Source organism: Lithobates pipiens, unplaced genomic scaffold, assembly GCF_037356315.1.
Source record: "Lithobates pipiens isolate NorthernLeopardFrog02 unplaced genomic scaffold, aLitPip1_a1.2 Scaffold_18, whole genome shotgun sequence".
Lineage (NCBI taxonomy): Eukaryota > Metazoa > Chordata > Amphibia > Anura > Ranidae > Lithobates > Lithobates pipiens.
The window spans coordinates 513,269,393-513,341,481 of record NW_027507758.1 but is presented as its reverse complement, the minus strand read 5'-3'; the positions used below and the strand labels follow the sequence as shown (position 1 = coordinate 513,341,481).

The 72,089-nt window shown below is 49.4% G+C and overlaps 1 long non-coding RNA gene across 1 annotated transcript; it reads left to right on the top strand.

The window, feature by feature from the left end:
• Positions 1-42,957: 42,957 nt before the first annotated feature.
• Positions 42,958-52,844, top strand: LOC143990244 (uncharacterized). Its single transcript, XR_013277240.1, has 2 exons — positions 42,958-43,107; positions 52,598-52,844. It is a non-coding gene; the product is annotated as an uncharacterized LOC143990244 (long non-coding RNA).
• Positions 52,845-72,089: the final 19,245 nt, after the last annotated feature.

Genomic DNA, 72,089 nt, shown 5'->3' with positions numbered 1-72,089 from the left:
TGGTGGTAAAATCACCTCCTTCAGCGTTGGAGTCACAGCTTTATGTATCGTGGGAGCAAATGCTGTTGCTGTCAAGATAAATAAATCCGCGCTGCAACTGAATGGTGTACGTGCTAAGCAAATTATGGTTAACATTAAAACAAAGTAACATTACAGTACAACAGTAAGACCTTAGCATACCATTCCTGCAAAGCAAATACCAAAAAAAACATAGTAAAAGATAAAACATTTTTTAATGCAACCTGTGCCTAAAATATATATATGCCGAAGCATGGGGGCATCCTCCCACAAAAAAGTTATGCCGCGTACAAACGGTAGGACTTTTTAACGGGCAAGCCTCCATCTGAATTTCGACCGTATGTACGCGGCATTCGGAGCAAACCTCTCCTCCACCCCTGCTGCCCGCATGCTTCGGCATATATGCTCTTTTTTTTAACTGTGGTGGTGAAATCACCTCCTTCAGCGTTGGAGTCACAGCTTTATGTATCGTGGGAGCAAATGCTGTTGCTGTCAAGATAAATAAATCCGCGCTGCAACTGAATGGTGTACGTGCTAAGCAAATTATGGTTAACATTAAAACAAAGTAACATTACAGTACAACAGTAAGACCTTAGCATACCATTCCTGCAAAGCAAATACCAAAAAAACATAGTAAAAGATAAAACATTTTTTAATGCAACCTGTGCCTAAAATATATATATGTCGAAGCATGGGGGCATCCACCCACAAAAGGTAGGAGCAAATCACTCCTCCACCCCTGCTGCCCCCCATGCTTCGGCATATATGCTCTTTTTTAACTGTGGTGGTGGAATCACCTCCTACGGCATTGGAGTCACGGTTTTATGTATCGTGGGAGCAAATGCTGTTGCTGTCAAGATAAATAAATCCGCGCTACAACTGAATGGTGTACCTGCTAAGCAAATTATGGTTAACATTAAAACAAAGTAACATTACAGTATAACTTTAAGACTTTACCATACCATACCTGCAAAGCAAATACCAAAAAAAAATCGTAAAAAAATCAAACATTTTTTAACGCAACCTGTGCCTAATATATATATGCCGAAGCATGGGGGCATCCTCCCACAAAAAAGTTATGCCACGTACAAACGGTCGGACTTTTCTACGGGCAAGACTCCATCGGAATTTCGACCGTATGTATGCGGCATTCGGAGCAAATCGCTCCTCCACCCCTGCTGCCCCCATGCTTCGGCATATATGCTCTTTTTTTTTAAACTGTGGTGGTGAAATCACCTCCTACAGTGTTAGAGTCACAGCTTTATGTATCGTGGGAGCAAATGCTGTTGCTGTCAAGATAAATAAATCCGCGCTGCAACTGAATGGTGTACCTACTAAGCAAATTATGGTTAACATTAAAACAAAGTAACATTACAGTATAACAGTAAGACCTTACCATACCATACCTGCAAAGCAAATACCAAAAAAAAAATCATAAAAAATAAAAAATTTTTTAATGCAACCTGTGCATAAAATATATATATGCCGAAGCATGGGGGCATCCACCCACAAAAGGTAGGAGCAAATCGCTCCTCCACCCCTGCTGCCCCCATGCTTCGGCATATATGCTCTTTTTTTTTAAACTGTGGTGGTGAAATCACCTCCTACAGCGTTGGAGTCACAGCTTTATGTATCATGGGAGCAAATGCTGTTGCTGTCAAGATAAATAATTCCGTGCTGCAACTGAATGGTGTACCTGCTAAGCAAATTATGGTTAACATTAAAACAAAGTAACATTACAGTACAACAGTAAGACCTTACCATACCATACCTGCAAAGCAAATACCAAAAAAAACATAGTAAAAGATAAAACATTTTTTAATGCAACCTGTGCCTAAAATATATATATGCCGAAGCATGGGGGCATCCACCCACAAAAGGTAGGAGCAAATCACTCCTCCACCCCTGCTGCCCCCATGCTTTGGCATATATGCTCTTTTTTTTTAACTGTGGTGGTGGAATCACCTCCTATGGCATTGGAGTCACGGTTTTATGTATCGTGGGAGCAAATGCTGTTGCTGTCAAGATAAATAAATCCGCGCTACAACTGAATGGTGTACCTGCTAAGCAAATTATGGTTAACATTAAAACAAAGTAACATTACAGTATAACAGTAAGACCTTACCATACCGTACCTGCAAAGCAAATACCAAAAAAAAATCGTAAAAAATAAAACATTTTTTAACGCAACCTGTGCCTAAAATATATATATGCCGAAGCATGGGGGCATCCTCCCACAAAAGGTAGGAGCAAACCGCTCCTCCACCCCTGCTGCCCCCATGCTTTGGCATATATGCTCTATTTTTTTAAATTAGGTGGTGGAATCACCTCCTACAGCGTTGGAGTCACAGCTTTATGTATTGTGGGAGCAAATGCTGTTGCTTTCAAGATAAATGAATCCGCGCTGCAACTGAATGGCGTACCTGCTAAGCAAATTATGGTTAACATCAAAACAAAGTAACATTATAGTATAACAGTAAGACCTTACCATACCATACCTGCAAAGCAAATACCAAAAAAAAAAATCATCAAAAATAAAACATTTTTTAACGCAACCTGTGCCTAAAATATATATATGCCGAAGCATGGGGGCATCCTCCCACAAAAAAGTTATGCCGCGTACAAACGGTAGGACTTTTTAACGGGCAAGCCTCCATCTGAATTTCGACCGTATGTACGCGGCATTCGGAGCAAACCTCTCCTCCACCCCTGCTGCCCGCATGCTTCGGCATATATGCTCTTTTTTTTAACTGTGGTGGTAAAATCACCTCCTTCAGCGTTGGAGTCACAGCTTTATGTATCGTGGGAGCAAATGCTGTTGCTGTCAAGATAAATAAATCCGCGCTGCAACTGAATGGTGTACGTGCTAAGCAAATTATGGTTAACATTAAAACAAAGTAACATTACAGTACAACAGTAAGACCTTAGCATACCATTCCTGCAAAGCAAATACCAAAAAAAACATAGTAAAAGATAAAACATTTTTTAATGCAACCTGTGCCTAAAATATATATATGCCGAAGCATGGGGGCATCCTCCCACAAAAAAGTTATGCCGCGTACAAACGGTAGGACTTTTTAACGGGCAAGCCTCCATCTGAATTTCGACCGTATGTACGCGGCATTCGGAGCAAACCTCTCCTCCACCCCTGCTGCCCGCATGCTTCGGCATATATGCTCTTTTTTTTAACTGTGGTGGTGAAATCACCTCCTTCAGCGTTGGAGTCACAGCTTTATGTATCGTGGGAGCAAATGCTGTTGCTGTCAAGATAAATAAATCCGCGCTGCAACTGAATGGTGTACGTGCTAAGCAAATTATGGTTAACATTAAAACAAAGTAACATTACAGTACAACAGTAAGACCTTAGCATACCATTCCTGCAAAGCAAATACCAAAAAAAACATAGTAAAAGATAAAACATTTTTTAATGCAACCTGTGCCTAAAATATATATATGTCGAAGCATGGGGGCATCCACCCACAAAAGGTAGGAGCAAATCACTCCTCCACCCCTGCTGCCCCCCATGCTTCGGCATATATGCTCTTTTTTAACTGTGGTGGTGGAATCACCTCCTACGGCATTGGAGTCACGGTTTTATGTATCGTGGGAGCAAATGCTGTTGCTGTCAAGATAAATAAATCCGCGCTACAACTGAATGGTGTACCTGCTAAGCAAATTATGGTTAACATTAAAACAAAGTAACATTACAGTATAACTTTAAGACTTTACCATACCATACCTGCAAAGCAAATACCAAAAAAAAATCGTAAAAAAATCAAACATTTTTTAACGCAACCTGTGCCTAATATATATATGCCGAAGCATGGGGGCATCCTCCCACAAAAAAGTTATGCCACGTACAAACGGTCGGACTTTTCTACGGGCAAGACTCCATCGGAATTTCGACCGTATGTATGCGGCATTCGGAGCAAATCGCTCCTCCACCCCTGCTGCCCCCATGCTTCGGCATATATGCTCTTTTTTTTTAAACTGTGGTGGTGAAATCACCTCCTACAGTGTTAGAGTCACAGCTTTATGTATCGTGGGAGCAAATGCTGTTGCTGTCAAGATAAATAAATCCGCGCTGCAACTGAATGGTGTACCTACTAAGCAAATTATGGTTAACATTAAAACAAAGTAACATTACAGTATAACAGTAAGACCTTACCATACCATACCTGCAAAGCAAATACCAAAAAAAAAATCATAAAAAATAAAAAAAATTTTAATGCAACCTGTGCATAAAATATATATATGCCGAAGCATGGGGGCATCCACCCACAAAAGGTAGGAGCAAATCGCTCCTCCACCCCTGCTGCCCCCATGCTTCGGCATATATGCTCTTTTTTTTTAAACTGTGGTGGTGAAATCACCTCCTACAGCGTTGGAGTCACAGCTTTATGTATCATGGGAGCAAATGCTGTTGCTGTCAAGATAAATAATTCCGTGCTGCAACTGAATGGTGTACCTGCTAAGCAAATTATGGTTAACATTAAAACAAAGTAACATTACAGTACAACAGTAAGACCTTACCATACCATACCTGCAAAGCAAATACCAAAAAAAACATAGTAAAAGATAAAACATTTTTTAATGCAACCTGTGCCTAAAATATATATATGCCGAAGCATGGGGGCATCCACCCACAAAAGGTAGGAGCAAATCACTCCTCCACCCCTGCTGCCCCCATGCTTTGGCATATATGCTCTTTTTTTTTAACTGTGGTGGTGGAATCACCTCCTACGGCATTGGAGTCACGGTTTTATGTATCGTGGGAGCAAATGCTGTTGCTGTCAAGATAAATAAATCCGCGCTACAACTGAATGGTGTACCTGCTAAGCAAATTATGGTTAACATTAAAACAAAGTAACATTACAGTATAACAGTAAGACCATACCATACCATACCTGCAAAGCAAATACCAAAAAAAAAGTAGAAAAAATAAAACATTTTTTAATGCAACCTGTGCCTAAAATATATATATGCCGAAGCATGGGGGCATCCACCCACAAAAGGTAGGAGCAAATCGCTCCTCCACCCCTGCTGCCCCCATGCTTCGGCATATATGCTCTTTTTTTTAAACTGTGGTGGTGAAATCACCTCCTACAGCGTTGCAGTCACAGCTTTATGTATCGTGGGAGCAAATGCTGTTGCTGTCAAGATAAATAAATCCGCGCTGCAACTGAATGGTGTACCTGCTAAGCAAATTATGGTTAACATTTAAACAAAGTAACATTACAGTACAACAGTAAGACATTACCATACCATACCTGCAAAGCAAATACCAGAAAAAACATAGTAAAAAATAAAACATTTTTTAATGCAACCTGTGCCTAAAAAAGATATATGCCGAAGCATGGGGGCATCCACCCACTAAAGGTAGGAGCAAATCGCTCCTCCACCCCTGCTGCCCCCATGCTTTGGCATATATGCTCTCTTTTTTTAACTGTGGTGGTGGAATCACCTCTTACGGCATTGGAGTCACGGTTTTATGTATCGTGGGAGCAAATGCCGTTGCTGTCAAGATAAATAAATCCGCGCTGCAACTGAATGGTGTACCTGCTAAGCAAATTATGGTTAACATCAAAACAAAGTAACATTACAGTACAACAGTAAGACCTTACCATACCATACCTGCAAAGCAAATACCAAAAAAAACATAGTAAAAAATAAAATTTTTTTTAATGCAACCTGTGCCTAAAATATATATATGCCGAAGCATGGGGGCATCCACCCACTAAAGGTAGGAGCAAATCACTCCTCCACCCCTGCTGCCCCCATGCTTTGGCATATATGCTCTTTTTTTTTAACGGTGGTGGTGGATTCACCTCCTACGGCATTGGAGTCACGGTTTTATGTATCGTGGGAGCAAATGCTGTTGCTGTCAAGATAAATAAATCCGCGCTGCAACTGAATGGTGTACCTGCTAAGCAAATTATGGTTAACATTAAAACAAAGTAACATTATAGTACAACAGTAAGACCTTACCATACCGTACCTGCAAAGCAAATACCAAAAAAAAAATTGTAAAAAAATCAAACATTTTTTAACGCAACCTGTGCCTAATATATGTATGCCGAAGCATGGGGGCATCTTCCCACAAAAAAGTTATGCCGCGTACAAACGGTCGGACTTTTCTACGGGCAAGACTCCATCGGAATTTCCACCATATGTACGCGGCATTCGGAGCAAATCGCTCCTCCACCCCTGCTGCCCCCATGCTTCGGCATATATGCTCTTTTTTTTAACTGTGGTGGTGAAATGACCTCCGACAGCTATGGCAGAGACCACAACTCCGTTGTCAGAGCTATCTGTAATGGAGAAGCTGTCGTCTACAGGATCGTATTGTGAGCCTGAATCTGACAGATGAGAGGCTTCCTCTTCACCATCTGTCATGCTGAGAAACGTGTAGGCCTCTTCACTAGTGTACCTTCGATTTGCCATTTTGGGCTCTAAATTTAGTGGTACACTAGTTAGACTCACAGGTACAAAAAGCTCCTGACTGTTATCAACTGTATTAAAACGCTACTAAAAAAACTGTAAGTGATCACAGGGATCAGGCCTGACTCTGTGAACACTGCCATTGTTTGTGTTTTGTAAGTGACAGTGATCGATCGATACTGATCTTGGGTGGGCTGGGCTGGGCTGGGCTGAGGGGCAAAACGCAGGTGCTAGCAGGTATCTGGGCTGATTCTGCTAACACTGCGTTTTTGGGAACCCTAAACTACTGGGGACACTAGTATAGATCTGATCAGATCAGATATCGATCCGTTCAGATACTATACCGCTAAGGGAGGTTTATGATGCGTGCGTGGGTGTTAGCGGTACTGGCACTAACCTGATGATGCCCTGACACTTTAAAAAACAAACTAACCAGTGTCACCCATAACAGTTATATGGTGATCACTGTTTAACTAGGGGGCACTCAGGGGGTTAAAACCTTTACTAGGTAGTATATGGGGGTACCTGACTCTATAAAAAGCTGACGGTAATCCTAAATACTTACCTGCCTAACTAGCGTCACTAATACAGCAATCAAAAAAACTTAGTGACACTGGCGACAGGGGTGATCACGGGGTTAAACCTTTGTTGGGGGGGTACCCTAGACATAAAGGGGGCTAACCCTAACTGCCCTACCACTTATAACAGTCACAATGCCCCAATGCAGCAATCAGTAAATAGAAAAAAAACTGCTATTGGTGTCACTGTGGCAGGGGGTGCAGGGGGGTGATCGGGGGGGTGATTGGGGGGTGAAAAGTGTGTCTACTGTAAGTGTTGTATTGGTGCAACTCACTTGGATGTCTTCTCTCGACGGGAGACAGAAAAAGGCTCCACGAGAAGCGATGACATCACTTCAACAGAGGAAGATTTTAATTTGCAGGGAATGATCGCGAGGGGGTGGCCATGAATCAGTGGCCTCCCCCTCAGCACAGATCGCTCCCGCAACAATGCCGACTGCCTAGGGCACCGGGGGAGGCGCAAACCGGTATGTTATTTTGGCCGCCCGTGGCATTCTGCCGACGTATATCGTCGTGAGGCGGTCGGCACGTGGTTAACTAGGATTTTTTTTGTTTTAAAAAAATAAGGATTTTATTTAGACCTTTAAAAAAATAATAATAAAACCCGGGCCGCCTCCTCCCTGTACAGACGGCCAATCGCTCTCCTTTTTTCTAAGATGATGAAGATCTGTGTGAATTTTGTTGTTTTTGTTGGGTGAGAGGGAGAACAGGCACATAGTTGGCCTGCACAGGGGCTGAGCAATGATCCGCTGTTACAGAAATAATACCAACAAGGGCTACAGACATCATATCTGATACCAGATAACACTGAATGGTAGTGGGGACAACTGTATGCAGAGGTGACAGGAAGACATATCCCTAAGGCCTTAATATGATCGCCTTGGGAGTGCTCCCCCTAGCAGGGAGCCGGCCCCAAGGAACTATGACCCTACGAAAGACAGAGACCAGAACAGGAAACCCGGGAAGAAAAGGAGATGAAGGAGAGGGGGAAGGAGAAGGAAAAGAAGGGGAAAGGGACATTTTGGACTAGGAAGCTTCAGAGGAAGCGGCCATATGAGGCCAGAACAGGCCAGTTAGAGTGTGGGACACTGCTAAGAGATCCATGGTTCCAATACCTTGAATCGGTGTTCCGCCCAAAAAAGCCATTGCGTGTAATGGTACCCGGCAGTGTAGCCTTACGGCCTCTCCTCTCTCCTACTGGCCTGGCAACAGGGAGAGGAGGAGTGAGCCCCGCAGTGATGTCACTGGCCGCTGCCTGGACTGCTGGAAGTGGGAACAGGTTACCTGTCTTTACAGGTTTCCTGCCCCCCTTCCCCCTGAAAGGTGCCAATTGTGGCATCGGAGGGGGAGAGGAGACAAATGAGTGGAAGTTCCACTTTTGGATTGTGAACATGAGTGGGACACATGCATCCCCCATACACTCTCCTATACAACATAGTGTATTCCATGCGTCCCCCATACACTCTCCTATACAACATAGTGTACTCCATGCGTCCCCCATACACTCTCCTATACACTATAGCACACTCCATGCGTCCTCATACACTTTCCAATATACCATAGCTCACTGCATGTTTCCCCCATACACTCTACTATACACCATATTGCGCACTCCGTGCATCCCCCACACGCTCTCCTATACACCATAGCACACTCCATGCATGCCCCAAACACTCTCATATACACCATAGACGCACTCCATGCTTCCTCCTACACTTTCCTATTCACCATAGCAGACTCCATGTGTCCTCATACACTTTTCTATACACCATAGCACATGTGTCCTTCATACACTCTCCTATACACCACAGCACACTCCATGCGTCTCCTATAAACCATAGCGTACTCCATGCATCTTCTATACACTTTCCTATAAACCATAGCACACTCCGTGCGTCCTCATACACTCTCCTATACACCATAGCACACTCCATGCATCCTCATACACTCTCCTATACTCCATGCGTCCCCTGTATAGCCTAGCGCACTTCATGCATCCTCATAAACTCTCCTATACTCCATAACGCACTCCATGCATCTGCCATACATTCTCCTATACACCATAGCACACTCCATGCGTCCCCCATACACTCTCCTATATACCCTAGTGCACCCCATGCATCCTCATAAAATCTCCTATATTCCATAGTGCACGCCATGCATCCCCCATACACTATATTGCACTCCATGCATCCTCATACATTCTCCTACACTCCATACCACACTGCGCCCCCCCATACACTCTCCTATATACCCTAGCGCACCCCATACATCCTCATAAACTCTCCTATACTCCATAGCTCACGCCATGTATCCCCCATACACTATAGCACACTCCATGCGTCCTCATACACTTTCCAATATACCATAGCTCACTGCATGTATCCCCCATACTCTCCTATACACCATATTGCGCACTCCATGCGTCCCCCACACGCTCTCCTATACACCATAGCACACTCCATGCATGCCCCAAATACTCTCATATACACCATAGATGCATTCCATGCATCCTCATACACACTCCTATACACCAGAGTGTACTCCATGCGTCCTCCATACACTTTCCTATTCACCATAGCACACTCCATGCGTCCTCATACACTCTTCTATACACCATACACTCTCCTATACACCACAGCACACTCCATGCGTCTCCTATAAACCATAGCGTATGCCATGCATCTCCTATACACTTTCCTATAAACCATAGCACACTCCATGCATCTCCTATACACCATAGCACACTCCATGCATCTCCTATACACCATAGCACACTCCATGCATCCCCCATACAATCTGCTCTACACCATAGCACACTCCATGCATCCCCCATACACTCTCCTATACACCATAGTGCACTCCCTGCGTCCTCATACACAAGTTTTGAAAAATGGAAAAAAATAAAATAATTCTGTATTTTGGGGTGTAATTTCACATATACCCATGGCATGTTTGAGCAATATATAATTTAGTGACAACTTTGTTTAACCACTTTCAGACCGGACCATTTTGCTGGTAAATGACCAGAGGTCTTTTTACAATTTGGCACTGCGCTGCTTTAACTGGTAATTGCGCGGTCATGCAATGTTGTACCCAAACGAAATTTGCGTCCTTTTCTTCCCACAAATAGAGCTTTCTTTTAAAGGTATTTGACTGACTCTGCGATTTTTATTTTTTGCGATATAAACGTAAAAAGACCGCAAATTTTGAAAAAAAATGATATTTTCTACTTTTTGTTATTAGAAAAATCCAATAAACTCAATTTTAGTCATACATTTAGGCCAAAATGTATTCAGCCACATGTCTTTGATAAAAAAAAAGTCAATAACTGTATATTTATTGGTTTGCGCAAAAGTTGTCACATCTACAAACTAAGGTACATTTTCTGGAATTTACGCAGCTTTTAGTTTATGACTGCCTATCTCATTTCTTGAGGTGCTAAAATGGCAGGGCAGTACAAAAACCCCCCAAATGACCCCATTTTGGAAAGTAGACACCCTAAGGAAATTGATAAGAGGCATGTTGAGCCCATTGAATATTTTATTTTTTTGCCGCAAGCGATTGAATAATGACAAAAAAAAAAATATATATTTTTTTTTTACACAAAGTTGTCACTAAATGATATATTGCTCACACATGCCATGGTTATATGTGGAATTGTACCCCAAAATACATTCTGCTGCTTCTTCTGAGTACGGGGATACCACATGTGGTCGACTTTTTGGAAGCCTAGCCGCGTACGGGGCCCCGAAACCCAAGCACCGCCCTCAGGATTTCTAAGGGCATACATATGTCATTTTACTCCTCACTACCTATCACAGTTTTGAAGGCCATAAAATGCCAAGATGGCACAAAACCCCCCCAAATGACCCCATTTTAGAAAGTAGACACCCCAAGCTATTTGCTGAGAGGCATGTTGAGTCCATGGAATATTTTATATTTTGCCACAAGTTGCGGGAATATTACAAACTTTCATTTATTTTTTATTTTTTTTCACAAAGTTGTCACTAAATGATATATTGCTCACACATGCCAGGGGCATATGTGAAATGACACCCCAAAATAAATTCTGCTGCTTCTCCTGAGTACGGGGATACCACATGTGTGGGACTTTTTGGGAGCCTAGTCGCGTACGGGGCCCCGAAAGCCAAAAACCGCCTTCAGGATTTCTAATGCCCCGTACACACGAGAGGACTTATGTCCGACAGACTTCCAAAGGAGTTCTGCCGGAGTTCCGACGGAGTTCTGACAGACTTTTCGGCCGAACGGACTTGGCCACACACGATCACACTAAACTCCGACGGATTCGAACGTGATGACGTACGACCCGACTCGAATAAGGAAGTTCATAGCCAGTAGCCAATAGCTGCCCTAGCGTCGGTTTTAGTCCGTCGGAGTAGCACACACACGAGCAAATTTTTCGAAGGGGACCGGGTCCGGCGGAGTTCCGTCGGGAAAATTTGAAGCATGCTTCATTTCTAAAGTCCGTCAGACTTTAGCGAAGCTAAAGTCCGTTGCAGCCCACACACGATCGGATAGTCTGACGGACTCAGTCAGTCGGAGTTTGGATGTCGAAAAGTCCGCTCGTGTGTACGGGGCATAAGGGTGTAAATTTTTGATTTCACACCTCACTACCTATCACAGTTTTGAAGGCCATAAAATGCCAAAATGGCACAAAACCCCCCAAAATGACCCCATTTTGGAAAGCAGACACCCCAAGCTATTTGCCGAGAGGCATGGTGAGTATTTTGCAGCTCTTATTTGTTTTTGAAAATGAAGAAAAAAAAATAATGTATATTTTTCTTTTTTTCAATTTTCAAAACTTTGTGACAAAAATGAAGGTCTGCAAAATACTCACCATACCTCTTGGCAAATAGCTTGGGGTGTCTCCTTTCCAAAATGGGGTCACTTGGGGGGATTTTGTGCTATCTGGGCATTCCATGGCCTCCGAAACTGTGATAGGCAGTGAGGAATGAAATCAAAAATTTACACCCTTAGAAATCCTGAAGGTGGTGCTTGGATTTTGGGGTACCGTACGCGATTAGGCTCCCAAAAGGTCTCACACTTGTGGTATCTCCGTACTCAGGAGAAGCAACAGAATGTATTTTGGGGTGTAATTTTACATATAACCATGGCATGTTTGAGCAATATATCATTTAATGACAACTTTGTGCAAAAAAAATAAATAAAAAATAATAATGTATTTTTTCCACAACTTTTGTCAAAATATAAAACATTCCATGGACTCAACATGCCTCTCAGCAAATAGCTTGGGGTGTCTACTTTCTAAAATGGGGTCATTTGGGGAGGTTTTGAACTGTCCTGGCATTTTATAAACAACATTTAGAAGCTTATGTCACACATCACCCACTCTTCTAACCACTTGAAGAAAAAGCTCTTTCTGACACTTTTTGTTTACATGAAAAAATATTTTTTTTGCAAGAAAATTACTTTGAACCCCCAAACATGAAGTGTTTTTTTTTAACCACTTGCTTACTGGGCACTTAAACCCCCCTCAGTCCCAGACCAATTTTCAGCTTTCAGCGCTGATACACTTTGAATGACAATTGCGCGGGCATACAACACTGTACCCAAATGAAATTTTTATCATTTTTTTCCCACAAATAGAGCTTTCTTTTGGTGGTATTTAGTTATAGCTCGGAGTTTTATTTTTTGCTAAACAAACAAAAAAAGATGCAAAAAAAAAAAAAAAAAATCATGTTTTAATAGTTTGTTATAAAATTTTGCAAACGGGTCATTTTTCTCCTTCATTGAAGTGCGCTGATTAGGCGGCACTGATAGGCTGCATTGGTGGACACTGATGGGCTGCATTGGTGGGCACTGATAGGCTGCATTGGTGGGCACTGATAGGCTGCACTGATAGGCATAGTTAAGGCGGCACTAATAGGCACAGATAAGGCGGCACCGATGGGCACAGATAAGGCGGCACTGATGGGCAAAGATGGGCACAGATAAGATGGCACGGATGGGTGGCACGGATAAGTGGCACGGATGGGTGGCACGGATGGGCACTGATAGGTACCACTGATAGATGGGACTGATGGGCACTGATAGGTGGCACTGATAGGTGGCTCTGATAGGTGGCACTGCTGGGCACTGATGGGCGGCACTGATGGGCACTGATGGGCGGCACTGATGGGCACTGATGGGCGGCACTGGGGTGCAGCACCTTTGAGGCAGATTGTGGGCACTGTGGGTGGCACTGTGGGTGGCACTGTGGGCACTGCTGGGTGGCACTGTGGGCACTGCTGGGTGGCACTATGGGCACTGCTGGGTGGCACTGACGGGGGGCACTTTTATTCAGGATGGCACTGCGGGGGGCAGGTGGGCACTGGCAGGGGGCAGGTGGTTGCTTGAATTGCTGGCCGTGATCGGGACTGATGTCCCGATCACGGCCGCCGGTGATCGGCTTTTTTTTTTTCTCAGCGCGAGGAGGAATACTAGCCGATTACCGGCTCCGTTTTATCACATAATCAGCTGTCATTGGCTGACAGCTGATCACGTGATAAGGGGTCGGGATCGACCCCTTGCACGGATCGGTGATCAGGCGAGTCTCATGGACTCGCCGATCACAGAGCGCGCCGCGCGCGCCCCTCAGGGGGGCGCGCAGGCCGCTCGTTCCCGGGACTACGTCTATTGACGTCGTCCCGGAAAAGGAGATCCGCGCTGTAGCCGTCATTTGGCTATAGTGCGGATCTCAAGTGGTTAAAGCAAAAGCCCTACCGATTAAAATGGTGGGTGTTTCATTTTTTTTTTTTTCACACGGTATTTGCGCATCGATTTTTCAAACGCATTTTTTGGGGAAAAAACACACTTTTTTTTATTTTAATGCACTAAAAATCACTATATTGCCCAAATGTTTGATGAAATAAAAAATATGATCTTAGGCCGAGTACATGGATACCAAACACGACATGCTTTAAAATTGCACAGAAACGTGCAGCGGCGACAAACTACGTACATTTTTAAAAGCCTTTAAATGCCTTTACAGGTGACCACTTTAGATTTATGGAGGAGGTCTACTGCTAAAATTAGTACCCTCGATCTGACCTTCGTGGTGATACCTCACATGCATGGTGAAATTGCTGTTTACATATGACACCAGACCAACGCTTGAGTTCGACGTTGCACCTTAGCATGGGGGGACAGGGGTGTTTTTTTTTTTGTTTTTTTTTTATTATTTATTTTGCTTTTTTATTTTATTTCTAAACTGTTCCTTTCATTTATATATATTTTTTTATGATTTTTATTATCTCAGGGAATGTAAATATCCCCTATGATTGCAATAGGTAGTGACAGGTACTCTTTTTTGAAAAAATTAGGGTCTATCAGACCCTAGATCTCTCCTCTGTCCTCAAAGCATCTGACCACACCAAGATCGGTGTGATAAAATGCTTTCCCAATTTCCCAATGGCGCTGTTTACATCCCGCAAAATCTAAGTCATGAAATGCTCATAGCTTCCGGTGTCTTAGGCCATAGAGATGATTGGAGCCATTCTGGTCTCTGATCAGCTCTATGGTCAGCTGGCGGAACCACCAGCTGCATTCTCAGGTTCCCTGTTGGGACAGGAGAGCCTGAGAAAACCATGGAAGATGGTGCGGGGGGGGGACATTCCCTCCCACTGCTTGTAAAAGTAGTCTAGAGGCTAATTAGCCACTAGGATTGCTTTTACATAAAAGCCGACCGCTGGCTGAAAAGAATGATACCAAGATGATACCTAAACCTGCAGGCATCATTCTGGTATAAGCACTCAAAGTCCAGCAACATACCAGTATGTTGCTGGAATTGGTTGGGAATATATTGTAATTTTTTTTTTCATGCAGCCTGTGGGCTGAACGAAAAAAAAATATTGATCGGTGGGTATGCCCACCATTAGATACCTCCCTTCATCCACCCACTTTTAATGGTGGGCATACATGCACCATTTATATATGCCGAAGCATGGGGGCATCCTCCCGCAAAAGCTAGGAGCAGATCGCTCCTCCACCCCTTATGCCCCCATGCTTCGGCATATATGCTCTTTTTTAACTGTGGTGGTGGAATCACCTCCTACGGCATTGGAGTCACGGTTTTATGTATCGTGGGAGCAAATGCTGTTGCTGTCAAGATAAATAAATCCGCGCTACAACTGAATGGTGTACCTGCTAAGCAAATGATGGTTAACAATAAAACAAAGTAACATTACAGTATAACAGTAAGACGTACCATACCTGCAAAGCAAATACAAAAAAAAATAGCAAAAAATAACACATTTAACACAATCTGTGCCTAAAATATATATATGCCGAAGCATGGGGGCATCCTCCCGCAAAAGGTAGGAGCAGATCGCTCCTCCACCCCGTATGCCCCCATGCTTCGGCATATATGCTCTTTTTTAACTGTGGTGGTGAAATCACCTCCGACAGTGCTGGAGTCACGGCTTTACGTATCGTGGGAGCAAACGCTGTTGCTGTCAAGATAAATAAATCCGCTCTGCAGCAGAATGGCGTACCTGCTAAGCAAATGATGGTTAACAATAAAACAAAGTAACATTACAGTATAACAGTAGGACTTACCATACCTGCAAAGCAAATACAAAAAAAATTGCAAGAAATAACACATTTAACACAATCTGTGCCTAAAATATATATATGCCGAAGCATGGGGGCATCCTCCCGCAAAAGGTAGGAGCAGATCGCTCCTCCACCCCGTATGCCCCCATGCTTCGGCATATATGCTCTTTTTTAACTGTGGTGGTGAAATCACCTCCGACAGCGCTGGAGTCGTGGCTTTACGTATCGTGGGAGCAAACGCTGTTGCTGTCAAGATAAATAAATCCACGCTACAGCTGAATGGCGTACCTGAAAACAAAAAATGGTTAACAATAAAACATTGCAGAATAGAATACAGTACAAAGGAGCAGAACAATAGAGAGAGAATAGAGAGAGAGAGAACAATAAAACGACAACTATTTTTTTTTTGTTTTTTTATATTTTTTTTTTCTTTTTTATTTTTTTACTTTTTTTTTTTTTTTTAAACACTTTTTTATGTAACTTTAACACTTCTGTTGTAACTGTTCCAGCGGTTTGGGTCTCTCAAAATGCGATGGCATCTTGGGAGACCCTGTGAACGTGTGCCTAGCCTGTGCAATGCTGTACCCTACTCTAAAACTCAACTAGTTCATGGTAGCGTTCAAACATTCACCAATGCAAAGACCAGGATTGTCAGGACAGCGGGGACAACAATAACGGGAGTCACGCCTATATCCGCGCTTTCTGCAGACACGACATTTTCTTTGGGGGGCTCGTTGGGTAGGGGTACTCGGGATGACATAAGGATAATGCCTCTCATGCAGCCGGCATACTGCATCTGGTTGGGGAACGTGAGGTGGAGCACCGCCTGGATACAGAAGGGCTCTGACGATATCCTCCTGGAATTTAAGGAAGGATCCAGTCCGTGAAGTATAGCCAATTGGAATAAATAAACAGACACTTTTTTGTACCAGCGTCTGGCCTTACGGGCAACTAGATACGGCGCCAACAACTGGTCATTGAGGTCCACCCCTCCCATGTTAAGGTTATATTTGTGGACACAGAGGGGTTTCTCCACAATACCAGTCGCCGTAGGAATTTGGACCGTCGTGTCTGCATGAAGGGAGGTAAGAACGAAAACATTCTTATTATCCCTCCACTTCATAGCGAGCAAATTATTACTGCGCAAGCAGGCTCTCTCCCCCAGCCTAAGACGGGACTCTACAAGCCGCTGGGGAAAGCCCCGGCGATTAGGTCGCACGGTGCCACATGCTCCAATCTGCTGATCAAACAAATGACTAAACAGTGGCACGCTTGTGTAATAATTGTCCACGTACAAGTGGTACCCCTTTCCGAATAAGGGTGACACCATGTCCCGCACTATCTTGCCAGCGCTTCCTATGTAGTCAGGGCAGTTCTCCGGCTCTACGTGACTATCTTTACCCTCATAAACCATGAAACTACGTGTATAGCCTGTGGCCCTGTCACAGAGCTTATACATCTTGACCCCATATCTGGAACGCTTGTTGGGGACGTATTGTTTAAATGACAAGCGACCAGAAAACTTAATCAGGGACTCATCAACGCAGACAACTTGATGGGGAGTAAACAAGTCTGCAAAACGTTGGTTGAAGTGGTTTATGAGGGGCCGAATTTTGTAGAGCCGATCGTATTCAGGGTCTCCACGAGGACGACAGAGTTCATTGTCGCTGAAGTGCATGAACCGCAAAATCATCTCGTATCGTGCCCTGGACATGGAAGCAGAGAACACGCGCATATGGTGAATTGGGTCAGTGGACCAATATGACCGCAACTCACTCTTTTTGGTTATGCCCATGTTGAGGGAGAGGCCCAGAAAGATTTTAAATTTGGAAACCGTAACTGGTTTCCATTGTTTGGCAAGGGCGGACTGGGTAATAGTGGCGATGTGTTGACCAGCGTACAAATTGGTTTGGTCCACAATAGATCTATAGAGATCTTCGGTGAAAAACAGTGAGTAAAAGTCAAGTGTCGTAAAATCAACTGTTTCCACATTAATGCCAGGTTGGCCAGTGAATGGGGGAAGTACGGGTTCTGCAGAAGTGGTGGGCACCCAATTAGGATTGGGGAATTCTGCAGGAAGGGCACTATGGGTACGACGGGCCTGTCTTTGTCTTTGTCTTGGTGGCAGCGGGACAATACTTGTGCTTGCCACCACGCCAGCTTGAACTGCACTTATGGGACTCGCCACGTCACCACGTGTTACTGCAGTGCTGGATGTAGGTCCAGGGTGTACTAGGCCGCTGGTGCTTGCCAGTTCACCAGAAGGATGAGCGGCTCTAGTACGTCTCTGCTCCATACGAGTGACCTGCGGTTCCTGCACCTGAACAACAGAATACATTCGGGATCGGGCACACCTGTCCTTAACAGGGACCTCATCTCCGTCGTCAGAGCTATCTGTCATGGAGCCGCTGTCCTCTACAGGATCGTATTCTGAGCCTGAATCTGACAGATGAGTGACGTCCTCTTCACTATCTGTCATGCTCAGAAACGTGTAGGCCTCTTCACTAGTGTACCTTCGCTTTGCCATTTTGGGCTCTAAATTTAGGGGTACACTAGTGAGACTCACAGGTAAAAAAGCACCTAGCCTGTCAGCGACTGTTTCAAAACGCTACAAAAAAACCTGTTAGCGATCGCAGGGATCAAGCCTGACTCTGCGAACGCTGCAGTTATGTGTGTTGTGTTTTGTAAGTGACAGTGATCGATCAATACTGCACTTGGGTGGGCTGGGCTGGGCTTGGCGGAGGGGCTAAATGCAGGTACTAGCAGGTATCTGGGCTGATCCCGCTAACAATGCGTTTTGGGAAACCTAAAATGCTGGCAACGCTAATATAGATCTGATCAGATACTATATTACTAAGGGAGGTGTATGCTTTGCGCGTGGGTGTTAGCGGTACTGGCACTAACCTGACGCTGGGGCGACGCAGACCTTATCTGACCCTCAAACTTATATCACCCGCCGGGTGATCAGGGGGTTAAACCTTTATTAGGTAATAAATGGCGGGTGCCCTGAAACAAAAAAAAAAAAACTAACCAACCAGCGTCACCTGTAACAGTTATATGGTGATCACTGGTGAAAGGGTTAACTGGGGGGCAATCAGGGGGCTTTATGCGGTAGTATATGGGGGTCCATGACGCTATAAAAAGCTGCGGCGAACCTAAATACTTACCTGCCTAACTAGCGTCACCTGTGACACTAATACAGCGATCAGAAAAACGATCGCTTATTAGTGACACTGGCGACGGGGGGTGATCACGGGGTTAAACCTTTATTGGGGGGGTTAGGGGGGTACCCTAGAGCTAAAGGGGGCTAACCCTAACTGCCCTAACAGTTATTACAGTCACAAATGACACCAATGCAAAAAAAAAAAAATGCAATTGGTGTCACTGTGACTGGGGGGGCAGGGGTAATTGGGGGGTGATCGGGGGGTGAAAAGTGTGCCTGGCGTGTTCTACTGTAAGTGTAGTGTTGGGTGCAACTCACCGATCCTCTCTCCTCGGTGCCGGAACGAAAAAGACCGACACGAGGAGAGATTACATCACTTCCTCTGCCTGTGTTTACATTACAGGAGAGGAAGTGATGTAATGCTGCCATTTCATTTGTCAGGAGCGATCGCGAGGGGGTGGCCATGAATGAATGGCCGCCCCCTCATCCCGGATCGCTCCCGGACGAATACTGACCGCCGCAGGCACTGGGGGGGCCCAATCGGGCCCCCCACCCGCGGGAAGGCAGGGACGTACAGGTACGCCCATATGCCTGCCCGTGCCATTCTGTCGACGTATATCGTCGTGCGGCGGTCGGCAAGTGGTTAAAAAAAAAAAATTTAATTTTCCAAAAATTTGTGGCAAAATATAAAATATTCCACGGACTCAACATGCCTCTCAGAAAATAGCTTAGGGTGTCTACTTTCCAAAATGGGGTAATTTGGGGGGGGGGGGGTTGACCTGTACTGGGGCATTTTACAGAAGAGGAAAAAAGAGAGCATTGCCACTAACGCCACTTTTTCCTGGCAGTTCTGGCAGGTCTTTGGGGTCATCGCATTTTAAAAGAAAAGAGCGTTCCCCTTAAAAGGCATTCCCATTCCAAGAGAAGCCGTTCAAGATCCTCCCACCACCGCAGAAGCTCATCTTCCTCTCACCAACATCAAGATGGAGGGCATACACGTCCTGCACCTAATACATGTTGGGTTTGCGGAGCACAAGTCCTACCAAGTAAACTAGTGTGTCAAATCTGCTTAGAAGAGGCGACCCGTCATAAAGAATCTGACGCAAGGAAGGCGTCTAATATAATAAGAGAATCGGTAAAAGAATCAATCATGCAGGTAGCAGCTTACAAACCGATCGGACCTTTTAATTCAGCCTCTACCTCCTACACTCATCAAGACCAAGATCATTCTCCAGAAGACGACGAATTGCTGCCGCCAACTGCATTCAATTTTGCACTAAAAGATTCCTTTGCAAAATCAGTGAAGGAGGCGATTGGGTGGGAGGAGGAGGCTCTACCTAAGTTAAGAAAATATTTTCCTAACTTAAAGAAACATCCCGAAACATTTTCATTCATCGAGGAACTCGAAGAACTGATAAAGGATGAGTGGCAAAAACCAAACAAAAAATACGGGCTAAACAATAGGCTGAGCAAGCTCTATCCACTAAAAGAACCAACGGTGAATCCCCTTATTCTGGCTCCAGTGGTGGACTCCTCACTAATGCGGCTGACGCGTCATGTAACCCTGCCAATCAAAGACGTGGTGACCTTTAAGGATGTGATGGACCGCAAAATAGATCCCGACCTTAAAAAGGCTTACTCAGCGGCAGGGGGCCTGCAGGCCAGCGGTCACTCTGGCAGCAGTCGGTAGAGCCATCACCTGCTGGACTTCCAATGTGGAGAACTTACTGCTGGAAGCAGCAGATCAAGAAAGAATCATATCCGCTCTGCAGGAACTCAGCCTAGTGGGGGACTTAGTGGCAGAAGCTGCGGTGGATATAAGATCCTCAGCAAGAGCAATGCTGGCCTCTGTGACTTCCCGAAGAGCAATGTGGCTCAAGCCCTGGGTCACAGATACGACCTCTAAGTCCATTTGATGTTAGATTCCCTACGATGGTACCAACCTATTTGGCCCTAAGTTAGATGCTGCAATATCAAAGTTCACAGGAGGAAAGTTGGGTCTCATCCCGTCAGATAGAAGGCCCAAACAAAAAAAGAACCCATCTTTCAGGCGCCATCTGCCCGAAAGATATTGGGATGAAAGATCTTATAAACCAGGGAAGGAGTTTAAGCGGAATTGGCGAAACAGCCGTCTTTCATGAGGGTACAGAAGTCAAAGGGGACCCCAGGAGACCAACCAAAATCTTTTTGATGCCACACTTGCCCAGCCCGCAATAGTAGGAGCGAGGCTGAGGCTATTTGCTCATGTATGGATGGACCATATACAAGATCACTAGATGACTTCTACCATTCAAGAAGGCCACAGATGGAAGTTCAAATACAGACCTCCCAAAAATCACTACAGATTTACCAGGCTACCATCCTCGTGCTCAAAATGTAAACTTCTAGTCAAATATATAATGGAGCTAATACAGAAGCAGGCGATTATAGAAGTCCCATGGGAGCAGAGAGGTGTAGGTTTTTACTCCCCTCTTTTTCTAGTCACAAAGAAGACAGGAGACTTGAGGCCGGTGCTAGATTTAAAGAATCTCAACCAAACGATTCTGGTCAAATCCTTCAAGATGGAGAGTCTTCAATCCATATTACTAGCAGTAGGAGCGAAAGGCTGGATGCTCTTGGTCAATTTGTCTGACGCTTATTTGCACATACCCGTGCACCAAACCTTTCAGAAGTACCTGTGCTTAGCCATTGGCTAACAACATTTCCAGTTCCAAAGCCTCTCGTTCGGGATTGCAATGGCACCCAGAACCTTTACAAAGGTCTTACTTCCAGTTATAGCACATCTGAGGAAGAAAGGACTGAGAGGCCTACACTATCTAGACGATATTATCCTCCTAGCTGACAGTCAGGAAACACTCTTGCAACATCAAACAGTGCTAATCTCCACACTCCAGCAATTAGGGTGGATAATAAACTGGAAAAAGAGCAGCCTGGTCCCAACACAGAAGATGATTTTCCTAGGATCAATGCCCCCCACCTTCCTAATGATCCAGTGGTCCCAGTGGAATTCGAGAACTTTCCAGAACTTGTTCCTAAAACAATGGAACGGATATTCTATGAATCAATGAATAGTGACCACTCAGGCAGTGAAGAAATCTGCACCATGATGGACTCAAATCAGCAATCTGACACGCTGCTGTCCCATTGTACCCCCACTACCAGAAATAATAACAACGGATGCCAGTCTTCATGGTTGGGGAGCACATTATCAACAACAGGGTACACAAGGCCATTGGACCTTTCGACCGCAGGGCATAGTTTCGAACGTCCTAGAGCTCAGGGCCGCCTGCCAAGCACTCCTTACCTTCGTCCCACTCCTCACAGGGAAAAGCGTCCTCTTGTGAATGGACAATACGATAGCAGTAAACTACGTTCACAGATAGGGTACCCGAAGCAACACACTCATGCAGGAGGTCCAGCCCATACTCAAATGGGCGCAGATCCACCTGGCAGACTTGAAGGCGATATACATCCTAGCAACACAAAACCAACGTGGACAACTTGAGCCGAGTATTTGTGTCAAACAACGAGTGGTCCCTAAGTCACCAGGCCTTTGCCCTTCTCACGAGCAGGTGGCGGACGCCAGACATAGAATTAGTGGCAACGCCAGAGAACAACAAATGTGCCCACTTCCTAGCAAGAACAGCCTACCCAATAGCGACAGGGATCGACTGTCTTCACCACCCTTAGGAATTTTACCTAGGGTACATATTCCCTCTGGTACCCTAATAGCCAGATTTCTGGCCAGATTGAGGAGCTCGACGTCCACAGTCGTTGCGGTATTCCGTTTTGGCCGAGGAAGCCATAGTTTGTGACCATCCTGCAACTAAACACGGAAGAACAGCTCCTGCTTCCACTGTACCTGGACTTGCTCTAACAAGGACAGTTCCTACACCCATCTCCAGAATGAATACATCTACCGGCTTGGAGATTGAAAGGGAGAGGTTGTTAGATCAAGAGTGTTCGCTCAGAGTAGTATCCACACTACAGCAAGCCAGAAAAAAAATCAACTAACAACATATATAATAAAATCTGGGAAAAATTCTTCACTTTTGCTCAACAGCAGTCCTGGGACCCACTCTTCCCGTCAGTTTCTCAGGTTCTAGAGTTCCTGCAACTAGGCCTGGAGAAGAGGCTAAGCTCTAGCACCTTAAAAGTCCAACTTTCTGCTCTGTCCGCAATGACAGGAGTTAAATGGGCCTCGAATCCTCTCATCATCCAATTCCAGAGAGCATGTCTGAAAATTAGGCCCCCCCGGGAAGCCAATCTTCGCGACCTGAGACCTATCAATCATGTTAGAAACTCTGTCGAAGGAATCATTCTTTCCTCTAGATTCAGTATCCCTATGGGACTTAACACTCAAGTTATCTTTTTTGGTGGCAATAATGAGGCCAAGAGGGTTTTGGAACTCCAAGCCCTGCTAATTAAAGAACTGCATCAGTTTTTTTTATCCAGAGTTGTCCCCAGACCCTCGGATCGGTTTGTACCCAAGGTAGCGTCTACCTTTCACTTCAACTCGGAAATCAATCTTCCAGTCTTTCTCAATAGCGAAGGGAATCCTCATCCCTTGGACATTAAATCTGTCATCTCCACCTACCTAGAAGTTACTCGTGCATTTAGAAAAACTGAATACCTTCTAGTCATACCACATGGCGCAAAGAAAGACCAGGCAGCATCCTCGAGAATGATGGCATCTTGGCTGATTAGAACCATAAGAAAAGCATACTTAATTCAACTTCTCCCGATACCAGAGGGATTGAGAGCCCACTCGGCAAGAGCAGTAGTGACCTCCTAGGCAGCATACCATGGAGTGTCCCCAGAAACTATTTGCAAGGCAGCAACTTGGACCTCAAAAACCACATTCATGGCACACTACAGAGTAGACCCGGCTCAATTAACTACAGCTGAATGCGGGAGATCAATCATTCAAACAAATTCATCCATAACTTGTCATTGGGTAAATAAGTCTTTTGAAAACACCCACCCATGTAGCGAGTTATTTCCCAATGTGTGTGCTGCCATGATACGTTAGGAAAATGGAAAATTGTATACTCACCTTTCTGTCATTTTTATTTCCTGACGCATCCCATGGCTCACAGGGTCCCACCCCTCTAAGGTGACAGTTACTGAGAATGAAACGGTGGATGCCTCTTCGAGCTAACCAGTCCTATCAGGTTGTGGAGGCGGAGTCACAACCCAATGTGTGTGCTGCCATGGGATGCGTCAGGAAAGGAAAATTACACAAAGGTGAGTATACAATTTTCAGTTTTTTAGTGATCTCTGACTCTTGCAAACCTTCATTTATTTTATTTTTTTCTGATCTAACGTCCTGAAATGGGTTTTGGGCTGTGGGCTTTGGGCTGAGGGTTTTGGGATTTGGGCTGCGGGTTTTTGGCTGTGGCCTGTGAGTTTTGGGCTGAGGGTTTTGGGCTTTGGGCAAAAGAAGAGGTTTGGGAGTTAATGGAGAATGACAGAGGGAGGCATAAACATACAGAAACAATTTCATGACAATTTACAATTAACTAAAATGTCTGTCTATCTTTATTTTTTATTTTTGTATAAAACAAGACCAAAAAACATACATACTATTTTATCATATCACTATCTTATCTATATTTACAAACTATATATATTTTTGTATTTTTTTGTATTTTTTTTCAAACAAACAGAAGTGAAGGGAAAGGGAGAGGTTTGGTAGTTAACAGAGGATGTGATGAGGAATCAGAAGCGCACAGTAAGAAACAATTTAATGACAAATAATTTACAAGTACATAGACTATAATTTCCATCTTATCTATACAAGAACAAAAAACATGCATAATATCTTATCATATCACTATTTTATCTATGTTTACTAACAAAAAAAAAATTGTATTTTTAAATGTATTTATTTATTTTAAAGCAGAAGTGAGGGGAAAGGGAGAGGTCCAATAGTTAACCACTTCATGTCCAAGGTACATCATGACATCATAGACTTTGAGGGGGATAGCTGAATGATCCCATTCAGATATTGTATTTTTTCGGCAGGCGACTCTGTGCACCGTAAGAACAATCCCAACGGCAGCTCAGCCGCTAGATCGTTCTTCCAGGCATGCTTTTCCTGGGCTCGCCTGTACGATCAGCGACCCAGAGAAAGAAACGATCGCCAACGGAAGTTTACTATAGAGATTTATGACGTTATGATGTCACGTCTGGGCCGAGAGATGTAAACAAAGCCGAGGACGTGGCTGGACTTTATTGTTTTTTTTAATGATCCAACTTCCTGAAAAGGGCTATGGGCTTTAGACTTTATGCTATGGGCTTTGGGCTATAAGCTTTGGGCTCTGGGCTTTGTAGTGTTCATAGAGCAGTGTACATGACTGCAACTAACATGCACTACTCATTCGGATCAGACGTGAGGGGAAAAAGAAGGGGTGTAGGAGGACCATTAACTAATGGATGTGTATGAATTTTTAATGAAAAATAAGGATTTGGTGGTAATTGTCTGGAGCCACACCTGGAAAGCCTGAAGCTGCATCAGGATGAAGTGACCCCTTTTCGGTGATATTTGTCTGGAGCCACACCTGGAAAGCCTGAAGCTGCATCAGGATGAAGTGACCCCTTTTCGGTGATATTTGTCTGGAGCCACACCTGGAAAGCCTGAAGCTGCATCAGGATGAAGTGACCCCTTTTCGGTGATAATTGTCTGGAGCCACACCTGGAAAGCCTGAAGCTGCATCAGGATGAAGTGACTCCTTTTCGGTGATATTTGTCTGGAGCCACACCTGGAAAGCCTGAAGCTGCATCAGGATGAAGTGACCCCTTTTCGGTGATAATTGTCTGGAGCCACACCTGGAAAGCCTGAAGCTGCATCAGGATGAAGTGACCCCTTTTCGGTGATATTTGTCTGGAGCCACACCTGGAAAGCCTGAAGCTGCATCAGGATGAAGTGACCCCTTTTCGGTGATAATTGTCTGGAGCCACACCTGGAAAGCCTGAAGCTGCATCAGGATGAAGTGACCCCTTTTCGGTGATATTTGTCTGGAGCCACACCTGGAAAGCTTGAAGCTGCATCAGGATAAAGTGACCCCTTTTCGGTGATATTTGTCTGGAGCCACACCTGGAAAGCCTGAAGCTGCATCAGGATGAAGTGACCCCTTTTCGGTGATATTTGTCTGGAGCCACACCTGGAAAGCCTGAAGCTGCATCAGTATGAAGTGACCCCTTTTCGGTGATATTTGTCTGGAGCCACACCTGGAAAGCCTGAAGCTGCATCAGGATGAAGTGACCCCTTTTCGGTGATAATTGTCTGGAGCCACACCTGGAAAGCCTGAAGCTGCATCAGGATGAAGTGACCCCTTTTCGGTGATATTTGTCTGGAGCCACACCTGGAAAGCCTGAAGCTGCATCAGGATGAAGTGACTCCTTTTCGGTGATAATTGTCTGGAGCCACACCTGGAAAGCCTGAAGCTGCATCAGGATGAAGTGACCCCTTTTCGGTGATAATTGTCTGGAGCGTTCAAGATTTTTTCTGCTTCACGGATGTGCTCTGATATGCTGCACTAATGGGCACCGATGAGATGGCACTGATGGGCTGCACTGATGAGGTGGCTTTGAGGTTGGAACTGATGGGCACTGACAGGAAGAACTGATGGGCACCAATAGGCAGCACGGAGGTGCCACTGATGGGGACTAATAGGTGGCACTGATAGGCAACACAGAGGTGGCACTGATGGGCACTGACAGGTGGCACTGATGGGCACTGATAGGCAGCACTAACATGTGGCACTGACAGGTGAAACTGATGGGCAGCACTGATAGGTGACACTAATGGGCAGCACTGAAAGGTGGCACTGGGCAGCACTGAGGTGGAACTGGTTGGCACTGGCAGGAGGCACTGGTTGGCACTGGCAGATGGCAATGGTTGGCACTGGCAGATGGAACTAATTGGCATGTGGCACTGGTTGGGATTGGCAGATGGCACTGGAAGGCAATGGCGGGTTTTACAGCCAATAGTGTAACTGAATGCACTCTGCAGCGCTGCGGCGTGTGAAACTGTATGGAGAAAGAGAGGAGCTAACAAATTCAGAGTGATGTCGGAGGTGGTCGGGACAGGGGGTGGGCGGGACCTGGCAGCTATCCAGCCAATGATTGGACTGTTTAAACTAGGAGCGGGTGTTGGATAGCTGGGTCTCACCCACACCAGGTCCCGCCCACCCCGACATTCAACCTCAATTTTGACAGCTCCTCTCTCTCTCCATACAGTTTCACACACCGTAGCGCTGCTCTGCCAAAAGAGTGTGGAGAAGGGAGGAGGAAGCTCTCGCCATGTCAGCGGCTGTTGCATTGCTCCCTTCCTGCTCCATCCCCACTACCGCTACTAATCACTTTACCAGACAGTGCTCTGTGCGTGGAGGGCCTACGAGGCCCGCATGGCACCTCCACTTTCCCAGTCAAGACCCCACAGCCCGCCCTGTAGCAGGGGCACCTGTCACTGACAAAAGCCCAGGCCCCAGGGCACAATTTCTAGTTGCAACGGTGACCTGGTGCCTGGGATTTGTTGAGCCCTGCTCTATAGGGATCATTACCACATTACTACCTATCAATTACCTCATACTCATCGTCCTCTTCAAAAACCTGAAAGTCAAGCATCACCTCTTCAATGTTAAAGTACCACACATTACGATTTTCATCAAGCTGAACCTCAAACCTGTCGTTGAGCCACTCGTCGATGTCAATGTGGATTCCGTGATCCTGCTGGGGGATGGGAATAGGAGCACGGCACAGTGGACAGGTTGCGCTTTGCTCGATCCAATGTTGGATGCAGCCCATGTGGAACTCGTGAGAGCAGGTCAGAATGGCCGTGTCTTCTCCAGCTTCATACCCTGCAAGACAAATTGTACATCTCACCTCCTCCTCGCCACGCAGCTCCATGGCCGGCGGCGGTGCTGGAAGATGTTCAGCCACCCTGTCGCGGTCTCTTGGCGAACGGCTCCTGTTCCTGGGTGGGTCCGCCTCCTGTCTCCGCCGATGTGGGGCTCTGGATCGCGTCCTGTGGGCGATTGGTGACTCGTCGCTCTCCTGACGTGAGCGCCTTCGCCGGGATCTGGGACGTGAAAGCCGAGGCATCCTGTTAAAAGCCTGTATACCTGCAAAAAACTATAAAATTAATGATAATATTCTAATAAGGGTTAGTAATAGTGATAAATATCAATAAAAATGATAAAAATTGTGGTTATTTGCCATCAGTCGCTGAAAATCGCAGTGAAATACGGGAGCTATACTCTCTGAATGTCACTCCATCAACTCACTAAGAAGTGACCTGATATCCTCCTGGGAGAAGTCTGTTTTTTTTATCAGCAGAACAAGCTGTCATGCAGATGTAGCAGTTAGAGGGTTGAGCCAAACCATTTGCCACTGATAGGTGACTGCAGTGATCAGCTCTTTTATTTATTTGTGTAAAACCTTTATCCCAAAAAATCTGTTGTTCTAACTGCTTGTGAGTCTTAAGTGTGACCTGGAGATCGGCTCCAATTTGGTAGTGTATGTAAATCTGCAACTAATACATCTAATACCCCCTCCCCCCAGACCAACAATGCTTCTGTCCTAAGATGTGCCCCCTGTGCTCCTTCATCCAGAGTAGAGGCAGTCTAGTACAGGAGGTGTGTTACTGGCCAGATTACCAAGGGGAAAAGCCTTCGGCCCCTTTCACACGGGTGGACCGCTCAGGTCCTCCTGTCAGTTTTTTAGGGGGACCTGAATGGAGGCTCCATACAGGTCTATGGAGGGTCAGATGTCAGCGGTGACATGTCCGACCCGCTAAAGTCAGACGGATGGAAACCCCATTTTCCATCCGTCTGGCGGATCAGATGAAGATGGACTCTACAGTCTATCTTCATCCCATCCCTCATAGGGGAGAGTGGAGCTCTGATAGGTCCGTCCTGCACAGTGTACAGAGATGGAGCTGTCATCCGCCTGCTGAGCGGGAATCAACGGAGCGATCCCTACTGAGCAAAGCGGAGTCCGTACACGGACACGTCCATGTGAAAGAGCCCTTAAAAAAGAAAACGAATACAGCCACCACATCTACTGCTCGTTAAGCTGCAATAGATGACATCCAATCAGGCGGCTGGCTGAACGTGTCGCCATACGTCTGTTTTTAGCGGATCGGACGGCAGGCGGGTGTCAGGGGACACATCTCTGCTGACATCCGTCTCCCCATAGGAGTCAATGGGAGGCCCGCTCAGATCCACCTGAAAAACGCACACATCAGAGCGCGCCGATCGTGTGGAAGGGGCCAAAATGTTTGTGTGCATCCCGAGTTCCTTTATTTACTTTTCAGGTACATTTCATGTTATATTCCAATGGAGAAGACGATTGAAGTGGGAAATAACGGTAACATATGTAAGGAGATGTCAGGAACACCTAGGGCTGCTTCACTCTGCAAAAACGCCTTCCGTATGTGTCTTGCATGCATGTGTTTCATGTGTTTTTGGTGCATTCCGGTGTGTGTTTGACGCGCTTCCAGGCGCTTTTTTCTTTTTTTTTCAGTTTTTCACTGTACTGGGGTCCGGTGCATTTTTGATGCATTCCAGTGCACTTTTTATGCGTTTTATTGCCTTCCAGTGTAGCAAAAATGCTGCTTTTTTTTCTGGAACTGGAAAGCTCCGGGGCACTGCACTGGGGGGACCTATGTCATTGGAAGCCTTATAACCTACTTTCCAATGCGTTTGGGAAAAAAGGCACTGGACTGAATGTGGTGTGAATTACATTTTTATATATATATTTCGGACATTAACCACTTCAGCTCCGGAAGATTTACCCCACCCTCCTTAATGACCAAGCCATTTCTTGTGATATGGCACTGCGTTATTTTAACTAACAATTGCGCGGTCATGCGACTCTGTACCCAAGTAAAATGTATGTCCTTTTTTCCCGCACAAATACAGCTTTCTTTCGGTGGTATTTGATCACCTCTGTGTTTTTTTGTTTTTTTTTTTTGTTTTTTTGCTCTAGAAGCAAGATAGATAGCAAAAAATAGATTGATAGATAGTCACATTCGGACCAAACTCACATAGGAAACTAGTTTTTGGTCTGCATCAGAATTTAATCGCAGGATGTTCACACATTTGCGATCCAATTCATGTCCGAACTGATAGTTCGCAGTGTGGTATGCGAGCTGAAATAGGGGTGTCATTAACATTGTATTGAAACTCAGAGTGGTTTGTATATGGCAATGTGAAGTGCCGTGCGAGTCGGGTGCGATGCGGGAACTCGCAGGGTTTCCGCATCGCACTGCTGTGAACCCAGCCTTAAACACATCCAATAAAAAATGTAAAAAAAATCACATTTCATTATCAGTTTAGGCCAATATGTATTCTGCTACACATTTTTGGTAAAAAAATCCCAATAAGCGAATATTGATTGGTTTGCACAAAAGTTATTGTGTCAGACCATCAGAGCCCATGCCCAAGCCCAAATGGCGGCTCCTATGTGCATGGGCGGGAGTGACGTCATAGCGCCCTTGGCCTCTCATGTACCCAGAGGCCATGAACCCAGAGGGCCGGGTGAAGATGGAAGTCCTGTCAGCAGTGAAAGTGCGCCATTGCAGGGCTTTGTTTTAAGGTAAGTCTCCATTAATGTGCTAGTATGCGATACATACTAGCACATTATGACATTGCCTTAGGGGGGAAGTTTTTTTGTTTTGTTTTTACTGCAGTTTACTACTGCTTTAAGGGAATCCCTGAGGGAACCCCAAGTGACCAGAACTGGTGTCCCCATTGGAAGATTTCCTCTCAATTACTTTTCTGGGGACACCCCAAAATGTGGGATTTTCTTTACTTTCAATGATAATGGTAAACAGGACTAATAGAGAGGACGAGTCTCCATAAAGCCGAGTCCCACCCACATTTTACACTCACCACCATCCACCACTAATGTATACCCTTAAAACAAATTGCCATTTTTTTGTGTGATCACTTAATTTTTTTCAGCTTTTTTTTTCCACTTCCTCCTTTGTGGCCGCTGCTAACTTTCTGGTTCCTGGAGGGGGAGGAGAGGTTTACATAGCAAAGGGGCGGAGACTTCCCCTGGCCCCCCTCACTGCTGCCCCTGACACGCCCCCCACTACTGCCCCTGACACGCCCCCCGCACTGCTGCCCTGACACATTTTGTTTGGGAGGCACGTTGCACGACCACGCAATTTTCAGTTAGGCTGCATTCACACCTGAGCGTAGCGTTTTCAGGCAGAAAATCGTGCAAATTTACCGCGATTTTGTGGCGTTTTTTACCGCGATTCGCTACGTTTTTACCGCGATTTGTCGCGATTTTGTGCAGGGCAAAAGGTCACCAATGTTAAAGGAAGAAAAACGCCCAAATCTGCTCAATTCAAGCGACAAAAAAGGGTCCGGAACTTGTTTGAGCTTCAGGCGTTCGGCAACAGGCAACATGGAGTGGAGATGTGAACCATCTCCATTGAGAATAATAATAGATTTTTTCCCCTCTAGCGTTTTGTAGCTTCAGGCTTCAAGCTACAAAACGCTCAGGTGTGAATGGGGTCTTAAAGCGACACAGTGCCGAATGGCAAAAAGTGCTCTGGTCTTTAGGCAGCCAAATGGTCTGGGGGCTGAAGTGGTTAAAAGAAGCCCGTCACCTGTGATGTCACTTGGTCATGTGACCCTACTGTGCCTAGTCATTTTTTTTCTTCCTAAGCACTGTCGCATGACCAAGTGCTTTCATTGGTCCCCGGTCTGACTGCAGCACTGATTTTAGTGCTGGCTGTAAAAGACAAAGTAACGAGAGCGCAGGCAATGTGAGTTGCCAGCATTAAAAGGGTATACTGCAGGCCACATATTAACGAGGTGCATTGGCTCCATCAGATTCAAGGTGAAAGTGTGTTCCGCTAACTCCAAGCCAGGGTGTGGTAGGAGCAGGGAAAAGTGTACCAGAGGTATGTGGCCTGAGCAGGCTAAGGTGTGTGCGAAGAGATCCAGTCAGAGTATAGGGTATGGTCAGGCACTTCTTTAAGGTGGAGCAAAAGGGGAAGCTGCCCCGGGCCCAGTTATTTTGGTGGGGACCAAAGCAGCTGCCCCTTGAGCCCAGGGGTTGCTCATAGCTACAGGGGCCCATGCTGCCTCCATATCATATCAGTGTAGCTGAGCGCTCTCCCCTCACACCGCTGCACAGGCACTACAGGTCTCGGGTCTGCTGTGCTATCACAGGGAAAAGGCGCAGCTGCAGGTTGTCTGTGTGCTCGCAACCTCCTGCCCCCCCCCCCCCCTGGCAGCAGCCAGCTCTGTCTAATCACTGCTTGCTCGCTCTTCCCCCTCCCTCTGGGTAAGAAGAATGAGCTGCCAATCAGAAGAGACTTGAAGGGCATGAATGGGACATGTAGTCTCAAGGAATGGCCTATTCACCAAAGTCCATGGGGCCTGAACTCAACCCTGGTTTTTGTAAAGGGAGCAAGATTTGCCCAGGCAAAAATTCACCAGGATGGCACAGTGTTATGGGAGAGTTTGTGAGCGGTACAGTGGTAGAGTTACAGTCCCCCCCCCCCCCCCCCCCCCGTGAGAGACTGAGCTGCTGAAAAACCACCAAGCGAATACTATGTGGGGGAGACTGGAAGAGTGAGAAGATGTGTTGCTGAGACACTGCCAGGATATAGACCTTGCTGCAGTGCCTACTGGAGATGTCACAGGCAACCAAGCAGTGAGCTTTAATGATGTGCTGTTGTCTCTAGCAACCATTAAGTGGTAATGATGCACAGTAACCAATAGCAGGGGTCTTCAAACTACGGCCCTCCAGTTGTTGAGAAACTACAATTCCCATCATGCCTAGTCATGTCTGTGAATGTCAGAGTTTTACAATGCCTCATAGGATGCGTAGCTCCAACAGCTGGGGGGCCGTAGTTTGAGGATCCCTGACCTATAGCAACCAATCAGTGAGCCGTAATGTGCAGTAACATTTAGAAACAAAGCAGTCATAATGTGTGCTGTTTCCTCTAGCAACCAGTTATTGAGTGGTAATGATGTGCTGTATTCTCTGGCAACCAATCTCAATTGCTGCCTGATCTGCTGTAGTAAACCGATTTTGAGTCTAGCTGCTCTCCTAGCAGTTGGAGAGCAAAATTGCTTGGCACCAACGGCGGTGTGTCCATAAAGGGCACAGGAGCGCCGAAACCCCCCCCCCCCCCGTCTCCTGGCACCGCTCTAATCCCCACCGTCGGCTCTAATAGGTGCCCAAAAACTCAGCTGTATGTTAGCAAAACAAAGGGATTAATTTTGCTAACATTGAACCCCCTTTCAGCCAATCAGGTGTGCAGGGTCTGTGTTACCTGTCACCTGATTGGTTGAAACGACGGGCTCTGTGATTGGACGCGTGATAGGTGTCCAATCATAGCTGAGGAGGAGTGGGCTAGAGAAGACATCAGGGTCAGGGAAGAAATGGGGGACACCGGATATCACCGTCACCCGCTGCCCACCCGAGACAAGGCAAGTGCTGGGGAGATGGGCAGCACAGTGGCAGCGTTTGATGGGCAGAGTTGCTGCGTTTGATGGGCACAGTGAGGCTGCAATTGATGGGTGTTTTTTTTCAGAATCTTTCAGTTTATTTGCACCCCCAAAAATTTTGAGCACCACCACCAATAACACTGAGGCTTAGCGGAGTGTAAGGAATGAATAGGACATATGCCCCATGAATCATTCAGGCTTGTCAGTGATTAAACACCAAGGATCGAAGAACCTCAATGGATATAGGCGTGGAAACAGTTTATTAAAAAATGTTGCTTGTCTTGCAAAACGCTCTCAAACCAAGGTTTTACTGTATATGTAAAGCGCTGTGTAAATTGATGGCGCTATAACAGTATCTCATGGACAGAGGACAGAGTGGGGGGTTGTAGTCAGATGGGGAGTAACAGTGGGGTTCAGTGTCTTTTCACTCACAGTGATTGCAGAATCTGCTCTGCTGGAAAACAAAGACTACTGAACACGACTCCTCATATCCAAATCATATGAGGTATCTGCTCTCCACAAATCACAGCTGGCTGGGCATGCCGGTGTGAACTGCCAATATTTTAGAATTCTTATACACTGACTTTTTTTTCCATTAATGGACTGATTTTGTTATAAAATTCTGAAACAAAATGTATGGTGATTTATAGTTATGGCTTTATGATTAAGGCTGTGTGACCATTGAATGGAGCACAACACCATATAGACACGCACGCTCCGCCGGAGGCATGATTGCATGCTGATTGGACCCAGGGGATGCCAATCAGCGGGTCCGGCAGACCCGATGTCCTCTGACCACCCGTGATCATTCCCTCAAGTCCCGCCCGGAGAAAAGTCCGCTCAATTTGAGCGCGTCTCCAGGTAGCCGGGGCCAGCGAAGGAGGCGTCGCTGGCCCCGTCACCTGGTATGGACTTAAAGGGGAACCCCTACGCCGAAAAAAATCGGCGTGGGGTCCCCCCCAGGTCCACATCAGACCCTCATCCGAGCACGCTACCCGGCCGGCCAGGAAAGGGGGGGAAGAGCGAGCGCCCCCCCTCCTGAGCCGTACCAGGCTGCGTGCCCTCAACATGGGGGGTGCCTTGGGGAAGGGGGGTCACAGCCCCCCCACCCCAAAGCATCTTGTCCCCATGTTGATGAGGACAAGGATCTCTTCCCAACAACCCTGGCCCTTGGTTGTCGGGGGCCCCCGATGTGAATGAGTATGGGGTACAATGTACCCCTACCCATTCACCTGTGAAAAAAAGTAAAAAAAACCACAAGGGTTAAAATAGTTTATTGCACAGCTCCGGGGGTCTTCTGTCCGTCTTCGGGGGTCTTCTCGCCGGACTCCTCCTCTATCTTCTGCTAGCTCTTTTACTAGCGGAGGAGCCCGGCTTTCTTCTCCGCCGCCGCCCTCTTCTTCCGACTTCGGGGGTCTTGTCCCCCTCTTCGGTTCTTCTAGCTCTTTTAAAGGTGGTGGCCCGGTCTTCTGTCGCCGCGCAGGCCCCCCTTCCCCAAGGCACCCCCCCATGTTGGCACGCGGCCTGGTACGGCTCAGGAGGGGGGGCGCTCGCTCGTCCCCCCCTACCCTGGCCGGCTGGGTAGCATGCTCCGATAAGGGTCTGATGTGGACCTGGGGGGGACCCCCACGCCGATTTTTTTGGCGTAGGGGCTCCCCTTTAAGTCCATACCAGGTGACGGGGCCAGCGACGCCTCCTTCGCTGGCCCCGGCTACCTGGAGACGCACTCAAAATGAGCGGAAATTCCTCCGCGTGTGTGGGCGAGTCTGTTCATTTCAAAAGTACGGCGGATAGTCCAGCGGACTTAGTACGCCGTACTAGTCTGCTGAAAAAGTGCCGTGTGTGGGCAAGTAGCCTGTTCGGAAAGTCCGGTGGGAAGTCCGCCAGATAGTCGGCTACGTGTGTACGCGGCATTAGAGTACCTGAACTTCCTTTCCAACCCTCTGATCCCATGTCAAGAGACTGTTCATTGTCTACGGTTTTTGCAAATAAAATCCATTTAAGTGGATCTGTCGTCAGTCTCTCAAGTTACTGGGCCATCTACCACGGGACAACCCGTGGCCCAATCTAACCAGCAGCTCCTTCGGGGGTTAGTGCTACATTTGTATATATCTCTTTGGGATGTGGTGCCCTTGATCGCCTGACACCTGGCAGGTTCAATACAACTTATTTTGGTGGTATTTCATGACAACTTTGTTTTTTTTAATATATAAAATTCCCGACCCCAACCGGTATAGATAGAACACCTTGGGGATGATTTAGAGCAGAGACTGTGAGCCAGGACTTCTCGTCCACATCAGTGCCTGACCTCACCAATGTTCTTCTGCAAGAATGGTCAAACATTCCCATAGACACACTCCAAAACCTTGTGGACAACCTCCCCAGAAGAGTTGAAGCTGTTATAGCTGCAAAGGGTGAGCCAACTCAATATTGAACCCTACGGAATAAGACTGGGATGCCATTAAATTCATGTAAAGGCAGGTGTAATATGGTGTGTGTATACACAGACGTTTAGAAATAAATGTAAACAAACATATTAAAACATGAAATCATGGATGGTGTCAATAGGGCAGTGGCCAGTGTCAGTAAAACAGGGGAATATGTGCCGCACGTGGTGATTAGGATGTGCCCAGGCTCACCCTGTGGGCATACCATTGGGAATGCCATAATCCTGGTATCCTCTTCAACAGCGGGCGGTCCGCTTTCAGATAAAAGTGGTCTCTGCGGTGGATTTGTCGCAAGATCACTTTTATCGTCGGAGGGAGAAGGGCCCCCCGCCGTGCTGCGGCCATCTCCACCGCTTACCAGAGCTGTCTGTAGTGGCAGAGACGATCGTGTCCTCTTCCCTGTGAGGCTGGATGCCACGTGAGGGAAAGATGCCCCCACTCTGCTCCATACCATTGGATGGCGGAAGAGACTTCAAAGGTCACTTCCCCCTAATGGTCTTAAAAGGGGATTTTTTTTGTAAATAAAAAGACATTTAAGTGTAAATGTGATATCTGAGGTCTGCTTGACCCCCAGAACTCACATTTAGGAGGTCCTGTCACGCTTTTTTTCTATCACTTTTTTTAAAAGGACAGAGTACAAATAAAATAAAGAAGAAATTTTTTTTTTTTTTAGGTAACCCGCCGAGCTCACACGCAGAAGCGAACGCATACGTTAGCATGTGAAAACTGTGTTAAAAAGCCCTCTTTACCCCTCACCCCCCCCTCCGCTCCTCACACCCCCCTCTCTACCCCTCACACACCCCCCCTCTCTACTCCTCACACACCCCCCCTCGTCTACTCCTCACACACACCCCCCCTCCGCTGCTCACACACCCCCCCTCTCTACCCCTCACACACCCCCCCTCTCTACTCCTCACACACACCCCCCCTCCGCTCCTCACACACCCCCCCTCTCTACCCCTCACACACACCCCCTCTCTACTCCTCACACACACCCCCCCCCCCCCCACTCCTCACACCCACACCTAGGGTTGCCTAGGTGTGGGAGAGGCACAGACATGGCAGGATCCAGGGGGGTGCTGATTTACACCCAGATTTCAGTTGTGCCCTCCGTTTGATGTGATGTCTGATTGGCCACTGATCTCCCCCCACCATCGCCCGCACTCAGAGCTGGGAAAAGGCAATGGCATCCTACAGCAGTGAGAGGAGAAGTGGCAGAGTGGAGAGATGGCATCGGACTGTACACACACACTTTGATTACCGCCCCCCTATCTCCTCCAAGGGCTGCTCATCTCCTGGTGTTATGTTGAGAAGTGGCCCCCATCGAATAGTGCCCGGTATGTACTGCGCATGCGCCGTAAGGAACAGCACAACAGCTGATTTGCCGATCAGATGGGCTGACGTAATCAGAGCGCATGCGCACATCGTAGGAGGTATCTCTCGATGGGAGATACCATTTCACAGGTACAATTTAAATCTATACAAACAGCGGGGGAGACCGTAGTTCTCAGATTGTGCATCGCTGCTGCTGGAGGGCGGCTAGTGTGTGTTGAAGAGCTGGTTTTGTCTGTGTTGCAACCCGACCTTTCCCACAGGCAAAACCGGCCGTTCAACACAGCAAACCCGCCTGCAACACAGACAAAACCGCACCATCAGCACACTGTAAAGCCGCCCGCAACAGCGAGGCACAATGTGAGAACTACAGTCTCCCCCGCTGTTTGTATAGGTTTCAATTGTGGCCCTGAAATTGTATCTCCCATCGAGAGATGCCACCTACGATGCCCTGGTCACGTCACTCCAGCTGATTGGCAAATCAGCTGAAGTGCGGCTCCGTCCTGCGCATGCGCGGGTACTACTCGATGGGGGGGCACTTCTAGACAGAACACCGGCAGCAGGAAATGTGGATGGGGGGCGGTAATCACACTGTGTGTGTGTACAGCCCAATGTCATCTAAGAGCAATCCTGTCTCATGTGCTGGAGGAGCGCTGTAGTGACAGGAGAGGATGAGGAGGGAGAGGTCACAGGGAAATTGTACAAAATGGAGGAGGGGGGTAAAAGTTTGTGCTTTGGATGTTTGTGGAGAAGGAGGGTGGGCATTTATCTGTGCTGTGATTTGGGTAGGGAGGAAGAATGTGTGCAAGGAAAAGGGTAATTTGGAGGGGGTTGTGGATTTGTGGGGGGATTTGCTCTAGGAGGGGGGAGTGGGGGATTTTTTTTGCTAGGGGGAAGGATTTGTGTTAGGAGTGAGGGCTGGGGGAGGAGTGAGGGCTGGGAGTGGGGGTTGGGGGATTTGTGCTGGGAGTGGGGGTTGGGGGATTTGTGCTGGGAGAATGGATTGGGGGGGGTTATTGCTAGAAGGGGGATTGGGGAGGATTAGTGATTTGGGGGATTTGTTCTAGGAGGAGTGATTGGAGGCGGGAGGATTTGTGCTAGGAGAGGGAATTGGGGGGGTAGATTTCTGCTAGGAGGGGGGATAGGGGTGGGATGTGAGTTGGTGGGGGGGGCATAATAACTGTGTAGTGGATACTCCCACTTTGAATTAGATATAATGATGAAAAGTGACCCGCTGCCGCAGGCACCCGATATCTTATGGGTATGTAATGTGATTGGTATATATATGGAATGGAGGGGCTGCTGTAGTGATTGGCAAATGAATTGATGCATCAAAACTGACATGACATCGGTGTACAAGGATGTAATTAATGGCCATTCAAATAATGTGACAATAATGAGCAAATAAATATCCAAGACGTGAGAATTCATATAATACAATCCAGAGCACTTTAGGTGCTGATAACAGTAATAAATATATGAAAAAGAAGGTGGAGATGAATGTATAAAATACGGAGGATTCATCTGTCAATGTGCAGCGATTGCTATGAAGACAGCAGAATATTAATAGTGATTTATAAACAGACGACTCCGAAGTAAAGGGGGAGATGAGAAATCTGAGGCGACTTTCACACTAAAAAGTAGCGGCAATTTACCGCCGATACCCCCATCCCCCCCCCCAGTGTGAAAGTGCCCTAAATTGTTCTCTCTTGTAATCCTTTAATGTAATGGGGTGTCCTTTTCCAGTGTTGTAGGAGGGATTGTGGGGATTTGCGCTGGGAGGAGGGGGGCCCCTGTCGTGGAGGGAGTCAGAAGCCCCTGTCGTGGAGGGAGTCAGGGGCCCCTGTCGTGGAGGGAGTGGGGGGCCCCTGTCGTGGAGGAAGCTGGGGGGGCCCTGTCGTGGAGGAAGCCGGGGGGCCCTGTCGTGGAGGAAGCCGGGGGGGGCCCTGTCATGGAGTGAGCCGGGGGGGGCCCCTGTCATGGAGTGAGCCGGGGGGGCCCCTGTCAGGGAGGAAGCCTGAGGGCCCTTGTCAGGGAGGAAGTCCGAGGGCCCCTGTCAGATAGAATTTGGGAGGCCCCTGTCAGATAGAAGTCGGGAGGCCCCTGTCAGATAGAAGTCGGGGGGCCCCTGTCAGATAGAAGTCGGGGGGGCCCCTGTCATGGAGGGTGTGGGTTGCCCTTATCATGGAGGAAGTTTGGGGTCCCTGTCATGGAGGGTGTCAGGGGCTCCTGTCATGGAGGAAGTCGGGGGATTCTGTCATAAAGGAAGTTGGTGGGCCCCTGTCATGGAGGGTGTCGGGGGCCCCTGTCGTGGAGGGAGTCGGAGGCCCCTGTCGTGGAGGGAGTCGGAGGCCCCTGTCGTGGAGGGAGTCGGGGGCCCCTGTCGTGGAGGAAGCCGGGGGGGCCCTGTCATGGAGTGAGCCGGGGGGGGCCCCTGTCATGGAGTGAGCCGGGGGGCCCCTGTCAGGGAGGAAGCCTGAGGGCCCCTGTCAGGGAGGAAGTCCGAGGGCCCCTGTCAGATAGAATTTGGGAGGCCCCTGTCAGATAGAATTCGGGAGGCCCCTGTCAGATAGAAGTCGGGGGGGCCCCTGTCATGGAGGGTGTGGGTTGCCCTTATCATGGAGGAAGTTTGGGGTCCCTGTCATGGAGGGTGTCAGGGGCCCCTGTCGTGGAGGGAGTCGGGGGCCCCTGTCGTGGAGGGGGTCAGGGGGGGCCTGTCATAAATAAAGTCGGGGGGCCTGTCACGGAGGGTGTTGGGGGCCCAAGTCACGGGGGGTGTCGGGGGCCCCTGTCATTGGGGGTGTCAGGGGCCCCTGTCATGGGGGGTGTCAGGGGCCCCTGTCAGAGAGGGTGTCAGGGGCCCCTGTCAGGGAGGGTGTCGGGGCCCCTGTCAGGAAGTAAGTCGGGGGGCCCCTGTCACAGAGGAAGTCAGGGGGCCCCTGTCAGGAAGTAAGTCGGGGTTCCCCTGTCAGGAAGTAAGTCAGGGGCCCCTTCATGGAGGGTGTCGGGGGCCCCTGTTATGGAGGAAGTAAGGGGCCCCTGTCATGGAGGAAGTTAGGGGCCCCTGTCATGGAGGAAGTCTGGAGGGTGTCGGGGGGCCCCTGTCATGGAAGAAGTCGGGGGGCCCTGTCATGGAGGAAATCGGGGGCCCCTGTCATGGAGGGAGTCGGGGGCCCCTGTCATGGAGGGAGTCGGGCGGGCTGTCACAGAGGGTGTGGGGGGCCCCTGTAATGTAGAGTGTCGGGGGCCCCTGTCAGGGAGGGTGTCGGGGGTCCCCTGTCATGGAGAAAGTCAGGGGCCCCTGTCATGAAGGAAGTCGGTGGGCCCCTGTCATGGAGGGTGTCGGGGCCCCTGTCGTGGAGGGAGTTGGGGGGCCTGTCACGGAGGGTATCGGGGGCCCCTGTCACGGGGAGTGTTGGGGGCCCCTGTCACAGGGAGTGTCAGGGGCCCCTGTCACGGGGAGTGTCGGGGGCCCCTGTCAGAGAGGGTGTCGGGGGGCCCCTGTCAGGAAGTAAGTCAGGGGCCCCTTCATGGAGGGTGTCGGGGGCCCCTGTCATGGAGGAAGTCAGGGGCCCCTGTCATGGAGGAAGTCGGGGGCCCCTGTCATGGAGGAAGTCGGGGGCCCCTGTCATGGAGGAAGTCGGGGGCCCCTGTCATGGTGGAAGTCGGGATTCTGTCATAAAGGAAGTTGGTGGGCCCCTGTCATGGAGGGTGTCGGGCCCCTGTCGTGCAGGGAGTCGGGGGGGCCTGTCGTGGAGGGAGTGGGGGGGGCCTGTCGTGGAGGGAGTGGGGGGGGCCTGTCATGGAGGGAGTGGGGGGGGCCTGTCATAAAGGAAGTTGGGGGCCCAAGTCACGGGGGGTGTCGGGGGCCCCTGTCAGGGAGGGTGTCGGGGGCCACTGTCAGGGAGGGTGTCGGGGGGCCCCTGTCACAAAGGAAGTCAGGGGGCCCCTGTCAAGGAGGGTGTCAGGGGGCCCCTGTCATGGAGGAAGTCGGGGGCCCCTGTCATGGAGGAAGTCGGGGCCCGTGTCATGGAGGAAGTCGGGGGCCCCTGTCATGGGGAGTGTCGACGTCAGGGTGTTGGGGGCCCCTGTCATGGAGGAAGTCGGGGGCCCCTGTCATGAAGGAAGTCGGTGGGCCCCTGTCATGGAGGGTGTCGGGGCCCCTGTCGTGGAGGGAGTGGGGGGGCCTGTCGTGGAGGGAGTTGGGGGGCCTGTCACGGAGGGTAACGGGGGCCCCTGTCACGGGGAGTGTCGGGGGCCCCTATCACAGGGAGTGTCGGGGGCCCCTGTCACGGAGAGTGTCGGGGGCCCCTGTCAGAGAGGGTGTCGGGGGGCCCCTGTCAGGAAGTAAGTCAGGGGCCCCTTCATGGAGGGTGTCGGGGGCCCCTGTCATGGAGGAAGTCCCTGTCATGGAGGAAGTCGGGGGCCCCTATCATGGAGGAAGTCTGGAGGGTGTCGGGGGCCCCTGTCATGGAAGAAGTCGGGGGGGCCCTGTCATGGAGGAAGTCGGGGGGCCCTGTCATGGAGGAAGTCGGGGGGTCCTGTCATGGAGGAAGTCGGGGGGCCCCTGTCATGGAGGAATTCGGGGGCCCCTGTCATGGAGGAAATCAGGGCCCCTGTCATGGAGGGAGTCGGGGCCCCTGTCATGGAGGGTGTCGGGGGGCTGTCACAGAGGGTGTGGGGGGGCCCTGTAGTGGGGGGTGTCGGGGGGCCCTGTGACAGAGGGTTCAGGGGCCCTTGTCACAGGGAGTCAGGGGACCCCTGTCATGGAGGGTGTCGGGGTCCCCTGTCATGGAGGGTGTCAGGGCCCCTGTCTTGGAGGAAATCGGGGGCCCCTGTCATGGAGGAAGTTGGGGGGCCCTGTCATAAAGGAAGTTGGTGGGCCCCTGTCATGGAGGTTGTCGGGGGCCCCTGTCATGGAGGGAGTCGGGGTCTCTGTCATAAAGGATGTCGGGGGGGCTGTCATGGAAGGTGTCGGGGGGCCCGTCACTGTAGGTGTCGGGGACCCCTGTCACGGTGGATATGGGGGGGCCCCTGTCACGGGGAGTGTCGAGGGACCCTGTCACGGAGGGTGTGGGGGGCCCCTGTCAGGGAGGGTGTCGGGGGCCCCTGTCACGGAGGGTGTGGGGGGCCCCTGTCACGGAGGGTGTCGGGGGCCCCTGTCAGGGAGGGTGTCGGGGGCCCCTGTCAGGGAGGGTGTCGGGGGCCCCTGTCAGGGAGGGTGTCGGGGGCCCCTGTCAGGGAGGGTGTGGGGGGCCCCTGTCAGGGAGGGTTTCGGGGGCCCCTGTCATGGAGGGTGTGGGGGGGCCCCTGTCATGGAGGGTGTGGGGAGCCCCTGTCACGAAGTGTGTCGGGGGCCCCCTGTCACGGAGTGTGTCGGAGGCCCCTGTCACGGAGGGTGTCGGGGGGGCCCCTGTCAAGGAGGGTGTCGGGGGCCCCTGTCACAGAGGGTGTCAGGGGCCCCTGTCACAGAGGATTTCGGGCCCCCCTGTCACGGAGGGTGTCAGGGGCTCCTGTCACGGAGGGTGTGGGGGCCCCCCCTGTCACGGAGGGTGTCAGGGGCTCCTGTCAAGGGGGGTTTGGGGGGCGCCTGTAAAGGAGGATGTGGGGGGCCCCTGTCAAGGAGGATGTGGGGGGCCCCTGTCAAGGAGGGTGTGGGGGTGCCCTGTCAAGGAGGGTGTGGGGGGCCCCTGTCACAGAGGATATGGTGGACCACTGCCTGGCATTTCTCTTCCCTCAGACTAGAAAGGAGGAGAGAAAACACTGAGGGATCGTTACACAAGCCCGCCCACATCCCGACACTGGACCCGCCCCCATCAGGTGACATCGGTCATATGACACTTACTTTCTCTCCAATAGATGTGCTATGAAGAATGGGGGGGGGTGTAGTCTCCGATTTGTCCTCTGTAGGGCGCTGTGTCCTGTTAAAACAGCCTCTGAAGAGCACACGACCTCTTCCTGGCACAGCAGCAGCAAAGTAACGCCGCTCGGCCAGCCTCTGCCTTATAATCAGTTATCCACTCTTCATCTGATTGGAGGACTCGATCTTCATCTGAGTGGCCGAGGTGAGCAGCGCATAATCTCCATCTCCATGACAACGGGGGACACAGGCTGGTTCCATGTCACTGGGGGGGCAGTCTAGATGTCACAAGGGGGGGAAAGTCTGTGGGGGGGGCAAGTCTGGATGTCACCTGGGAGGGGGCAAGTCTGGATGTCACCTGGGGGGACATCCAGACTGGCCCCCACTGGTGGATGTCACTTGGGGTGGGGGGACAAGTCTGGATGTCACCTTGGGGGGACAAGTCTGGATGTCTTTTGGGGGGGCAAGTCTGGATTTCACCCAGGGCAAGTCTGTCACGGGGCGCAGTCTGGATGTCACCTGGGGGGGGCAAGTCTGGATGTCACCTGGGGGGGCAAGTCTGGATGTCACCCAGGGCAAGTCTGTCACGGGGCAGTCAGGATGTCAGGGGGCAAGTCTGGATGTCACCTGGGAAGCAAGTCTGGATGTCACATATGGGGGGGCAAGTCTTGATGTCTTCTGGGGGAGGCAAGTCTGGATGTCACCCAGGACAAGTCTGTCACGGGGGGGGGCAGTCAGGATGTCACATTGGGCAAGTCTGGATGTCACCGGAGGGGGGGCAAGTCTGGATGTCACCCAGGGCAAGTCTGTCACGTGGGGCAGTCTGAATGTCACACGGGGCAAGTCTGTCACCGGGGGAGGGCAAGTCTGGATGTCACCTGGGGGGACATCCAGACTGGACCCCCTGGTGGATGTCACCTGGGGGGGCAAGTCTGGATGTCACATATGGGGGGGCAAGTCTGGATGTCACCGGGGGGGCCCAAGTCTGGATGTCACCTTGGGGGGGCAAGTCTGGATGTCTTTTGGGGGGCAAGTCTGGATGTCACCCAGGGCAAGTCTGTCCCGGGGGGTGCAAGTCTGGATGTCTTTTGGGGGGGCAAGTCTGGATGTCACCCAGGGCAAGTCTGTCACTGGGGGCAGTCAGGAAGTCACATGGGGCAAGTCTGGATGTCAGGGGGCAAGTCTGGATGTCACCTGGGGGGCAAGTCTGGATGTCACCTGGGGGGGCAAGTCTGGATGTCACCTTGGGGGGGGCAAGTCTGGATGTCACCCAGGGCAAGTCTGTCACGGGGGGCAGTCAGGATGTCACATGGGGCAAGTCCGGATGTCACATGGGGCAAGTCTGGATGTCACCTTGGGGGGCAAATCTGGATGTCACCTTGGTGGGGGCAAGTCTAGATGTCACCTAGGGCAAGTCTGTCATGGGGGGGCAGTCAGGATGTCACATGGGGCAAGTCTGGATGTCAGGGGGCAAGTCTGGATGTCACCTGGGGGGGCAAGTCTGGATGTCACCTGGGGGGACATCCAGACTGCCCCGTGTGACATCCAGACTGGCCCCCCTGGTGGAGGTCACCTGGGGGGGCAAGTCTGGATGTCACATATGGGGGGCAAGTCTGGAAGTCACCTGGGGGGGCAAGTCTGGATGTCTTTTGGGGGAGGCAAGTCTGGATGTCACCCAGGGTAAGTCTGTCACGGGGGGGCAGTCAGGATGTCACATGAGGCAAGTCTGGATGTCACCGGGGGGCAAGTGTGGATGTCACCGGAGGGGGGGGCAAGTCTGGATGTCACCCAGGGCAAGTCTGTCACGGGGGGCAGTCTGGATGTCACACTGGGCAAGTCTGTCACCGGGGGAGGGCAAGTCTGGATGTCACCTGGGAGGGGGCAAGTCTGGATGTCACATGGGGGTGAAATCTTAATGTCACATATGGGGGGGCAAGTCTGGATGTCGCCCAGGGCAAGTCTTTCATGGGGGGGCAAGTCTGGATGTCTTTTGGGGGGGCAAGTCTGGATGTCACACAGGGCAAGTCTGTCATGGGGGGCAGTCAGGATGTCACATAGGGCAAGTCTGGATGTCAGGGGGCAAGTATGGATGTCACCTGGGGGGGGCAAGTCTGGATGTCACCTGGCGGGACATCCAGACTGCCCCATGTGACATCCAGACTGGCCCCCCTGGTGTATGCCACCTGGGGGGGCAAGTCTGGATGTCACCTAGAGGGGCAAGTCTGGATGTCACCCAGGGCAAGTCTGTCACGGGGCAGTCAGGATGTCAGGGGGCAAGTCTGGATGTCACCTGGGGGAGCAAGTCTGGATGTCACCTGGGGGGGCAAGTCTGGATGTCACATATGGGGGGGGCAAGTCTGGATGTCTTCTGGGGGAGGCAAGTCTGGATGTCACCCAGGGCAAGTCTGTCACGGGGGGCAGTCTGGATGTCACACTGGGCAAGTCTGTCACCGGGGGAGGGCAAGTCTGGATGTCACCTGGGAGGGAGCAAGTCTGGATGTCACATGGGGGTGAAATCTTAATGTCACATATGGGGGGGCAAGTCTGTCACGGGGGGCAGTCAGGAAGTCACATGGGGCAAGTCTGGATGTCACCTGGGGGGCAAGTCTGGATGTCACCTGGGGGGCAAGTCTGGATGTCACCTGGGGGGGCAAGTCTGGATGTCACCTTGGGGGGGGCAAGTCTGGATGTCACCCAGGGCAAGTCTGTCACGGGGGGCAGTCAGGATGTCACATGGGGCAAGTCTGGATGTCAGGGGGCAAGTCTGGATGTCACCTTGGGGGGCAAATCTGGATGTCACCTTGGGGGGGGCAAGTCTAGATGTCACCTAGGGCAAGTCTGTCATGGGGGGGCAGTCAGGATGTCACATGGGGCAAGTCTGGATGTCAGGGGGCAAGTCTGGATGTCACCTGGGGGGGCAAGTCTGGATGTCACCTGGGGGGACATCCAGACTGCCCCGTGTGACATCCAGACTGGCCCCCCTGGTGGAGGTCACCTGGGGGGGCAAGTCTGGATGTCACATATGGGGGGCAAGTCTGGAAGTCACCTGGGGGGGCAAGTCTGGATGTCTTTTGGGGGAGGCAAGTCTGGATGTCACCCAGGGTAAGTCTGTCACGGTGGGGCAGTCAGGATGTCACATGGGGCAAGTCTGGATGTCACCGGGGGCAAGTGTGGATGTCACCGGAGGGGGGGCAAGTCTGGATGTCACCCAGGGCAAGTCTGTCACGGGGGGCAGTCTGGATGTCACACTGGGCAAGTCTGTCACCGGGGGAGGGCAAGTCTGGATGTCACCTGGGAGGGGGCAAGTCTGGATGTCACATGGGGGTGAAATCTTAATGTCACATATGGGGGGGCAAGTCTGGATGTCGCCCAGGGCAAGTCTTTCATGGGGGGGCAAGTCTGGATGTCTTTTGGGGGGCAAGTCTGGATGTCACCCAGGGCAAGTCTGTCACGGGGGGGCAGTCAGGATGTCACATAGGGCAAGTATGGATGTCACCTGGGGGGGGCAAGTCTGGATGTCACCTGGCGGGACATCCAGACTGCCCCGTGTTACATCCAGACTGGCCCCCCTGGTGGATGTCACCTGGGGGGGGCAAGTCTGGATGTCACCTGGCGGGACATCCAGACTGCCCCGTGTTACATCCAGACTGGCCCCCCTGGTGGATGTCACCTGGGGGGGCAAGTCTGGATGTCACCTAGGGGGGCAAGTCTGGATGTCACCTGGGGGGGCAAGTCTGGATGTCACCCAGGGCAAGTCTGTCACGGGGGCAAGTCTGTATGTCACACCGGGCAAGTCTGTATGTCACATATGGGAGGGCAAGTCTAGGTGTTACATATGGGGGGGGCAAGTCTAGATGTCACATATGGGGGGGCAAGTCTAGATGTCACAAATGGGGGGGGCAAGTCTGGATGTCACATATGGGGGGGCAAGTCTGGATGTCACATATGGGGGGAAGTCTGGATGTCACCGGGGGGGCCCAAGTCTGGATGTCACCTTGGGGGGCAAGTCTGAAAGTCACCCAGGGCAAGTCTGGATGTCTTTTGGGGGGGCAAGTCTGGATGTCACCCGGGGCAGTCAGGATGTCACATGGGGCAAGTCTGGATGTCAGGGGGCAAGTCTGGATGTCACCTGGGGGGGCAAGTCTGGATGTCACCTGGGGGAACATCCAGACTGCCCCGTTTGACATCCAGACTGGATGTCACCTGGGGCGGCAAGTCTGGATGTCACATATGAGGGGGCAAGTCTGGATGTCACCTGGGGGGGCAAGTCTGGATGTCACCCAGGGCAAGTCTGTCACGGGGGGCAAGTCTGTATGTCACACCGGGCAAGTCTGTATGTCACATATGGGGGGGCAAGTCTAGATGTCACATATGGGGGGGCAAGTCTGGATGTCACATATGGGGGGGCAAGTCTGGATGTCACATATGGGGGGGCAAGTCTGGATGTCACATATGGGGGGGCAGGTCTGGATGTCACCCGGGGCAAGTCTGTCACGGGGGGGGCAAGTCTGGATGTCTTTTGGGGGGGCAAGTCTGGATGTCACCCAGGGCAAGTCTGTCACGGGGGCAGTCAGGATGTCACATGGGGCAAGTCTGGATGTCAGGGGGCAAGTCTGGATGTCACCTGGGAGGGGGGACATCCAGACTGCCCCGTTTGACATCCAGACTGGCCCCCCTGGTGGATGTCACCTGGGGGGGCAAGTCTGGATGTCACATATAAGGAGGCAAGTCTGGATGTCACCTGGGGGGGCAAGTCTGGATGTCACCCAGGGCAAGTCTGTCACGGGGGACAAGTCTGTATGTCACACCGGGCAAGTCTGTATGTCACATATGAGGGGGCAAGTCTGGATGTCACATATGAGGGGGCAAGTCGGGATGTCACATATGGGGGGGCAAGTCTGGATGTCACATATGGGGGGGCAAGTCTGGATGTCACATATGGGGGGGCAAGTCTGGATGTCACTTATGGGGGCGGGCAAGTCTGGATGTCACATATGGGGGGGAAGTCTGGATGTCACCGGGGGGGGCCCAAGTCTGGATGTCACCTTGGGGGGGGCAAGTCTGGATGTCTTTTGGGTGGGCAGGTCTGGATGTCACCCAGGGCAAGTCTATCACTGGGGGGGGGCAGTCTGGATGTCACATATGGGGGGCAAGTCTGGATGTCACATATGGGGGGGTGGTAAGTCTGGATGTCACCTGGGGGGGCAAGTCTGGTTTCACAGCAGGGGGCAAGTCTGGATGTCACCTGGGAGGGGGCATGTCTGAATGTCATCCAGGGCAAGTCTGTCACAGGGGGGCATTCTGGATGTCTCACCGGGGGGCAAGTCTTGATGTCACAGCAGGGGGGCAAGTCTGGATGTCACCCAGGGCAAGTCTGTCACAGAGGGGCAGTCTGGATGTCACACGGGGCAAGTCTGCATGTCACCGGGGGGAGGGCCAGTGTGGATGTCACCAGGGGGGCCAGTCTGGATGTCACACGGGGCAAGTCTGTCACAGGGGGGACAAGTCTGGATGTCACCTGGTGGGGGCCAGTCTGGATGTCACAGGGCGGGCAAGTCTGGATGTCACACGGGGCAAGGATGTCACCTGGTGGGGCAAGTCTGTATGTCACATATGGGGGGGCAAGTCTGGATGTCACAGAGGGGGGTGGCAAGTCTGGATGTCACAAGGGGGGGCAAGTCTGGATGTCTCAGGGGGCAGGTCTGGATGTCTCACGGGGTAAGTCTGTCACGGGGGAGGGGCAAGTCTGTATGTCACATATGGGGGGCAAGTCTGGATGTCACATATGGGGGGGGCAAGTCTGGATGTCACATATGGGGGGGCAAGTCTGGATGTCACATATGGGGGGGCAAGTCTGGATGTCACATATGGGGGGGGCAAGTCTGGATGTCACATATGGGGGAGGGCAAGTCTGGATGTCACATATGGGGGGGCAAGTCTGGATGTCACATGGGGGGGCAAGTCTGGATGTCACATATGGGAGGTGAAGTCTGGATGTCACAGAGAGGGGTGGCAAGTCTGGATGTCACAAGGGGGGGCAAGTCTGGATGTCTCAGGGGGCAAGTCTGGATGTCACAGAGGGGGGGCAAGTCTGGATGTTACAAGGGGGGGGCAGGTCTGGATGTCTCACGGGGTAAGTCTGTCATGGGGGAGGGGCAAGTCTGTATGTCACATATGGGGGGGCAAGTCTTGATGTCACATATGGGGATGTCACATATGGGGGGAGGGCAAGTTTGGATGTCACGGGGGGGGCGGCAAGTTTGGATGTCACCAGGGGGGGCCAGTCTGGATGTCACCAGGGGGGGCCAGTCTGGATGTCACAAGGGGGCCAAGTCTGGATGTTACAGAGGGGGGGGCGGCAAGTCTGGATGTCACAGAGGGGGGCGGCAAGTCTGGATGTCACAGAGGGGGGTGGCAAGTCTGGATGTCACAGAGGGGGGTGGCAAGTCTGGATGTCACAAGGGGGGCAAGTCGGATGTCACAGAGGGGGGGCAAGTCTGGATGTTACAAGGGGGGGCAGGTGTGGATGTCTCACGGGGTAAGTCTGTCACGGGGGAGGGGCAAGTCTGTATGTCACACCGGGCAAGTCTGTATGTCACATATGGGGGGTCAAGTCTGGATGTCACATATGGGGGGGGTCAAGTCTGGATGTCACATATGGGGGGGGCAAGTCTGGATGTCACATATGGGGGGAGGGCAAGTCTGGATGTCACAGGGGGGGGCGGCAAGTTTGGATGTCACCAGGGGGGGCCAGTCTGGATGTCACCAGGGGGGGCCAGTCTGGATGTCATACGGGGGGGGAAATCTGGGTGTCACATGGGGCAAGTCTGTCATGGGGGGGCAGTCTGGATGTCACCTGGTGGGGGCAAGTCTGTATGTCACATATGGGGGGGCGGCAAGTCTGGATGTCACCTGGGGGTGGCAAATCTGGATGCCACCTGGGGGGGCAAGTCTGGATGTCACCTGGGAGGGGGCATGTCTGAATGTCATCCAGGGAAAGTCTGTCACACGGGGCAAGTCTGGATGTCACCGGGGAAGGGCAAGTCTGGATGTCACCGGGGGGAAGGGCAAGTCTGGATGTCACCCGGGGGAAGGGCAAGTCTGGATGTCACCGGGGGGAAGGGCAAGTCTGGATGTCACATGGGGGGCAAGTCTGGATGTCACACGAGGCAAGTCTGTATGTCACATATGGGGGGGCGGCAAGTTTGTATGTTACGATGGGGGGGCGGCAAGTCTGGATGTCACAGAGGGGGCGGCAAGTCTGGATGTCACAAGGGGGGGCAAGTCTGGATGTCACAAGGGGGGGCAAGTCTGGATGTCTCACGGGGCAAGTCTGTCACGGGAGGCAAGTCGGATGTCACAGAGGGGGGGCAAGTCTGGATGTTACAAGGGGGGGCAGGTCTGGATATCTCACGGGGTAAGTCTGTCACGGGGGGGGGGGGGGGCAAGTCTGGATGTCACATATGGGGGGCAAGTCTGGATGTCACATATGGGGGGGCAAGTCTGGATGTCGCATATGGGGCAGGCAAGTCTGAATGTCACATGGGGGAAAGTCTGTCACAGGGGCAAGTCTGGAGGTCACATATGGGGGGCAGGCAAGATGTCACATATGGGGGGGCAGGCAAGATGTCACATATGGGGGGGCAGGGAAGTCTGGATGTCACATATGGGGGGGCAGGGAAGTCTGGATGTCACATATGGGGGGGGCAGGGAAGTCTGGATGTCACATATGGGGGGGAAGGCAAGTCTGGATGTCACATGGGGGGAAAAGTCTGTCACAGGGGCAAGTCTGGAGGTCACAGAGGGGGGGCAAGTCTGGAGGTCACATGGGAGGGCAGTCTGGATGTCACGGGGGGGCCACAGGCTACACTGGCTGGGTGTCATGGGGGGGCCACAGGCTGCATGCCACAGGAGGTACACAATGGTTGGCACAGGCTGCCTGGATGTCACAGGGAGGCACAGGCGCCCTGCATTATAAGGGGTGATGCCTATTTTCACGCCCTGCATTACTTGGGGATACCTATTTTTAGGGATGCACCAAAATTTCGACCGCCGAAACATATCGGCTGAAAATGGCCCTTTTGGCAAAAAGCAGAAAGAGAATTTTTGCCGATACTTGCACGGAAAATTGGGTGGGGCTCTGCCCCTGGTGCCGCATATCAGGGGGGCTTCCTAGATCATAGAAAAGAGGAGAGCCGCCGCCTGTTTCATTATAGCACCGGGAACATCACAGCTTTAATTTCAATATCTGTGTTCCCTGCTGCGTGCTGTCACATACAGCCCCTCTACCTTGTCCATGCACTTTGATAAACAGATCAAACCTCTTTTCTATGATCTAGGAAGCACCCCTGATAGGCGGCACCAGGGGCGGGGGGGCGCTATAATGATACAAGCGGCGGCTCTCTCCCTTCACTGGCTGCAATGGCGACACTGGCTGCACTACCGGGGACATAGGCCGGGACGCTGGCTGCACTACCGGGGACATAGGCCGGGACGCTGGCTGCACTACCGGGGACATAGGCTGGGACACTGGCTGCACTACCGGGGACATAGGCTGGGACGCTGGCTGCACTACCGGGGACATAGGCCGGGACGCTGGCTGCACTACTGGGGACACTGGCTGGCTGCATCTGACGAGCACTGGTGAGGCTGCATTGATCTCTTGTATCATATCTTCAGTCTCTGACCATCTCCTGTACCATGTCCTCGGTCTCTGACCATCTCTACAGTCTCTGACCATCTCCTGTATAAATTTTTATTTTAAAAACAGTCATTTTCGGTATCGGTGTTATTCGGTTTTCGGGATCAAGGAAGATTTATTTTCGGTTTCGGCACCAAAAAACCCATTTGGTGCATCCTTACCTATCTTCACAGCCTGCATTACTGGAGGGGATACCTATTTTAAATACTTTCATTACAACAAGAGGGATGCTAAATTTCACAGCCTGTAATATTATAAGAGGGGATACAGAATTTCACGACCTGCATTAGTACTATTGTGGGAGGACACAAACTTAACCCCCCAACTGTCATAGAGGGGGGAAAAAGGAAACCGGTAGCAGTTATTATTGTCATTATTTGGGGGTGACGTGTATTAGTGGCAGGGGCTCAGTCTGGTGTTTCAGTTGGACGGGGGTCAGTCTGAGGTGTCAGTAGTTTGTTATGGGGGGTGTCAGTCTAGGGGGTGGTGATCTACCTGTCTGTGTAGCCAGCGGTTGGGGTAATTCCTAATTTTTAGTGGTTTGGAGTAGGTAGGTTTCCTCACTCCTCAGCGAACTTATTATTATATTTCAATTAAACAATTTTTTACAAACTTTGTGACCGGGTTCACACTATTGCGAATTGGATGAGGGTTTCCACCGCATCCAATGCGCATAGCAGGAGATTGTGAGCGACTCTCTATGGAGCCGGTTCACACATCTCTGCAGTCTCCAGTGTGAATTGCACAGGAGTCCTGCGCGTCTTTTGATTCATTTCAGGTCTGAATTCAGCCAAAATTTTGAGCTGAAACATTGAATGGAGACGCCCCGGACTCCTGCTGTGAGCCGCTGCATTCCCCATGTGAGCCCAGCCAGTTCTAAATGGAAATTTAAATCCCTGGCCCATCCATTTTTTAGTTAACCAACGTTAGAGGTATGTTACCATGCATTTCTAAATTTATCAGTTTCTGACTCTTCAATGTTTTTCTTTTTCAGCTTCCCCCATCTGTTTGGGCTGTCACCATGCAGATCTGCAATTTTCTCATCCGCCCGTGATTGGCCGTGTACTTTTGGAGTGGAAACATATATACCAATTCTTTATGCAGCTCACCTTTACACTTTTCCAATCTTGTATCGTCCGTCACCATAAATGGTTTCTTGAATAAAATTCACTGTTTTTAAAAGTTTAAAAATAATATGCTTTTAACATCAATAAAATGGTCAGTGCCTTTTTTTGCTCATACTCTTGTCTTGTTGCTTATTTCCTTAACTTTTTGTCTTTCAGTTTGCTGTTTGTTTTTGACATCCAGAAGGTTTTACACCCTTTATGACCATATTGTTTGCTATCCAGCACTGTGCTACTTTTCACGCTGGGGGCGTCGGCGGTAAAGTGCCACTTTACCGTTGTTTTTGCGGCGCTATTTGGCCACTAGCTGGGCGCTTTTAACCTCCGCCAGCAGCCGAAAAAGCACTTTGTCGGCGGTTCGGAGACGCTGCCCATTGGTTTCCAATGGGCAGGGATGCTGTAGGAGTGGTGTGTATACCGCTCCTACAGCACTTCAAAGATGCGGCTAGCAGGACTTTTTTTTTTTTTACCGTTCTGCCAGCGCACTGCTCCATGGGTTAGTTGGGCGCATGTAGTGTGGTGGGAGCGTGCGCGCCGGCTGTGCGCTGTAGAACCCCGGGACGCTGTGCGCTGGCGACGCGGCACTGGGGTTGTGAGGCATTAATAGTGATGCTTCACCGCTACCCTGGCACGCCGAGCTGATCCAGAGAACCCCAGGGGTCACACTGTGAGTGGTGAGTGAGCATATTCCAGGAGTCACACCAGTATACAAAAATATCTGTACATTGATGCATTCCCATGCTCTTGTTTTACACAGATGATCACTTATACCCCGAGTGCCCTAAATGTGCTTGACGTTCCTCCATCTCGCACACTGATCCCATCTCTGGCGGCGACAGTGACAGTGGCGACAGAAGACCAGGCCATCGCCTCTAAAAGAGCTATAAGAAGGCGCGGTGGCCCGGCAGAAGAACCGAAGAGGGGGACAAGACCCCCGAAGTCGGGAGAAGAGGCCGGCGGTGGGGAGGAAGAAAGCCGGACTCCTCCGCTAGCAAAAGAGCTACAAGAATAGTGGAGGAGTCCGGCGAGAAGACCCCCGAAGACGGAAGACCCCCGGAGCTGTGCAATAAAGTATTTTATCTCGTGTGTTGTGGTTTTTTTTGGTACTTTTATTTTACAGGTGAATGGGTAGGGGTACATTGTACCCCATACTCATTCACATAGGGTGGGGGGCCGGTATCCGGGGGCCCCCTTATTAAAGGGGGCCCCCGGATTCCGATAAGCCCCCCGCCCGCAGACCCCGACAACCAACGGCCAGGGTTGTCAGGAAGAGGCCCTTGTCCTCATCAACATGGGGACAAGGTGCTTTGGGGTGGGGGGGCCGCTCGGCCCCCCCTTCCCCAAGGCACCCCCCATGTTGAGGGCACGCGGCCTGGTACGGCTAAGGAGGGGGGGGGGCGCTCACTCGCCCCCCTTTCCTGGCCGGCCGGGTAGCATGCTCGGACAAGGGTCTGTTGTGGACTTGGGGGGGACCCCCACGCCGATTTTTTTCGGCGTTGGGGTTCCCCTTTAAGTCCATTCCAAGCGGCGGGGCCAGCGACGTCTCCTTCGCGGGCCCCGCCTACCTGGAGACGCGCTCGAAATGAGCGGACTTTCCTCCGCGTGTGTGGGCGAGTCCGTTCATTTCAAAAGTAGAGCGGATTGTATGGCGGACTTAGTCCGCCGTATTAGTCTGCTCAAAAAGTGCCGTGTGTTGCAAGTCCGTTCATTCAAAAGTTTGGACGGACTGTCTGTCGGATTGTCTGACGAACTTAGTTGGGCAGACAATCCGCCCGTGTGTACGTGGCCTTATTCTCTTCCATAGTTCCCTTTTTGTCCTCCCCACATATTGGATGTGGCACGGACACTCTAGGAGGTACACAACACCTTCACTGCGACATGTAATAAAATCATCAATTGTGTATTCCTTTATAGTAACCACTGAGGAAAAACTGGACTTCTTCTTCTTGTTTTCTTTTGTATGCCTGCACGCGTAGCATTTCTTACAAGGATAAAATCCCTTGCCTTCAAAGAAGGAGAGGAATTTCTTCGGGGGATCTAGTACATTTTTTGCTAGATTTTCTGTCAAAGTGGGAGGTCTTCTATAAATGAATTTAGGTTTTTCTGGAATGATCTTACATAAATGATGATCTGTTATAATAATCTCCCAATGTTTCTTTATTATTTTTTCGATTTGTTTGAACTGAATATTAAAGTCCATAATTAAGGGTACCATCTCTTTTCTTTCTTCATTTTTTATATTATCCTGTATCAATTTATTCCTGTCTAGTATTAATCCACCACTCCTCCACACTTCAGTGCTTAAGGTGCACCCCTTGTTTCCCCCAGCCTCTCAAGTGTGGAGGAACGGTGGATTTGCACTCATTGTTCACATCGCATGGTTACCATCCTGTTTTTTAGACTCATTGTACACTTTGTGAAGATTTGAGTGGACTTGCTGTTATAATTTTTTGCACTTTGCACTTTGCATTTTGATTGGGAGCAACACTATTTAATGGTCTTTATTTATTTATGGAATCCATTTGATTTTGTGTATGCGATTTGCACCATTGTACATTTACACATATTTATTTATTTATTTATGGAACTTATTCTTATGCTTTTTATACTATTTACACTATTGCACATTTGCACATAGGCTTTGGAAAGTTATTGCACTTTATTTTTTTTATAATTAATTATTTAATATTATGTAAATGCATATGGATTAGATTGATTCACTTTATATAATATTTTTCCTGAGAGATCACAATTGATTGAGATCCGGTTATGATTCACTTATTTTTAGGTAGTGCCACATAACCCCCCCCCCCCCTATCCATATCCTTCCAAGAGTGTAGAGAACACTTTTTATATATGTGAGTGGCTTTCTAGAATTATAAGATCAGGTCATATTTGGCGAGGTTTGTGCGCAGCAGTATTGTCAATTTTTTATATTCTATGGTGGCATTTGTCTCCTACCTCCCCTCCATTTGAGGACTGCTGCTGGAGTCTGTAATAGGCTTAAGGCCGGCCATACGCAGTTCGAATCTCCACTGGTTCAGCAGGAACCAGCTGAGGTTCAACCCATTAAGTGGGCAGGCTGAATGTACCCAAGTTGATCGCTCAACTTGGGCACAACCAGCCTACCAGATTTGCTTGCAATTGTCATCTTGCGTCTTTGCTTGAGTTCTGTGCATTGGTCACATCAGTTGTGAGGGGACCTTGCTTGTAGTTCTTGATTGTAGTGGGTGAAGTAGGAACTATTAGTCGTAGTAAACAACAGTCCATAGATGAGTACCTTTTTTTTTTTCCAACCAGTGGGTTGAATGGAAAAACTGGACCTGATTTCCCCATCCATGTATTTAAGGTGGATGAGGAAATCCTCTCCACTTCCCCACCGTCAGAATACATTGATGAGCAATGCTTTGTAGGCAGTAGTGTCGGGTGGGGGGTCTGACCAAGGCTATAGCCCTGAGTGGGCCCCCAAAAAGCCCTGGGTCTCAGAATTCATTCTAATTAGCCTAGAGGGTTTACACAGAGTGCGGGGATCAATCTCCCGCTTACCTGGCGTGGCAGAGTGACCTACAAAGTCCCACCTCCTGCACCAAGCTCACACTGGTACAATGCCAGCATGTGTGATGTCCATCACCGGAGCCGATGTTCTGTCAGAACACTGGGTCCAGGGAATGACACTGCGGCAGCGCCAGGTGGGAGAACCCCACTCTCGCTCTGTGTAAACCGGCAGGCAGCTCTCCTAATCTGGCTGCTCTTGATCAATGTTCTTACCTAAGGTTTAGCCTACATTCACACATCAGAGACAGCTTCTTCTTTATTTTTACAGCCTTTGTAGTTTGTACATGAGTTTTTAACACATTATTGATGCTCGCAGGCTGGGGTATGTAGCTCAGCCTCACAGGCTGGGGTATGTAGCTCAGCCTCGCAGGCCAGGGTATGTAGCTGTCAGAAACCATGAATCAGACTGAGACAGAAGTACAATTAAATCACACTTTTTTATTAAATAAAAAGGTAAATAGAAAAAGTTTAGTCAAAGCATAGCTAGAGTCCAGTAACCGGATAGAGTAGTCAGCCAGGCCAGAGTTCAATAACCAGATCGGGTAATCAGCCAGGCCAGAGTCAGGGATCCAAGTAGAGCAACAGCAAGCAGGATAAGGAGCCAAAAGGGATGTCAGCAAGCCAGTCTTTAAACAGAACGAAGGCGAAGGCAGAGGTGAAGTGAGCTGGACAGCTTTAAGTAGGCAGGTCAGACGAGCATGATCGGGAACAGCTGGGTAACTGTGGAGAGAGATGAGAGCTGGCAATTAGCCGACAGCTCAGCCAGCCCCGAGAAGGAAGGGCTATGCCAGCCCTGACAGTAGCTGAGCCTCGCAGGCCCGAGGTATGTGGAAATTGGGGGAAAGTAAGGCATCAGATATTTAGTCTTGTGAAAACAAAAGTTCCCTTTATTTCTCTGGAAAACAAACACAAATTGCTTTATATTTTAGCAAAGAGGTAAAACAATAAGCTTATCTTCAGCACACAGTGTATAGTAGGAAGAAAGCTCCAACAGAAAAGTACATGTCAAGGTATTTCCCAGTTTATTCTGACTAAACACAGTCCTCCTTTCTTGCCCATCATTTCCACATGCTGTCTGAGCTCACACCTATGGGCAGGCTCTGCAGATGAGAGAAATGCAGGATGCCTGCATCTGAGTTCTCATATTCTATGGGCTATCTTTAGGAGTACAGTAGGATGAAAGAAGCGGGTAGAATACATTTTTGTGCAATAGCATAGTTGTATTTTAATCATACTAAACTTATCACTAAAGCAATACTCAAAGGCAGAAACAATCTACAGTAATAATTCACCAACCACACTGACTGTACATATACAGTAAAACCATGGTTCTTTGCAGGTACCCAAAGTTTACCCTTGCTAATAGGGATGAGCTTCGTGTTCGAGTCGAACGCATGTTCGACTCGAACATCGGTCGTTCGTGCGTTCGCCGAATTCCGAACGTTTGGGCCGTTCGCGGCAAAATTCGTGTGGCCCACAATGCATTGCGATGGCGCAATGCATTGCTGTCTCACGATTGGCCAAGCATGCACTGTGACCCCGCATGCTTGGCCAATCGCAGCGCCAGTAGCGAGGAGAGCAATGGTTGGCCACAGGCATCCTGCCTGTGGCCAATCATAGCTCAGGCTGTGTAGTGCACGCCCCACACTATATAAAGCTGCCTTTCAGGTGGCCTCCTGTAGTGTTTGTTAGCATCTGAAGCAGTGGGTGTTCTGTGTACCTTCAACACAGTTACACACCAATCGTTTTTGGCTGATTTACTATTTTGCTCTTGTGTAGTGGTTACTGTCTGTGCCCTGACCGCAGTATACACCACTATATTCACCTCACCTATATACTAGTGATCTAGCTTTAATAATAGAGCTTGCAGTCAGTAGTGTTAGTGCGTGCTGTCTGCGTGCTCTGTACCCAGTACATACCACTATATACACCTACATAGCTGTTCTCTATTTGAGCCCGATTGTCATTTGCTGGAGTTATTGGAAGTTGTGTGTGCCTCCAGCACAGCACAGTATACATCTGTATATACCCCTTTAACTCTGCTGTTTTCTGGTTATTGTCTGCGTGCCCTGACCGCAGTATACACCGTGATATTCACCTCACCTATATAGCTAGTGGTCCATCTTTAACAATAGAGCTTGCAGTCAGTAGTGTCACTCAGGAGATAGTGCGTGCTGTGTGCCTGCTCTGTACCCAGTACATACCGCTATTATCCACCTACATAGCTGTTCTCTATTTGGGCCCGATTGGCATCTGCGGGAGTTATTGGAAGTTGTGTGTGCCTCCAGCACAGCACAGTATACATCTGTATATACCCCTTTAACTCTGCTGTTTTCTTGTTATTGTCTGCGTGCCCTGACTGCAGTATACACCGTGATATTCACCTCACCTTAATAGCTAGTGGTCCATCTTTAACAATAGAGCTTGCAGTCAGTAGTGTCATTTAGGAGATAGTGCGTGCTGTGTGCCTGCTCTGTACCCAGTACATACCGCTATTATCCACCTACATAGCTGTTCTCTATTTGGGCCCGATTGGCATCTGCGGGAGTTATTGGAAGTTGTGTGTGCCTCCAGCACAGCACAGTATACATCTGTATATACCCCTTTAACTCTGCTGTTTTCTTGTTATTGTCTGCGTGCCCTGACCGCAGTATACACCGTGATATTCACCTCACCTATATAGCTAGTGGTCCATCTTTAACAATAGAGCTTGCAGTCAGTAGTGTCACTCAGGAGATAGTGCGTGCTGTGTGCCTGCTCTGTACCCAGTACATACCGCTATTATCCACCTACATAGCTGTTCTCTATTTGGGCCCGATTGGCATCTGCGGGAGTTATTGGAAGTTGTCTGTGCTTCCAGCACAGCACAGTATACATCTGTATATACCCCTTTAACTCTGCTGTTTTCTTGTTATTGTCTGCGTGCCCTGACCGCAGTATACACCGTGATATTCACCTCACCTATATAGCTAGTGGTCCATCTTTAACAATAGAGCTTGCAGTCAGTAGTGTCACTCAGGAGATAGTGCGTGCTGTGTGCCTGCTCTGTACCCAGTACATACCGCTATTATCCACCTACATAGCTGTTCTCTATTTGGGCCCAATTGGCATCTGCGGGAGTTATTGGAAGTTGTGTGTGCCTCCAGCACAGCACAGTATACATCTGTATATACCCCTTTAACTCTGCTGTTCTATAAAAAAAGGCATCTGCAGGAGTTAGTGGGTGTTGTGTGCCTCCAGCACAATATAAACTACCCAACTACTGTTTTACCCAACTCCCTTCAGGCCATTACCATGTCTGGAAGGCCAGCAAGGAGAGGCAGACAGGCGCGAGCCGATAAAAGAGGGCAAGCAGGCTCTGTGTCTAGAGACAACAGTGCTGGTCGTGGACGCGGTGCATTGTCATCAGCACGTGGCCATGGGACATGCTTGTCCTTCTTTTCTGCAGCTGGACATGTTGAACCGCAACATGCCAACGACTTGGTAGAGTGGATGACCAAGCCCTCTTCATCCTCCTCATCCTCTCTCACCCAGTCTCAGGGTAGTAGAAAAGCAGCTGCCAACACATCGTCGTCCCTCCTCTCAATGTCATCATCAGTGACTCCTTCCCTAGACCCACCACGTCCTCCTGAGGAGTCTCCTGAACTCTTTGAGCACAGTGTTGGGTACATGCTCCAGGAGGATGCCCAGTGTTTGGTGGGCTCTGATGATGACACTCAGCTAGAGGAAGGCAGTAGCGTGAGCACAGAGAGAGGGGATGCTCAAGAAGGACAGCAATCTGGCAGTCATGTTCCACAAGCTGCAGCATACTGCCAGGTTTGCTACAGCGATGAAGAGGGAGGGGATGATGAGGGCACTGACTCCACGTGGGTGCCTGGAAGGAGGGAGGAGGAGGAGGAGGAGGAGGAGGCACATGTCCAACGAGGCAGGATGCCCTCCGGGGGCCAGCTTAGGGGCAGCACACCGACTGAATCACACCGCAGAGCTCCGCCTGCGCAGAGCGCTTCCTCTGCGCAGAGCGCTTCCTCTGCGCGTTATTCTAAAAGTTCTTTGGTGTGGGCCTTTTTTGAGACGAGTGCATCAGATCGCACCGCTGCTATTTGCAACATATGTCTCAAGCGTATCTCACGTGGCCAAAACATCAGCCGCTTGGGCACCACATGCTTGACCAGACATATGTTGACCTGCCATGCAGCTCGTTGGCAAGCATACCTCAAAGACCCACACCAAAGAACAAAGCGGACCTCTCCTTGCTCCTCATCAGCTGGCATCTCCAACCCCACTAGACCTTCAGTCCTCTCTGAAACCTGCTCTGAGAGGAATGAAGGTGTAGAATTAGGTGTGTCACAGCCAAGTGCTTCCGGGAACTCTGCTAGTGGTACATCCACGTCCGATTATAGCAGACAAATGTCCCTGCCCCAGCTGCTGGACCGGCGGAAGAAATTTACTCCCAGCCATCCACATGCCCAGCGGTTGAATGCTAGCTTGGCTAAATTGCTAGCACTTCAACTGCTGCCTTTTCAGTTGGTAGACTCGGCCCCCTTCCGTGAGTTTGTACAATGTGCGGTTCCTCAGTGGCAGGTCCCCAAACGCCACTTTTTCTCACGGAAGGCGATTCCGGCTCTCTACCGGCATGTGGAAGGCAATGTCCTTGCCTCGCTGGACAGGGCGGTCAGCGGTAAGGTGCATATTACCGCTGACTCATGGTCCAGCAGGCATGGACAGGGACGTTACCTGTCTTTCACGGCCCATTGGGTCACTCTCCTGGCTGCTGGGAAGGATGCAGGACAAGGTGCAGTAGTGTTGGAGGTTGTTCCGCCACCACGCCTCCAAAATGCTACTATTGGTTGTGACACACCTCTCTCCTCCACCCCCTCCTCTTCTTCTTCCTCCATGGCCTCTTCCAGTGCTCTGTCCTCAGAACCAGCGGTGCTCCGTAGGCGTTGCAGGGGCTACGCAAGTACGCAGGCAAAACGATGCCATGCCGTGCTTGTGCTGGTTTGTTTGGGGGACAGGAGCCACACTGGGGCGGATGTTTTGTCAGCTCTGCAGGGGCAGGCCGAGAGGTGGTTGACGCCACGCCAGCTTAAGCCAGGAATGATGGTTTGCGACAATGGCACCAACCTCCTCTCCGCCCTCTGACAGGGACAACTGACCCATGTGCCCTGTGTAGCTCACGTCCTTAACCTGGTGGTGCAGCGGTTCTTGGGCAGGTACCCCGGCTTACAGGATGTCCTGAAACAGGCCAGGAGAGTCTGTGTGCATTTCCGCCGATCATTTAATGCCTGTGCTCGGCTGGCTGAGCTCCAAAAGGAGTTGAACCTGCCCAAGAACCGCCTTATATGTGACATGCCCACCAGATGGAACTCAACATTGGCCATGCTGCAGCGGCTGCACACGCAGCAGAGGGCCATCAATGAGTACCTGTGCGACTACGGCACCAGGACAGGGTCAGGGGAGCTTGGTTTTTTCTCACCACGCCAGTGGGGCATGATCAGGGATGCATGCACTGTCCTGTCACCGTTTGAGGAGGCCACAAGGATGGTGAGCAGTGACAGTGCATGCATCAGTGACACTATACCTCTTGTCCACCTCTTGGAGCATACGCTGCGTGGAATAATGGACAGGGCACTTGAGGCAGAACAGAGGCAGGAAGAGGAGGACTTCCTTGCCTCTCAAGGCCCCCTTTATCCAGACAGTGTTCCTGCTGTGCCACCCATCACACAGGAAGAGGGTGAGGAGGAGGAAGAGGAGGAGGAGGATGATTGTGTCAGCATGGAGGTGGAGGCTGGCACTCAGCATCAGCAGCAGCAGTCTTATAGGGATGATTTACAGTCCCAAGAAACACGTGGACTTGTACGTGGCTGGGAGGAGGTAGCTGCGGATCATGTTGTCCTTAGTGACCCAGAGGACTCCGGACCGAATGCCTCAGCTAACCTACGCTGCATGGCCTCCCTGATCCTGCCAAGCCTGCGGAAGGATCCTCGTATTCTTCGGATCAAGGAGAGGGACCATTACTGGCTGGCCACTCTCCTTGATCCACGGTACAAGGGTAAGGTTGCCGACCTTATCTTGCCATCGCAGAGGGAGCAGAGGATGAGACATCTCCGGGAGGCCTTGCAGAAAGCTCTGTGCAACGCGTTCCCAGAGACTGGGAGGTCACAAACTCCTGGTCCTGGACAACGTGTTGCTGAGGCATCAGTCAGAAGGAGCGGTCGAGAAGGTGGCCGTCTGACTGATGCTTTCAGACAATTTTTTAGTCCGCAGCCCCAAGGTATGATTGGTTCCAGCACCCATCGCCAGCGTCTAATTTACATGGTGCAGGAATACCTAGGGGCAAGGTCAGACTTGGACACCTTTCCCACTGAAAATCCTCTGGCTTACTGGGTCTTGAGGATGGATCACTGGCCAGAGCTTGCACAGTATGCAATTGAGCTACTGGCCTGTCCTGCATCCAGCGTTCTTTCGGAACGCACCTTCAGTGCTGCTGGTGGCTTCGTTACCGATCACAGGGTGCGCCTGTCCACCGAATCAGTTGATCGACTGACCTTCATCAAGATGAATCAGTCTTGGATCACCCACAGCTACCAAGCACCTGAAGCTGATGTAACCGAATAATTTTTTTTGAAATACCACATCCCTTCAAGACTGCCTATGCTGATGCTAAGTGACTGTCCTGTTATGTTGATTGTCTATCCTCTTCCTCCTCCGCTGATATGTTGGAAGAACATTTTTGGTTCTGGGTGATGCCAGCAGCCCAATTTTTCTGCCCCTGTTTAACAGGGGCGTTTAAGTACAATTTTTGATGCAATGCTTTGCAGCAGGGCTAATTCCTGCAATAAAACTAGAGTATATGGCAGAGGTTGCAGTGTGATGGCACCAGTGACTAAGGCCCAATTTTTCTGCCCCTGTTTAACAGGGGCGTTTAAGTACAATTTTTGATGCAATGCTTTGCAGCAGGGCTAATTCCTGCAATAAAACTAGAGTATATGGCAGAGGTTGCAGTGTGATGGCACCAGTGCCTAAGGCCCAATTTTTCTGCCCCTGTTTAACAGGGGCGTTTAAGTACAATTTTTGATGCAATGCTTTGCAGCAGGGCTAATTCCTGCAATAAAACTAGAGTATATGGCAGAGGTTGCAGTGTGATGGCACCAGTGCCTAATGCCAAATTTTTCTGCCCCTGTTTAACAGGGGCGTTTAAGTACAATTTTTGATGCAATGCTTTGCAGCAGGGCTAATTCCTGCAATAAAACTAGAGTATATGGCAGAGGTTGCAGTGTGATGGCACCAGTGCCTAAGGCCCAATTTTTCTGCCCCTGTTTAACAGGGGCGTTTAAGTACAATTTTTGATGCAATGCTTTGCAGCAGGTTCCTGCAATAAAACTAGAGTATATGGCAGAGGTTGCAGTGTGATGGCACCAGTGCCTAAGGCCCAATTTTTCTGCCCCTGTTTAACAGGGGCGTTTAAGTACAATTTTTGATGCAATGCTTTGCAGCAGGGCTAATTCCTGCAATAAAACTAGAGTATATGGCAGAGGTTGCAGTGTGATGGCACCAGTGCCTAAGGCCCAATTTTTCTGCCCCTGTTTAACAGGGGCGTTTAAGTACAATTTTTGATGCAATGCTTTGCAGCAGGGCTAATTCCTGCAATAAAACTAGAGTATATGGCAGAGGTTGCAGTGTGATGGCACCAGTGCCTAAGGCCCAATTTTTCTGCCCCTGTTTAACAGGGGCGTTTAAGTACAATTTTTGATGCAATGCTTTGCAGCAGGGCAAATTCCTGCAATAAAACTAGAGTGTATGGCAGAGGTTGCAGTGTGATGGCACCAGTGCCTAAGGCCCAATTTTTCTGCCCCTGTTTAACAGGGACATGTAATTACAATTCTTGATATAATATTTCACAGGAGGGCCCCTTCCTGTGCCCACCCAGAGTAACTGTGAGGACTTATAGTGTTGTGGCACCAGCACCACAACCACCAAAGGTCAATTTTTCTACCACTGTTCAACAATGGCATGTAATTACAATTCTTGATATAATCGTTCACAGCAGGGCGCTCCAGCGCCCACCAAGAGTCACTTTGAGGGCTTACAATGTTGTTGCAAAACCAACACCTTGTTCTGCCATTTCTGCAGAGCATATAGGGCAGGCCCCTACTTTCAAACATCCAATTTACAAACATCTCCTACTTGCAAACGGAAGGAGACAACAGCAAGTGAGATGAAAAAAGATGGACGACAAAAAAAATTATACAGGGGTGATAACCCTTCCCTATGTTTTCCAAAAAGCTTAAAAATATTTTTTTTGACTGGAGCTACACTTTAAAAATGTACCAGTTGAAAATCACAAACAGATTCAACTTAACACAACAAACCTACACAGTCCCTGTCTTGTTTGCACCGCCTGTATACTTCTGTTCTGAGTATATAGGGCCTGGGGGCCACACGCATTTCCTTTTTTTAATATGGGTACAGGGTTCCCCTTAATATGCGTACAAGACCCAAATAGGCTGGTAATGGGCAGGGAGGGCTACCCATGCCATTTTTCTGAATGATTTTCAACCATATTGCAGGAACCAGATATAACATTAAAACCGCAAGCAGTTTTAAATGGTGTTATTTCCGCTTAATGTCATTTTGTGCAGGGACTGTTCTAAACACGGGAAACACGTGGCACTTCACAGGCATACTACAGACACCCACCAGGCACCATATTTAAAGGAATATTTCACTTTTTATTTTTCACTTTAATCGTCATTAAAATCAGTGCTCCCGCCAAAACGGTAGTTTTTAAAACTTTTTTTTGCAGTGACCCATGTCCCCTGAGGCAGGAGGCAGGTCGCCAAACCCTTTTTAGGACACTATCTTGCATATTAGCCGTTAAAATTAGCACTTTCCAATTCGAACGTTCGAGTCCCATAGACTTCAATGGGGTTCTAACGTTCGTACCGAACGCGGGGGTCGTTCGCAAGTTCTGGTGCGAACCGAACCGGGGGGTGTTCGGCTCATCCCTACTTGCTAATAGTGGCTGCCTGTAGGTGCCTTGAGCCCATCCTTTTATTTTTTAAGCCTATTAGAGCCTCTGGCTCTAATCGGGTGCTTCAAAAGAAAAAGACCCCCACCATAGGAATTCATGCACCCAGTGTCCTTAAAGGGGCCAGTTGCATGGGGGCCATGCCCTCAATGTACGAGTCGCAACCGTCGCACACGTTTGTCCTAAAAAAAAAAAAAATATTTAATTATATATTATTATATTTTATTTTTTTATCTTTTTGGAAATAGTAGGGACAGGGTACATCCTTTATTTAGATTGTATTGCCATCGGTCTTTCCATTATAGAGATTTCCCTTTCAAGCTGTAATTCAATCTGCTTTCCATTTTCATTACATACAATATTTTAGATGTCATCACTTAGGTTGGCCATAGATTATGCGATTTTCTTTCCTGCAGCCATGGGTTGCAGGAAAGCAAATTCCTTGATTCCCCCATCAACACAGTCAATGTTAATAAGGGAATACCTCTCACTGAGTAATTGTGTTCTCCTGGGGGCAAATGGCGGGGATTTGTGATTATTACTGGCAGATATAGCTTATAGTTTGATAGATCAACTTTGGTGCAAATCAGCCTGCCCATAGAATAGATGGTTCAAATCTTGGCTGGTTCAGCAGGGAGATTGAAACCATCTATGGCTGGCTTTTATCCTCAGTGCTTCTCCATGTAATGCAAGAAGATCATGGCTGATGGAAGAATCCTACAGGGTGGTGTAGCTGTAGCTAGCTTCTTGAGAACATCAGTTTCAGCATTGCTTCAGTACTGCTCCAGAAAGCCCTCAGCCCTGACACAAGCAGTGGGCTGACTTTTGAAAAGTTTATTGCAAATACCAAAATGCTTTGATGGGTTCTCAATTTGGAAGGGTAGGTGATCCTAGGAAGGCTGCATTGCCTAGGTAAAGCCTACATGTGATACTGAGCCTCCGTAATTGGAAGAACTGAAATCCAGTGAATGAAAGGGGCTGGCTAGGGACAATAAGGCTATAGAGGAAAGGACTAGATGATGCTGGCTGTCCAGCAGGCAGGAAATGAGCTGCGCTTTTATTCAGACTTAGTATCTTCTAGTGCACCCCGTGAAAAGCTTAGCGTGTAGTGAATTCAGAGTAAGCTACCTCAGTACAGGAGAGGGGCTTTTACAATTGTGCAACAAGGCTGGAGACCAGCTTTAATATTTCCATCGCTTGCAGCATTTAATGTACCTACATTTTGGCACCAAACAAAGTACTGGGTACTCCCAGGTATGGAGGAGCATGGGGCCCACTGCATGTGATAGCACTGGGCTGATCAGCACGGTCCTCCTAGGAATCCATAGACATTCATATACTACAGTACAACCTCAATGGTTGATTGCCTATACAAGGCTTTCGTTAGTTCTGGATGGTTATATAAAGTACTGGGGGAGTTAAAAGAAAGCAGTGCATGGATGTGTCTCCTGCATGGGCAAAGCACAGATTCACATTTTTTTTTTTTTGCCAAAGCTTTTAAGCTCAACTCCATAAAAGCTTGTGTGTCAATGTACACATAATACACAAGTAAATGCGCAAAAACAGGGTCAATGATTTTTCCCAATGTCCACCAGTCTCTCACCAATTGAAACCAAAAATCCAATTATATGAATTTCGAGTCTATATTATGTTAAGATCCGTATGATTATAAATATAGAAGCTACTGTCCAGTAGAACAAAGGAAAGCATTTAAAACCAGGAGCTCCATATCCAGGGCTGCCATCAGTGAAGGACAGAAACCATGTTCCAAAGTCTGTGAAAAAAAGCAAAGGAAGAGGCGCCTCTGGGTGTAGAGATAACATACACTTTAATTATAAAAACATATTTAATACAGGCAACTCACATTTTGGATGTGATCTATGAGCATTCAGTCACTTTAAAAGCTGAGCATGGATGTGGTCATCTGATAGTCCATCAAGCTGAGGCACTGTAGCCGCTAGCGGCCAGGAAGTGGCACAGACGCCGGCCGTGGAGCGCAGTTTAAAGCAGAGCGAAGTTTGGAGAATTTTGTCATTTTTTTTCTCTTATCTCTTCCCCCAGTTCTATTCCGCCCTCCCCTTTTTAAACCTTCGACTATGCGCACGCGCACATATGCGCGTGTATGTATATACGCGCGCATATGTGTAACCAATATATGTTTAGTACAATATGCGTTTCTCCTCTTATAAATAGATCTGAAACATTGTTGTGCATGGTTGTCCTGTGGTACACGTGTGTTTACGCACATGTATATTCATGGGTATGTGAGCGCATATATTGTGCTACTCTGTGGCAATTGCAGTCACATCCATCCATACCCTGCCAATACCCTGCCATTACTCTCCAATGCTCTGCCATACCCTGCCAATGCTCTGCCAAACTCTGCCATACCCAGCTATACTCTGCAATACTTGGTAATACCCAGCTGTACTCGGCGATACACAGCCATGCTCAGCCGTACCCAGCCATACTCAGCCAATATTACAGTGGGGGAGATGACGTGGATATTACAGTGGGGACCATACGGTGGTGGAATTTTCACAGGTTTTTGCAAATTCAATTATTATTTTCTGATCCGAAAAATGATCCGATCCGTGACTCTGATCTGAGGAATGATCCAATCCGTGAGTTTTTTGATCTATTGCACCCCTATGGGTGATCCATAGAAGTACACCCAAATAAGCTTTGGCTATACTTTTCCTTTAAAGTCGAACTGGACTTTATTGCATGTACTTGTATAGCTCCATCAATTTACGCAGCACTTTACATATATTTTGTACATTCACATCAGTCCCTGCCCTCAAGGAACTTACTATTGGGTTTGGGTAACAGGTTCAGTGATTGTTGTACGATGTACAGTTGTGCTCAAATTTTGCATACCCTTGCACAAATTGTGACTTCGATATTAAAAATATGACTGTTCTCACCCAAAAAATGAAGGATAGTGATCATATGAAGCCATTTATTATCACATAGTTGTTTAACACCTTTTTAAATCATAATGATACCAGAAATCACCCAAATGGCCCTCATCAAAAGTTTCCATCCCCTTGAATGTTTGGTCCAGACACACAAGGTGAACACACACAGGTTAAAATTGCAATTAAAGGTTAATTTCCCACATCTGTGGCTTTTTAAATTGCAGTCAGTGTCTGTGTATAAATAGTCAATAAGTTTGTTAGCTCTCACTTGCACTGAGCAAGCTAGATACTGAGCCATGAGGAGCAAAAAATAACTGTTAAAAGACCTGCGTAACAAGGTAATGGAACTTTAGAAAGATGGGAAAAGGATATAAAAAGATAAACAACTCCTTGAATATGCTAGTTAGTAGTGTTCATACAAGCGGAGAGGCCCTCAGTCATGCCCGAGGCCACGGAGCTGTGGGGAGCACTGGGCATTACACACACACAAAAAAAAGATATAAACCCTCAGGGTTTTTATCTTAAGAAGTGGAAAATTTGGGGATCTCTTGATGCCAAGGTCAGGTAGACCAAGAAAGATTGCAGCCACAACTGCCAGAAGAATTGTTCAGGATAGAAAGAAAACCCCACAGGTAAGCTCAGGAGAAATACAGGCTGCTCTGGAAAAAGACGGTGTGGTTGTTTCAAGGAGCACAATACGATGATACAAAAATGAGTTACATGGTCAAGTTTCCAGAAAAAAAACTTTTACTGCGCCAATGCCACAAAAAAGCCTGGTTATAATATGCCCAACACCTTGACCCAGCTCACCTCTTCTGACACGCAATACTCTGGAGTGATGAGACCAAAATAGAACTTTATGGTCACAACCATAAGTGCCATGTTTGGAGAGGGGTCAACAAGGCCTAGCATGACAATGACCTGAGGCACATGGCCAAGCTGACCCTCCAGTGGTTACAGCAGAAAAAGGTGAAGGTTCTAGAATGGCCATCAGTCTCCTGAACTTAATATCATCGAGCCACTCTGGGAAGATCTCAAACGTGAGGTTCATGCAAGATGACCAAAGACTTTGCATGACCTGGAGGCATTATGCCAAGACGAATGGGCAGTTATACCACCTGCAAGAATTCAGGGCCTCATAGACAACTATTAGAAAAGACTGCACGCTGTAGTTTATGCTAAAGGGGGCAATACACAATATTAAGAACTAACGGGGTGCAGACTTTTGAACAGGGGACATTTCAATTGTGCCATTCTTTTTATTACCTATAGTTACAGAATATGATTCCCATAGGAAATAAAAGAAATGTGTTTTGCCTGCTCACTCATGTTCTCTTTAAAAATGGTAGATATGGCATACTACCACCTCTCCAAGGGGGTGCAAACTTTTGTGCACAACTGTGTGTTCTTGTACATGCATACTTAATAGGTATAATGAAGCGTTCCCTGTACAGTGATCACAGCAGAGTGCGCTCCTAGTATTGGTTCTGTCTGTGCTAGGAAGTGGCGGGGGGCGATCGCTGTGAGAAATGCGACGGTTTGCAGTCACGAGCCTAGTGGAAAAGCCCATCTCTCAGGGAGCCTCTGCTCGAGTGCTCTACTATTTTTGTCCTATTATTTGAGCTTTCTACACAACTTCCCCTAGGAATCTTTGTCCTGCCAATGTGACCGTACCTCACCGGGCATGCTCCGTAGGATTGTAAACCTGTTTTAAGAGCACGGCTTTGTGGCAAAGCATCTAGGTCATGTACACAAAGAAAGCTGGAGGCCAATTACAACTGTGTATTGGTGGTGCTGGATCTAAAAATGCAGGCAATGTGGGGATGCTTTCTAGCTGGGATGAACCACCTCTGGCACTAAAATCTCTTGTTGAGCTACAGTTTACTTGATGCCACTGCAGCAAAAAAAAAAAAAAATTACACACACACACACACACACACTCTATATTACCAAAAGTATTGGGGCGCCTGCCTTTACATGAACTTTATTAGCATCCCAGTCTTAGTCCGTAGGATTCAATATTGGGTTGGCCCACTCTTTGCAGCTTCAACTCTTCTGGGAAGGCTGTTCACAAGGTTTAGGAGTGTGTTTGATCATTCTTCCAGAAGCGCATTTGTGAGGTCAGCCACTGATGTTGGAAAAAAAAGGCCTGGCTTACAGTCTCTATTTTAATTCATCCCCAGGGTGTTTTATCGGGTTGAGGTGCAGGCCAGTCAAGTTCCTCCACCCCAAACTGGCTCATTCGTGTCTTTATGGACCTCGCTTTGTGCACTGGTCCAAATCATTTAGTGGAGGGGGAATTGTGGTGTGGGGTTGTTCTTTAGGGGTTGGGCTTGGCCCCTCAGTTGCAGTGAAGGGAACACTTAAGGTGTCAGCATACCAAGACATTTTAGACCATTTCATGCTCCCAACTTTGTGGGAACAGTTTGGGGATGGGGATTCTGTTCCAACATGACTGCTCACCAGTGCACAAAGCAAGGTCCATGAAGACATGGATGAGTGAGTTTGGGGTGGAGGATCAATTAACTTAGTACATTCAGCCTGCCCACTAATGGTTTGAATCTCGGCCGGTTCTTGCAGAACCAGCCTAGATTCCAAACATGTATGGCCGTCCTTTGTCTTCCTTAAGGAGGGAACAAACGCACTTCGCAATCACCCAGCCTCCCTCAGCCACACAGGCAGTGTTCAGTTTCGATGAGTATGCTGACTCACCCTTACATTCAGCCTGCCAATACGCGGTTTAAATCTCAGCTGGTTCCTGCTAAACCGGCACAGATTCAAACTGTAAATAGCTTGCCTAAAAAAATGGCCGTACGCCACCCAGATGAGCATTTTTCTGCAGCAGATATGACCAAGTGTTTACATTCAGCTGTGACCACTCAGCCTGTACACATCAATGTTTACATGTAATGACACATGGTGCAATTACCTGCGGTAAGGGACAGATAAGCAGCCCCAGACATAAATTGTCTGTGTAAAGAATCGCTTGTCTCTCCCTAGCTGCATGTCATTGCCCCTCAAAGAGCCGTAGAGGTACAGACAGGGCCGGACTGGCCTATCGGGATACCGGGAGATTTCCCGGTAGGCCGCCGGCCCTGGGGCTGTTTTGCGGCTGCACTGCTACTCTCTCCTTCTCATGTGTATCACAGAGCTAGCTGGCAGGCTGGCTCTGTGTTCGTTGGCCGTGCTATAACACGGCCCGCCCCCCTAGTCCTGCTTGTGTGATAGGCAGAATATTGATTCTATCTACTATCACACAAGCAGGTCTAGGGGGGCGGGGCCGTGTTATAGCACGGCCGCCGAACACAGAGCCAGCCAGCCAGCTCTGTGATACACAGTAAGAGATGCCGCCCTGTGCCCGGATAGGAGGAGAAGCAGGACATATAGAGGTGATGAGCTTTCTATATTCGTCCATGTAGCCGCTGCTTCTCCTCCTATCCAATCCAACTTCTTTTACTGCCCCCTCCAGTTGTCCTTGTGCTCCCTGCCCCCCCCGCTCTCCTCCCTCACCACACTCTCCAGCCCTCCACAGTGCTCTCCAGCCACCCCCCCCCCCCCACAGTGCTCTCCAGCCACCCCCCCACAGTGCTCTCCAGCTACCCCCCCCCACAGTGCTCTCCAGCCACCCCCCCACAGTGCTCTCCAGCCACCCCCCCACAGTACTGTCCACCCCCCCCCCACAGTGCTCTCCAGCCCCCACAGTGCTCTCCAGCCCCCCCCCCACAGTGCTGTCCACCCCCCACAGTTCTCTCCAGCCCCCCACAGTGCTGTCCACCCCCCCCACAGTGTTCTCTCCAGACCCCCACGGTGCTCTCCAGACCCCCATGGTGCTGTCCACCCCCCTCCACAGTGCTG